The 72,089-nt window shown below is 42.4% G+C and overlaps 1 protein-coding gene across 1 annotated transcript; it reads right to left on the bottom strand.

The window, feature by feature from the left end:
- Positions 1-25,513: 25,513 nt before the first annotated feature.
- On the bottom strand, positions 25,514-28,439 carry LOC123943671 (ubiquitin carboxyl-terminal hydrolase 46-like). Its single transcript, XM_046007877.1, has 2 exons — positions 28,293-28,439; positions 25,514-26,092 (listed from the first exon to the last, which is right to left on the bottom strand). The coding sequence occupies exons 1-2, from the start codon at positions 28,437-28,439 to the stop codon at positions 25,649-25,651; spliced, it is 591 nt and encodes a 196-aa protein (XP_045863833.1). The 3' UTR covers positions 25,514-25,648.
- Between the last annotated feature and the right edge of the window lie 43,650 nt (positions 28,440-72,089).

Here is a 72,089-nt window from a genome sequence, read left to right on the forward strand (position 1 = left end):
TCTCCTTAGAATCACCCTCACAGACCTACCCAGACATAATATTTAGCCAAATATCTGGGAATCTCATGACCCAGTCAAGTTGATATATAAAATTCACCATTATACTTATGATGATATACCATCAAAAGGATATTTAATTGACACCCACAGGGAATGATTTAATTTGGCTATATTAATATATAACTTACCCACTTAAAAAGTTTGGAAAGTAAAGTTTCACAAACCTAGCTCAAGAATTAATTGCACAGATTATTAACATTCTCCATTTAGTATGGAAGTAGGATTATGCCCACTGTCAGAGAATTATGATTTCACCAAGAACCAAGAAGTTACAACATAGACTCAGCAGGAAAACTCTACAGGAAAGAAGTTGAGCTAGAAAGCTCTTTCAGATCTTGTGGTGCCTCTGGGTCATTGGGTTATCATTAGAAACATTAATTATTTCTGAACTTTAGTTAAGTGCTTTCTCAGAAATTTCTGGCTCAATGTAATTGTTATTACTTTAGCTCATTTAATAGCATTTACTCTGCACAATTAATAAGGCGGCTTTTTAGGAAAAAAAGATATATCAAATTTTTTTTACTTACAAAACACAACATATGTAGGCTTTATTCTTAAGCTCCTTATCCATAGAGTGATAGGATATGTGATCTTTGCTGATTCAAGTCCCACTTTTTAAGCAAAATTGTGAATGTATTGCTACTTCTTTTCTCATTGATAGAATTTTACTTTCCATCCAGGTTTATCTCACCTACCAGAAGGTCAGGGCATGGGGCAGTCCCAGCTTGGGAGGGACCATTATCCCCATGAAATGTTTCCTCACTGGTTCACTGCATGCCAGAGCTCCCATTCACAGCTATTGATTTTTGCACAGTAAAATTCTGACAGCTTCCTCAAAGGGGCCAATTTTTTTTTCAGATTAACAGCTGCTCTGTTAATGTCAAAAGAGCTTGGTGGCAAAAAAAAAAAGGTCTTTATTTATGGACATCAAAGAGCATGTCTCAAACAACAGGCCCCTCCAACTCAAAACAAAAGGAACATAATAAATGGAAAATTATAGTTTATATGAACTATCCTTTTTCAATATAACACACCTCAAATAATAATGTCAGGAGATATGAAGATAGGAGGCGTTCTCATTATTTATGTGGTATGTTGACTTCATGCCATTTTTACATGGGTGGTAAAAATCTATGCTTAGTGTTCTTTTAAATTTTATTTAATTTTATTAATGACCCAAGCAATGATTTGGTTATTTTTTTTTTTCTTCTTTTTCCTGTTGTAGTAGAAACAAAGAGGCAAGTAGGCATGGATCATCTTTTATAGTTCATGAGATCACTTGTAGTCTAACATGAGTCATGGTAGGAGACAGAATCTGAATGGAGCCCAGATATCAGGGCTGGACACAGACTTTCTATTTATCAGACAACTAGCTACTTATTCTAGAAGCAGACAATGAAGGGGCTCTTTGGCTTATAATTGATCAGGTTTAATACTTCTGAATGGACAGGAGAGATCAAATCTGCCCCAAGCAAGAAGACAGAGAAACTGCCCTAATATGTAAGAAGGTAGATGACTCTTGCCACCCCACTGTTACATGTGATTCTGAATCAAGGAACTTGTGTGTGATGTAGTGTGGTCCCCCACAAGCCTTCCAGTTTTCAAGTTCCCCAGGGTGTGCTTCAGCTCAGGTAGCTATATGTCACCTCGCTCTCCAACCTCCTCCCTATGGCCTACTTCTTCATCTCTGAAAATGAATTTTTATCAGAGTAATGCTAGCAATAGCATAAGAGTCAAATATTTAAGAGCCTGTAATAGAAAACAGCTGCAGACAGAAATGCAGCTTGAAAACATGGAGGCGAGAAATGCCTATTCTCTCTTTGTCCTCTTGCCTTGTGATCTCATACCAGTGTCTACCATGGGCCAGTCCTTATCCAAGACAGGAGCCTGCATGATGCATTCCACAGGGCAGAAGATGGGTGAGTGGAGAATGAATGAAGTTGTCAGACAAACAAAAATAGCCAGTTCAGGAGTGAATACCTATGTGGAGAAGCTAGGGTGAGACCTAAATGAGTAAACATGAAAAGCACCAGGTTTAAGAAACTGGCAGATGGTCGGTCCTCAAGAATGTGTTTTCCTCTCCCTTCTTCCCCTTTCTCACTGATCAGAATCTGCTCTTTAAAAATTATGATTTGCTCATTGCATAAGCTGTAAATATCTTGGAAAGGATTTTAAGAACAATGAGACTATTTCAAAGCATTTGGGGTATTTTAGGGTTAATAACTTGTGGGTGGTATTTTGGTGGGATGGATGGGCAGGAGAGGCTTGTCTCCATTTCTTGTTTGTGCCTCGGGGCAGCGGCCTGTTCAGTTTGCCCTGCGTTGTGTGGTAAGCTCCTGCCTGAATTGCTCAAGGGCCCTCTCAGCTTTGCCTCTAGGACTCCTGGTGGCTGTTCCCACAGAAGGGTGCTGTTATCTGAAAATGTGAGTCATTTATCTCTCTGGAACCTGGGAAGCCTTGTCGCCTCACACCCCATGCTGCTGCCCGCAGACTGTCTTGCTGTCATGTGTGCCCTTTGCATTCTCCAGCATGTTTGCAACAACCACAGGGCATTTGATTGGTGCCAAAGAAATGACTTTCTTCCCTCCAACTCTTGTTTCCCCTTTTCTTGCTCCTGATGATGTGGGTTCTGAGGGGTTGACATTGCTCCCTGTTCTTTATGATTGACTTCTCCCTGGCCCTTCTATTAACCCTTCAGTGGATCCAAGTGAACGCCTGGGTTATCACTGGAGCAGTTGCCTGATCTAGGGAGTCCGGACATCTTTCTTGTAGAGAGAGATGGTTTCCAGTATTGCAATACCTGCTTCAGTTGCTGGAGGCTGAGCATCGACGCTGCTCAGGGAAACTTTCCTGGCTTCTGGAATGGGCCGACCAGCTGAAAGTACCCCTGGGAGCTGGGCCGGGCTTCCCATTGGGATCTGGGACAGCCCCCAACCACATGAACCCTGAGGAATATAATTTTCTCTCAGGGCTCCTATCCGCTCTCCCATAATCCACTCCACTCAGGTTCCTCATTAAAGTAAAAATCATCAGTGTTCTTTTAATGTGGCTTTTTGTGTTTCATTTCCTTTGTTGGTTAAAAAATGTTTCCAATGAAACATTTTATAAGATTTCTATACAGTGCATACATTTTGAACATTTTGTTCCTATTAACATAAAATATTATTCTCATTTCCTCTTGTGTTGGGAAGAAAGAGGGAAAAAAAGCATTATAAAAATTAAAAATAATTTCTTTGTTATTAAGAAGGTATGAATGATTTATGAGCACAATAAAGGCAAATCTCTTTGGTCAACATTATGAATTTGAAAATAAGACTTCTTTTCAGATTTTTGAAATGGCTTCAATGACAGTAGGCCCTAAAATAACAAAGGAGACCAGGTTATAATGCAAAATTCTTTCCCTTGACTTTCCCTTTCCAGGGGACGTGCTGTGCTCTCTACCTTTGGGAAGCAAAGTTGAATCAACCCAGGGCAGAGTCAGGAAACTCTGTGTCAAATAGCTTGTTTCCAGATGTGTCTGTGGGTCATCTGCATCTGTACAGTGATGCATTTTCAAATTCCCTCTGTCATTTTGATGTGTCCTTAAAGGTCATATCTAGTTGGGTCTGACTGAAGTCACCCATGTTGACTGACTTGCCCTGCCATGTTTCTCTCAGTGACACAGAAGCTCCTGGTTTCTCCCACATGCTGATGGCTTGGTAGCTCTGTGATTCTGCTCTTCTACTGTGTGTTCTCAGAGTAATTCCCCCGTACCTCCACCAGGTCCTGCCTGTTAAATCTCATGCTCTCTGGAGTGAGGGGCTCTATATTTGGTTTTTGGTTCTGGGTCTTGTGGTTCCCAGCCCAGAGGTCTAGTTCTGTGACATTAGAATATATATTAAGCTGAGGGTATCACCAGGGGAAGCTAGCATGTTGCAAGGGGGCCCTTAAATGGCATTTCCTAGGAGAATTCACCCCAGTTTAAGTTATGTAGCTGGCAATGCATGCTCAGAAAACAGATTCTCTTAGCATATTAGGAATGTTCTGGGGGAATGGCCTTCTATCAACCAGCTTATAAGGCTGAGGAAGAGCCTGGCACTCTAATTTCTTAGTTTACAAGATAAATATCTCCTTCCAAACACTTGCATTTTCACTAGATCATTGCAGGGAGAAGGTACCTACTTCCTTCCTTTCCACCTAGAAAGACTGGTGTTGACATCATTAGGATGCCAGCTGCTGGAGGTTCAAGTTTTCAACAATTTACTCAGCACTGAGTTCAGGGAAGGCTCTAGGCACTGGAGGTGCAGCAGGGAACAAAGCAGACAAGAATTCCTGCCCTCAAGGAGCTTATGTTGTAGTGACTACTTGAACCCAATTGTTTGGGTATCTCAGTCATGCACACAGATGTTTTGTTTTCCATTTTATCTGCTTGAAATTCCACAAACTGTTACCCCAGAAGTAAAAGCATACAAAGCAGTCCTTTGGAGGAATCACATAAAGAGAGGACAAGATGGTGAATGGTGAGAAATTTTTCTCCAGATCTTCAACTTTCATCTAGAAAATTCTATGCATGGGAATAAGGACATGACTTAATACATCGTTACGGTTTTCTTTCTTCCCCAATTCTGCTAACTACAGAAAAGGTGTTGCCATCCTACTTAGTGGATTTAAAATGGAAAGAATACACGAAGAGGGACAAGCCACAAACTGAGAGAAAGGGGAGAAGCCACATCAGTCTTCAGGATTAAGGGTAGATGGTGCAGAGAGAGGGCTTGACTTGCCAGATCCAAAACCATTATGAAGAGCCAGAGATGTGAAGACAGGAGGAAAGGTTTTTGAAATGGTTGTGGTGAATTATGAACTGAACTTCCTTTCATGCTTTTTTGAATGGAGCTACTTTTGAATTACTTTTGATTACTAGTCTGCAAAGATTAAGCTGTACAGGGCCCTAGGATTTATTAAAGTTCATGAATTCTGGAAAGTTCATTATGTATTGATATTCTGTTACGATAGACGAGGGTTTAACTCTCATTCTCCGGCACCTCCCACCCTGCCCACCTTCTCTTCCTATGCTCCTGTTCAAATTATATAAACAATTTTTGATCAAATCAGCAGTCAGGATTGACATTACTGTGACTATGAAAAAAGTTAATAAACCATGAACTGTGCTTTCTTGTACATATTCTATTTTTTCCTAGAATTAATATTTTCTTCACTTTTTTCATTTGCTTCTGTTTTTTTGTGCTTCTATTTAATATTTTTTTATGCTCCATCATATTTTCTTATATGTCCATCAATATTATTTTCCAAATGGTCAAACAAATAAAATAATCTATCAATTAATTACTTTTCCCCCTGCATTCCTCTCTCCAAGTGCATTCTCTCTTGGATTCCATGTGGACAGTTGCTTCCCAGACATGCTGCATGGCTCTCATCATCACGGATTTCCTTTTCTCTGTCCTTGTGTCCTTGTGTTGGATCCCCTGTTTCATAGGGGAACTGCATTCACTCCCTCACTTTGCTGGAGCATATGCTCTTGTACTTCTGGGAGGTTGTTAATGATATGATATGATAATTATATGATATATATGTATATGATATGATAATTATATTTTTAAAGTCTTGTGTCTGTGTTTCTAATCTACATTCCTACTTAGTTGCTAATTTAGCTGGGTATGTAATGCTAGGTTGCAAATAATTTTGCCTAACAATTTTGAAATTATTTTTTCTATTGCTTTTTAACCCCCAGATTTGTTGTGATGAAGTCTGATATTATTCCATTCCATATTCTTTGTCAGTGACCTTTCCTTCCACCCATAAAGAAATTTATAGGATTTCTTTTTTTTTTTTTTATTTCTTTTCAGTGTTCCAGAATTAATTGTTTATGCACCACACCCAGTGCTCCATGTAATGCATGCTCTCCTTAGTACCCACCACACTCTGGTACCTGGAAATTTCATTCATTGTGCCTGTCTGTTCTTTCATTCTGGAGATTCTTGTATCTTTCAGCTCTGGAAAATGTTCTCTGGTATAAATTTGAAAATAACTTTCTTTCCATTTTTCCCCCTCTGTTTTGTTAATCTCTTGTTGGATTTCCTGGGTCAATGCTCTATTTCTTATCTTTTCTCTTCATAGTTATACCCTTTGATTTTATTTGTTCTATTTACTGAAACACTTCTTACTTTTTCTCTCTCAAACTTGGTGTTACATTTTTTATGTTAACTAATAATTTTCCAGTTTCTTCCAGTTGTTCCTTAACACATATCTATGCAGCTTTCCATCTTATATTTGCCATGTCTTTTCCTCTCTAATTTTATTCTTTCTAGCTTGTTCACTAAACTCATAGTTTTCTTTCCTTCCCTCCCTCTCTCCCTCCCCCCTCCCTCTCCCTCTCTCTCCTTCTTCCTCCTCCTTTTTCTGTCAGTTGTGGTATTTGAGGTTCTTCCAGAATTTTGAAAATTTTTGCTGTGTTTTGGGTTCTTCTCATGTTGGATGCTTTTTTCCAAATGTCTGTTTGCCTGTTCACATTTAATGGTGATGACTAAATGCAGATTAGAAGTCCTAAAAGTGGAGACTGGACATAGTCATAAATAATTTTTAAGATACTGGGATTGAAAGCTACCTGTAGAGATGATATCAGTATATGACAGCTTTTTGTTTGGGGATCTTAGGTTTCTCAAACAAAGACTTTTTAAATCTCTATCTATAAGGCCTATTTCTAGAATTAGAAATTTCATTTAAAGTTCTATTTTCAATTCTTGACTTTTCTCTTTCCTGGATTTTGACTAATGTCCTGAGCTTTCTCTGTTTGTTTTCTCCTGATAATAAATCATGAGTTTATTATCACAAAGTGATAATAAGTGTTTGCACTTTGTGAGGTGAAGTAGGAGACAAGGAGTTAACCATTCCACAAGGACTTTTGACTCTTTATTTTATGGGCTGAACTGTGTGTCCTCCAAATTCATACATTGAAGTACCTCAGAATGTGACTATATTTGGAGATAGAGTTTTAAAGCAGTAATTTAATTAAAATGAAGTCATCAGAGTGGCCCTAATCCAATATGACTTGTATCCTTATAAGAAGAGAAATTGGGACACAGGCAATAGCAGAGGGAAAACTATGTGAAGATACAGACAGAAGACAGACATTCACAAGCTAAGGAAGGAGATCGCAGAAGAAATTGGCTCTGCCAATATCTCGATCTGGACTTTTAAACTCTGGAACTGTGAGAAAATAAATTTGTTTCAAGTCTCCTGTTTATGGTACGTTGTTATGGTAGCCCAAGCAAACTTATGTACCGTGTTTTCAGCCTTGTTCTTCATCCCTAAATTTTATGATGCCTGCTGCCTCCATTATCTGTTCCTTCCAAGGTCCTGTGGGGGTGAATTGGCTCACATCCCCTCTGCAGGCATCTTTGGCTATAGCAGCTACCACTCTATGTCATTTAGCATGCTTCCCTCCATTTTCTTTGTATCTTCCTAAAATTTGTTGAATTATGAAAATGTCTTTAAGTGTGCCTCCTACTGTCTTTATTCATTAGAGTTTTATACTAGAAAAAAAAATCCTTTATTGCCATTTTGGTGGGTTTCAGGAGAGGGAAGAGTTATACCTCCACTTTGACCTAATCTGCATTTCTAAAATTCTACTTTTAATATAGCAATAGCGATAATCAACAGAAGTTATGAAATAGTTCTTTTGACATATTACATATGTATTGACACCCAATGTGTTGGTTCTAAGCTCCAAACTCATGCTTCTTTGCCCTGTTTCTGATATTGGACCTGTATCCTGTAAATAATTCTGGTTTACCAGATGACTTGATAGTCAGCTTCATCAATAGGGGACTTTGGGGGGACATGGTGAAGGGGAAGGGATTCCTCTTCCTGGTTCCCCTGTACTTTTATCTCTGGCTTCCATGGTATGAGATTGCCAAAGGCATGTGGGGCAGCCAGTGGCACAAATACTTCAGTGAGTTTCACAGCTACCCATCTGTGAATTCCTAGTGAGTTCTGGGGCCCCCTAATGGGGGCTTCCTGGTGAGTCCCATCACAGTTCAGAGAGCAGTTTCCAACTTGACAGCATGGGCTTACAGTATTTAAGTGAGTTTCCCTGCCATCGAGAGGGTCCCTGTCACACCTCCTCAGGTGCTGTCTGAGTCTCAGCCTGGTGTAGTGGGGTGATTTTTTTCTCAGATTGTTCTTTTTTTTTTTTTTTAGAGGCAGGGAGTACTCTGTCTCAGCCCTAGAAGTAGTGGCATTCTCCTTTATCTGCTATTCTTGTATTCTCTAGAGCAAACTCTGGAAAGAGCCAGAGAATAAATACTCTAGGCTTCGTGGGCCACAGGGTCTCTATTATTCAGTGCAATGTTATAGTGAGAAAATAGCCACAGACAGCAAACAAATGAACAGGTGTGGCCAGATGGACCCACAGGCCTATTCCTGCTTTCATGTGCTCCCTACCCCGTAAGTATCAATTCCCTTTTACTAGTCAACAGTTTTTTTCTCTTTTTAAATAGATTTTATTTATGTATTTATTTATTTATTTATTTGAGAGAGTGCACAAGCAAGGGGGAGGGGCAGAAAGAAAGGGAGAAGCAGACTGCCTGCTAAGCAGGGAGCCTGATGTGGGTCCAGATCACAGGACCCTGGGATCATGACCTGAGCCGAAGGCTTAATGGACTGAACCACCCAGGTGCCCTAGTTAACAGTTCTTTATATGAAATTCTCACTGTTCAAATTACTGGAGTGGTTACTTCTTCTGGCTGGATTCTGACTGATACACCACATTGAAATTTTAGGCAAGGTCTTGGCTTTTGACTGGGAACAGCTCAGAGGGTTTGCTTGGATCTTACAATTCTGGTCAGTGTTGTAGTGGAGGTGGGGTGGGGTGGAGAATGAATGAGAGAAGGAGTGAATTTGTGGCAATCTTAAACAAAGAAAGTAACAACCAGTTGGGCATTTTAGGCAGGGCTTTCTTACCAGTGTGCAGATGAGACTTGGAGAAAGCAGCAGAAAAATCTTCTCTTCTTGTCAGTTCTAAACTTCAGGTTCACAAAATGTTCCCTCCCATGATCTACTCTATAAAACTTTCATGTTAGATGTAATTTCCCCCAAGAACTTCAGGTGAAAGTGATGCTCTAGGAAGATGTAGGGTGTTTTTCTGGGGCTCACTCTCCCCTTGGCTCAAGATGGCAGTGCTCCTGGGGAGCGTGTGCTCGGTGCTCTTTAAAGTGGCAATTTCATGCCCTCTGCAAGATTTTCTTAGGCAAAGTACATTGCAATTGATTAGTTTTCTGCTTTCTAAATTGCTGTCAAGTTCCAGACTCATCTCCCTGAGATTATTCCCATCATCTTTATTGGAGGTTTGGGTGTCTGCAAATTCTTCAGTGACACATTTATAGGCTGTCTTTTGTTTTATGCTCACAGATGGCTAATCACAATCATGCCGTGAATTTTACTAGTTTAATTCTCGGAGGGCAACCTCTTTTCCAAAATTTTGTTTCTCCATGTATTGCCACTACCAAGGAAATGTTCCCTGATCACACTGGGGCAGAGAAGAGGCTATCGCAAAGACATGGCTCTGAGACTTCTTGAAAGTAGAACCTTGCCTGAGATGTTTCTGCCAGGTTCCCTATGGCTTTTAATTCATGTGATGGCTTATGGAGAGAAGTGAAAAGAAAAAGCATGCTCATGGACAATTCTGGTGCAAGAGCAATAGTAGTTGGCAAAACCTTTGCCCTAACTGCCTATCAATTTTTCTCTTTGTTAGGGTACAAGCAGGGAAGGTTGTAAGATCAGCTGTTGTAAATGATGAATTAAGCCAGAATTACAAGGAGCAGATGCCTGTTGCTGGTGTCAGATTTAAACCTCTGAAGGGAAAAAGGGGAATAGGGAAAGAAATATTTTTTTCTCCTTGCTCATTTAAGGCTTGGAATTGACTATGAGAAGACACCTCAATCACCAGCTGAGAGCTTTCCACTGCCCCTCCCTCCCTTGAGACCAACCAATATTCTTTGTAGATAGACTACAGGGTCCACAACGTGCCATACATTTGCAAGAATTCGAAACATAGAATTCACAACAGAAAAGAATTTGATCGTTCCCTGGGTTAAGCTATAAAACTGACTTAGATCCGTGTGAGAAAGTGCAAAGTCATCTTAGAAAGAAAATGTTTTCTAGGCTAAGACATCATGAGAAATGGACTGTAGGCACTGACACAGGCAAAGGAAGAAAATGCTTTTCAGAAAGAAGTTGAAGAGAGGAAGCTCATGTCTAGGTCTGTTACGCAGGAGAAACACTCCACATCCAGCCTCCATCCCTGTGCTATCAGGAGCGTCAGCCATTACCATATTTACTCTCATCACCTGCCTTATTTGATCTCTGCCTGGCCAACTGTTGCTCATGGTCATGCTCCCTGGGTGGATTTGTCTACAAAGAGAGAAGGCTTGATTTCCAAACATCCCTATCATATCCACTTGACAGCTGTTGTCTCATGGGATATGAATAAATTAGCAACATTATAGCTGCGAAGCTGGTTGAGTGCTATCTAAAACTTGGGATGCTAACATATCAGTTATCTGCCATGTTGGATAAGGAGCCCCAGTATGGGACCAGCCAGACACCTATGGTATTTGTAAATAGTCCTAAAACATTTCTGAACTTTTTTTTTTTTTCAGATAATGACATTTTTATTACCTAGAAACTTAATTCTAAGGAGAAGATGTTGATTAAATTGCCACTACCTAGAAACTCAGAATACTGTAATGATTAAGAGCAGGAACTTTGGGCTCCAGCCCTGGTCCTCTTGCCTTTCTTCATGAAGTCCACAGGCATTTGGTTGGTCTCTGTTTGTTCCGGTTGTTTCATCTATAAAGTGAGAACAGTAATACATGAGAAAGTGTTTATGTACCAGGCTTGTTGTGAGCCTTAAATGAAATTTGCCCATAAAGTACTTAACCACAATGCCTGGGGCATGGTAAGGGATTCATATGTTACAGTTGTCATCATCATAATTATTATGATCAAGTACTTTTTTTCTCCTTTTTAAGGATCAAAGTCATATGCTACTGCCAATCAGAGTTTAGATCAGCCCAAGGGAATTGGTGCTAAAAACCCAAGTTGAAAGAACTTTTGACCAGCAACAATGGTAGTGTAAAATAAAAATTACACACTGATTTAACGAAGGATATTGAATTTAATTTCAGATAGTAATAAATGAAATGAAAGGGAGATGAAGGCTGGGGGAGGGTGATGGTGCTGATGTTAAAGAAACTCTACCAGTTTGAGATCCAAAGAATGATCGATATGAGCTGGATGGGCTGAAAAACCCAATGAGGAAGTGGCATCAGAGCCCAGAGCCAAAGGATATGGTGAGACCTTTAGGATCTGCAGAAAAGATTTGGGAAGGGGGTGCAGCTAATACAGCCTGGAGCGGGGGGTGGGGGGAAGCTTGGCATTTTCTTGAAATAGAAGGAAGGCCAGTGAGGATGGAAAGCAGTGATGTGGGATTGAAAGTGGGGTGGGTGCGGAGGGAGGACTTGTGGTTTCACACCCAAGGGAGAAGGAATGACTGTGGGGTTTGAGGCAGGACAGCCCCAGACTGGAGGGTGGAGAACTGATTGTCATGGGGTAATGCATCCCCGAAAGGCAGGGAGAGGTCTGGAGGTTAACAGGCTTAGGGTGGAGCAGAGAGAGTGGAAATGGAGAGAAATGCTTGGATATATTTTGGAAGTAAACTTGATAGGACTCTCTGACAAACTGAATGTGGGCAGTGAGGACCAGAGAGAAGTCAGAGATGATTGTTGGATTTTTGGCTGGAATAGTGATGTGAATGATTGCTTCGTGAGGGAGGGTGGATGGACTAGAACAAAGTTGATTTGGTGGCGGGAAAATTAGATTATTTGAAATAAGTTTAGACTCCTAGATGTCAATTGGAATAATTGTTTTAGATATTTTGGTGGCCTTTGCAGGGAACGTTTGTGTTTTCTATAAAGTTTTAAAAATCAAAAAGCCTGTTTTGAGGAGCTGCACCACCCTAGAGCCCTGTTCTGGGAACTGCTCTTCTTGTTCAATCCTTTTGTTATACATGAAAAAAACATTATTTTGCGACAAGATTTCCCCTGTGACTCGGTGGTGGAGCTAGCCCTGGCATCTGAGCTTACTCACTGATCTATTTATTTCTGATGAGTTATCCTATTCTGAGCTTCACATTAGCCCCAAGATCATCTCTATAATAAGAGTCTTAGCATGCCCCGAGCATAAGAATGCCTTTTGGGTGAAGCAAGGATCTGGCTTTCATGCAAATGTGGCCTCATACATGGAGACAGGTGGAAATGGATAGAAAGCCAAGTTGTGGAAGCTAAATAAATTTTTAAAAAAACACCAACAACTTCTTAAGGGAGTGTTTGCCCAGCTGGGTTTATTGGGACTTTCGGGAAAAACCAGGTCATGTGATCATATCCAAAGAGTGGGCCCTGTCAGGCACAAAATAATTATTTAAATTGTATTATTGGATCCTCTCTGAATTCATAGCTTTCTGCTCCAGGGATTGGGGGTGGTCAGGGAAGCCATTAGTGATTGCTGAGAAACCAATACTACATATTCCAAATAAACCTGCACATAGTCTCCCATAAAAATCTCATTACTCACCTTGTTCTCTCTGAATCAGCATTCTGGGCATTGTCAGAGATATGCTGTAAACTGCACACTTATAAATTACTCATTTATAACATCTGTCAGAAAGCAGCTACAGAGGCAGATAATTTTTTTCCCTTCTAGCCTCAGTTCTGGAGCAGATTGCTTTCAGATTGAATTTTGGCTTTTTTTGGCATCCGTGAAGACCTCAGACCTGTTGTTGACTGGCTTCAAAATACCTGGGAGGGTTCCAGTTAATCTGGACTGCGTCTTTGACCCAGTCATGGAGGAGGCTGGAAATCAGCCATGCGCCAGGAATTAGATCTTGGGAAGGAAGAGTTGGAAGAGACAGTCCCTGTTAAAGACAGCCACAGAGGGCTCAGAAAATTAGTGAAGACAGCACAGCACCAAGAGGACTGGTACAGGGATTTGCACAGGGTATTGGTGAGAATGGAAGAAGCATCTCACTCTGCTTGGGTAACACACCAGGAGAAAAGAGGTGGGGAAATGCTTCGAAGTGACACCCGAGAAGCTCACACACTGCTGGTGGGAATGCAAAATGATGCAACCACTCTGGAAAACAGCCTGGCTGTTCCTCCAAAGGTGAAACATCGAGTTACCCTATGATCCAGCAATTGCACTCCTAGGTCTCCACCGGAGAAAAATGAAAACACAGGTTAACAACAACAACAACAAAAAACTTGCCCATGAATGTTCAGAACATTAGCGGCAGTGTGAAAACCGCCCAAGTGTCCCTCAAATGATGAATGGATAATTAAAACATGGCATCCATACATCCATATAGTGTTTGACATTAAAGAAAAAAGAAGCCCCAGTGCATACTACAACATGGTTGAAGCTTGAACCCATGATACTGAGTGAATTAAGTCAGTTCCAAAGGCTCAGATATTGTGTGATTTCCTTTTATGAAATATCTAGAATAGAGGAATCTATAAAATCTATAGAGACGGGGATTGGATTACCATTTAGCAGGGTCTGGGGAAAATGGGAAGATTGAGGGGTTATGGCTAAGGGCTGCAGGATTTGTTTTTTGGATAGAGCTTTGAGATTAATTGCTGTGATGGACACACAAATTTGTGAGTATACTAAAAGCCCTTGAACCCCATACTCAAATGGGTGAATTGTATGGTATATGAATTAAATATAAATAAAGTTGTTCAAAAACACAGTGACACCTGAGGACTAGTCAGGGAGAAGGTTACTAGGAAGAGAACATTCTAGTGAGTGACAATAATGAGCAAAATTACCCTATTAGCAACCCCTCTTGACTCTGCTTCCAGAATGTGCTCCAGATCCTTCTAATCCTCTCTATTCCCACCACAACCCTCCTCATCTGGACCACTGGCATCTGCTCTCTGGACCACTGAAGTAGTGTCCTAACTCCTGTCCCTCTGCCGGGGAGTTGAATGGCAATGACTGTCCTCCTTCTCTGTAGGGGCTAAAAATATGGGGAGATCATTTTTAGAGGCCCTGCTGCCAGGTTCCAGGCTGCTCATGTCCCTTCCCCATTGCCCCTTCCCTGTTCTTATTGTCCAGCTCAACCCCAATTGCAGTGTCCTCCTCAGTGACACTCGATCACAACTGACAGTGGTTTTCTTTGTAGCTCCTGACACCTGCTGAGGTCACTTGTTCATGTGTGTCCTTTTTTGTTTACTCTCTGTCTCCTTCCTAGAATGCAAGATCCATGCAAGAGGGACTTGATTCACAGTGGTACGTGCAGTGTCTAGTTCAGTCTCTCGTACACAGATGCTTCTCAGACTCTTGCTTGGTGATCATGCCAGTGAGGAGGGATGAGGGAAGGAAGGGCCTTGAACACCCATCTCACACCATCCACAGCCGGCAAGTCACAGGGTGGATGTGACTGGTGGAGGGAAAGGAGTGTTGCTGGGGAAGATGGGTCACACAGAGCTTTTTTATTCCTCGCTGTGCCATCTTAGAAACGGCATTTCATCTCTCCAAGCCTCCATTTCTCTATTTCTAAAACCCAACTTGTGAGGGTTAAATGGGCACACATTCCATGAAAACCCTGTGGAAATTACAAAGTGACCTATTCATACATTTAACATTGACTATTATCATGACTATTATCATGGCTCTAAAAATTCGGAGATTAAAAAAGATATGTTCTCTGTCCTTGAGGAACCCATGTCTGCCAAGGAAGACAGACCCACAAGAAGTTATAAAGGGGTGTCTTACATGATTATTGCCTTGAGGCCTCCCAGTTGGAGTGCCTGATCTCCAGTTGTTTCTCATGACCTGGCGCCTGTCTGCTTTGTGTCTTTATTAGTGCTGGGACCTCTTCAAGGACAGCAATTGGCCTCCATGGCTTCTGCAGGGCCTGTGGAGTGTCCTTGGGGTCCAGACATTCAGGAACCCCCACCTCTTCCCTTGAATGGAGGGCTTAGCTTGTCTTCAAAACTGAAGGATCAAAAAAAAAAATGTGGGATCAAAAAAAAAAATACCAAACTGTGGGATCAAAAATCCCAGGTCTCCCAACCTTATACCCTGAGTCACAAAAAGACATTTCCTTTGATAACAGGAGGGTTCTTTATTCTCCTTATGTCGCCTCTCCCAGATGGTTATTCCATCAGGGGCCATTCTGATGTGGCTCTACTTTTCATGTATAGGCTTCATTTTGCACTGCCTTGTTGCTGTCTCATTTCTCCTCTTTCATCCTCTTCCCTTTGCTAAGATTTGTTCAGCCCTGTGTTCATTTTTTTTTAAACAAGCTGCTGCAATTCTTTGTGACTAGGGACCCTGCTCTGTACACTTTCGGGTTCTCAGAGCCTAGCAGTGTCCACAGAAATGCCCTCTGTGCTCCCCAGAATCTTGTCCAAACCCTGTAATTGTTTTGGGCACATGACAGGGCAGTATGTATTTCTCAGCTGCTTCTGACATGAGACAGAGAACTCCCTTGGGAGGACTTGTCTCTGACACCTCGTCACCGCGTGTGTCTGGCACAGAGTGGACTGTGGTTTATGGGATGGAGGTGTGATGGGTTATAGTGACAATAACATCCTCAAAACTATCTTCTTGGTCTTCCTTGAATCTAAGTAAAAACTTTCAGGTGAACAGCCTCTTCCCTGTCTCCCTCAAGCACACAGGGATGTCTTGGCTGCCTGCAGGGTGGTTCACATGGAGGAGATGCTGTATTTTACTGTAATATCTCCAGTTTCTCAAGGGATTCGTTTCTGTCTCTTGACTGGGGGACTCAAGGGTCTGAGTGGGGTGGATTATTTTCCCAGCTTCTGATCCACCTCCGGGACTGGACCTGCAGGCTGTATCTGAAAAGGAGATGGTGCTGGTGGGGATAGACGGAGAATGAGGGATAGGTTTTGATTAGAAATAAATGGAGGAAAAGAAAACCCAGGGAAATGCTTTTTTCAAAGATTTACAACATGTTTGCTCAATAAACCTTTATTTATTGCCCAAAGTCTGATTTCCTTCAGAAGATTACTTTGGCATAGAGTCGTTAAGTAAAGGCGACTTAGCAGAATTGGAAAAATCTAGGCAAAGGGGAGCCTTAGAAAGTAGTTGTCCATCTGTGTGAACTTTTAAACATTTTTTTTTTTGTGGCCTTGGATGGTGATTGTGTGGAGGAATCGGTCCCCTTGGAAGTCAGCAGGAATGCAATTGTGCTGTCCTGGGTTTGATGCTGCTACTGTGAAATCTTCATCTTTTACCTAATTCTGCCTGCTTCTGATCAGCCCTTCTTGGGGAAAAAAGTTTTCTCCTTCTACTACACATCTGACTGTACATTTGTCAAATTGTTGATCAAGGGCTCTTTCTTCTTTTAATAAATGTGATGTATCCATTCCAAAGCGTTCCTTCTATAATTAATAAGATCTGGTTACCTGGGGAGAGTGGAGACATTGAAAAAGAACCGGAAGAAATACAAGATGGTATCAGCAGCCCAACAATAGGGTTCTTAGCCTTCTCTCACCCCTGCCTAGACTCTGCCTGCTACCCAGAGACCCCAGCTCCCTGTGGGGGGCCCCTGGCTCCCTTCAGGGCTCCCCTTGGTGCTATATTTGTAAAGGAGAAAAAGCTGGACTTCAGCAAGAAGATATATCTCATTTAAGAAGGATAAAGATAAGATAAAATATTATACTTGCAAAACAATAATGCAAGCAGTGTTAGTTGTCCTGGACGCTTATTCACTGAGGGTCTGTCTTGTCACTGGTCACAATGCAAATACAGAGAATGCAGGGAGACCTATGATACCCTTCTGGTTAAATTCTCCTCCTTCAAATGAACTGTTTAGGACAGACTGAAACCCAAGTAAGAGGTGATTCTGGCCCAGACTGTTCCAGGCATCACCTGGGAAGTTCGTTGTACTTTTATATAATACTAACAGCTACCTTGTGGAGAGCTCTGCATCACCTGTGTTATTTATAGTCATCATCATAGCTAATATTTATTGAAGCTCTCCCCAGAGGTCAGGTGCTATTCTAAGGTACTTTATGTGTTTGATGGATTCCTCCAAAACCCATATGGTAAAAGACTTGCCACATATTTTTTCTAAATTAAGTCAACTCTAGTCCTGATGCTGCATTTCACAATGTTGTGGAAAAGTAACTTGTTAGTCTCTTTCTCTTGAGTCTTACCAGGCCTAGGGCCAAAGTACTGTAGGAAAAAGGGGCATGAGTTCTCTGTGCATGCAATAGTTGTGTTGTGGGGGGGGTCCTTGTCAAAGTCGCTGCTTGGTCACTTGGAGGGCCTTAAATATGGATGGCTCCATTGATAGGATCTAGATCTAGATCTGTGTACTGTATAGGTTTACATATATACTATATCACTGAGAATGCTGACTAATACACACCCCTTAGTGAGACCAGACCTGGAATAATAGTCTTATTTGGACATGTTTCCAGGGAAATTGGAAATTCACTCTTTTTAGCTCTTAAATGAGAATAGTTATTGCCTTTTTCTAGAGAGCCTAGTCTTCAAGAACCAAAACCTGTCTAACTCTTGGGGCGAGAACAGAAAATGGTTTTTTAGTTCTTTTATCTTTTTATTTTTTAAAAGATTTTATTTATTTATTTGGCAGAGAGAGAGAGAGAGAGAGCACAAGCAGGGGGAGCAGCAGGCAGAGGGAGAAGGAGAAGCAGACTCCCTGCTGAGCAGGAAGTGGGATGTGGGGCTCCATCCCAGGATCCTGGGATCAAGACCTGAGCTGAAGGCTGATGCTAAACTGACTGAGCCACCTAGGTGCCCTCTTTCAGTCCTTTTAGAATAATCCATATGAGCAAGAAAAATAACACTACTTGCCCAATGCTTCCACTGCTGTCCACACAGTTTGTCTTTCATTCTTGCAATAACTCCCTAGGGAAGGGATTGATAGCAGGATCATTTCCTCTTTCAGACAGAGACACTGAGGTCATAGAGAAGTCAGGGAACTTGCCCAAACCATTCCAACAGGTTGATGCTGGTAAGGTCAGGATTTACACTTGACAAGGCTGACTCCAAACCCATCCTCTGGATATTGCTGCGTGTTAATTTCAGTGCTTGGAAATGGATTGCGTGTGAGCTTCTCAGGTAGTTTTGGGTGACATGCTGGCTTTGTCACTTCAAAACTGCATGGATGCATTGTGTGACCTCTACCATCCCCTTCCCAGTGCCTACTGCCCCTTTGGCCACACTAGCTTTCTTTCTGCATCTTGCTTTCTGCCTTCCTCTGGGGTGCTTTGTCCTCTCTCTCCATTCTGCTTAAAAAGCCCTCACCAGCACATGTTCATGGCTGGTCCATCATTACTGAATGCTCTACCCAAATGTCCTTGTCTCTGCCTTAGATCCCCTCCACCAAATCACCCCGTAACAAACCAACTACTACTTCCCTTCATGGCACTGACTCGTGCTTGAAATGGGGCTGTTTGTCGGTTTCAGTGTTTATTTTTATTTTTCCTCTACCAGAATGTCTGTTCCTTGTAGGGCCCAGTGTCTTTCATATTCAACACGTCCTAGACATAGAGAACTCTTGGTGCCAGGTCCATCATGGATACCCAAAAAACATCTATGAACTTCCAGACTCTCTGGCCCTCAATTTATTTTTGGGTATAATATTGGGAGGATATTGGTAAGTTTCAGCATTATTGTTAGAAATTGAGGGATAGGTACACTAGCTGAGTGCTCAGGGCTCCGTAAATAGTAGCTGCTCTGGTGATCATTGTCTGCTTTTCTTTTCATGACCCAAGCGCTTGGAAAAATGTTTCATTGAATGCAATCTTGGCAGCAAAGAGGTCCCCAAAGCATTGCCTTGCCTGTCCTCAGCCTTGGGGAAAATAAATCACATTTTCTATTGAAGGGTGTTGTAACATGGCCACAAAAGGAACTTTATCTGTTTACCCCTATCCATCATAACTCTCTCCCTACCCCTCCTGGCCTCTCCCTCCCTGGGAAGGCACTCACATTTACCATGTGTGCTCTAATCTTCACTGTGTTTCTGTCTGCCATGATGATTGATCTTTAGCTAACAAATCAGCTTGGATGGCAGCGTGGCCGCTGTCCCCTTCCGCCTCTGATGGAAGGTGCGGCTGCTCTGTAAATCATCCCAGGAGATGCTGGCCTATTGCTGCTGGGGCACAGCTTCCTGAGGGTTCTCTCTCCATGCAGCTGTGCTCTGTTGAAGAGGTTCCAGTGTACACTCTCCTCCAGGTGAGGAGGCGGTGTTTTTGTCGGCCCTCGGATCAGGGCATGGATTTATGTTTTTGTGGCCAGTTCCTTTGCTTCCTTCTGTGAGCTCTTAAATCAGAACTGGGCACAGCATAGAGGTCAGGAAGCAAGGGCTTCCTGGCGTCTTGGTTGGGCCTTTTCATGACTAATTACAATAATAAAAGGATTGAACAAGGGTCTTTGAACATTCTTTAGCAGATAAAATAGTCATGCTTTGTCGGGAAATTCCTCCTCCTTCCCCCATTCTCACGGTGATGAGGAATCTGTGGGGCAGGATCTCATACAGCATCACAGATAAAACCCAGCGACCCCTCGTGATGATGACGATGATGATGATTAGATAGTGATGGGCATTAACATTTATGAGACCCTACCAAGTATCCTGCACCATTAATCACTTTATATACAGATGTATTTAATCTTCCAGGAATAACGGACTAAGGAAGCAGGTTAGAGGCCCATTTGATGGGAAAGCATGCAGAGTTGGAATCTTGATTTTAAAATTCAGAAAGGACTGGGCAGAAGGGGCTGGTATTCATCTGGTACCTATATTACGTTCAGCCCTTTCATGTATGGTGTGCCTCAATCTCTTACCTCTATTTTTACAGGTGAAAACTGAGACTTTAGAAGCCATAGTAGCCTGTTCAAGATCACACACAGTTGCTAAGAGGCAGAGCCAGGATTTAATTCAGGTCTGTCTGCCCCCCAAGCTCTGATTACAGAAAGAAATGGTCTGAACAGGGTCTGTCTTATATGTAGGCAGTCAGATGAGAAGTCCCTGTATTAGAAGAGCTTTGCCTCCAAGCCTTAGAGTTTTATCGTATTCCTAATGCATAGGCAAACCACTCTCCACATACCCAAGTCTAGGGGTGGAACTAGACAACCTTTGCAAAGCATCGTGAAGCCGAAGAGACTGAACTATTGAAAGCTTTCACTTTATCACTATTCCAGCTTCTAAACTTGTCATCTTTATAGTCTATTGAATTAATAAAAGAAGCGGATACTCGTTGACATTGACAGAGCAGGACACTGTGTATTACATAAACTGCTCTGTGCAACCCCATCTGATTGCTATAGAGACACAAATTCATACTTTTCACCATCGTAACCCATAATCGTAACCCAACATCCATTCAAATTAAAGCACTGTAACTCTTTTTAGGAGTAGGAAAAAAATACTTGCTGCTTTTTACTAGTTGATTTATTGTTACACGACAATATTGGGTATATTAAATTTTAATATTGGTGCTGTCTTTTCCACCGTAAGTCTTGCGCTGAGGAGCTCAGAAATTATTTCATTTTTAAAAGGGACATTTATTGCTCTGTATAGGCAGGTAGGTAATTCCTTCCTCTGAGAAACTCGCGGATTATTCCCCTTCTGAGGTGTGAGGACTTTTGATTTGCACTTGCTATGGCATTAAAGTGCAAAGGAAGGGTGATTGACTGTTTCCATTGGCATAAATAATGTGCTGTTTGTTTCTGCATCATTTTCCAACACCCGCTATTGATAGTGCCTCACAGTTTACTAGGCAGAGAATTCAGCCTTTTACTGTAAATGTCAGGGAGAGAGAATGGAAAAACAGCTTTGGATTTCAGCCTAATGTTTAGATGGGTCCCTAGACGCACTGGAAAGAGATAATCCAGTCATGGTGGGCTAGTGCTACAAAGCACCTATCCTTTCTAGTTCATTTCTTGGAACCATTAAAACTATTTAGGGAACATAGCAACATTCTGATCCTTCTAGTAAGACAATTCCCTGGATAATTTATGCTTTTACCAAAGATGAGCCATCTCTTCTGCTGTGACTACTTCTCTCACCCACCCGTTTTCTCCATTGGACTCTGACCTTTTTACCACGAGTTTTTAAAAATATATGCCAATCTGTGAAAATATTATGTGAGAATTGTGACATAGCACAACTTTCTGGGGATCGTTACAAAACAGATATGACAGGAACTATTTGGTACTGATCCAATGTCCATTTTCCTTTTCTTCCTCAGTTATAAAGGCTGCTTTTCTTTGGAGTGGTAATAGGCTCGCCTGAGATACAAATTTCTCTGCTCCCATTACAACTTCATGTGGCCATTCTGGTTATGAGGTGGAAATAGAAGTTCCTGGGCAGACACTCTGGAAACCAGAACTGTGAGGCAGATATTTTGCATGTGCCCATTTTTGCCTTTCCCTTCTAACTTCTACTTCCTGTTGGATTGCAGACAGATGGCTGGATCTTTAGGAGCCATACTGACAGAGGAGGTGATCTTAAGTTCTTATAATAAGGGTGGGAGGAAAGAGTGATACAAGTATACAAGGCACCAATGACATGGTGCCACTATGCTTATCACATTCCACCTGCCTTAGGACTTTGATGAATGACAGAACACATATCTACTTTCTTTTTTTTTAAAAAATATTTTATTTATTTGACAGAGAGAAATCACAACTAGGCAGAGAGGCAGGCAGAGAGAGGGGAGGAAGCAGGCTCCCCACAGAGCAGAGAGCCTGATGTGGGGCTCGATTCCAGGACCCTGGAATCATGACCTGAGCTGAAGGCAGAGGCTTTAACTCACTGAGCCACCCAGGTGCCCCATATCTACTTTCTTTAAGCAAATATAGTCATGTCTATTATGAGCATCTTGGGAAGCCAGTCACCGTGGTGTGAGGGCACCAAAGTGGTCCTATGCGGAGGTCTACATGGTAAGGAACTTAGGCCTTCTGCCAATAGTCAGCATTGACTGGTCAGCTGTATGAGTGCACCATCTTGGAAGTGGATCCTTTTAGCCCGGTCAAGCTTTCAGACAACTGGGAGATCCTGGCTCACAGCTTGCCTCTGACCTCATGAGAGACTCCAGATAAATGTTTTTAGTTATTTGAAGCTGCTACAGCAATATAGAAATAATATATATTTTTAGTATTAGGTGTGTAGCCTTATGTATATATTTTAAAACTGATGTGATCATGTGAGTAAGGCAAACCCTTACTGTTCTGAAACTCTACAAATGAAAATACCCATAAAGGTATTTAAGTGCTTCCTCTTTTTAAGGCATCATAGTTAAATGTGGTTGCGGACTTAATCACCTTTTAGCTGCTCTTATGAATACAGTAGATAACTATCCTCATGAATTTCACATTCCACTAAATAGGCCATTTTCTTAACTGACTGCATGACAAGTCAGAATCAGACTGAAAAGCCCATATTTGCCTCCCCTGCTTCCTCACTATTGTGGGCTTCCCCTTCCCTCAGTTCTGGAAGACTAGACTGACTCCTTAGACCCCAGATCATAGAGAATTGAAGATTCCCAGATGCTTCACTCCCTTTCATGATACGCAGTGTTTCACGGGGAAAACTAGCCTTTGGAAAGGACTGTGACTTCCCAATTTCAAGTTCAATTTAACTTGATGGGAATGAACTTGCCTTCTCAATTTAAAGGGAGATCTGTGTGGTTAGCTGCCTGCGTTCTCTGACAATGGACCCCCAGCTCCTTTCTTGATTTTCAAAAACACCTACTAAGTTTCCAGATACCTGGTTTCATTTACAGCAGGTTCTTCATAGAGCATGAACCCTCCGCCCATTCTGAGACTTTTGTAGCTTTCCATCTCTTTCTTGCCGTACTGACTGACCCCTGGGCATTAGATGAGGTTGTTAGCCAAGCTGTGGAACATGACACCTACAGCTCTAATGTCCTTGAGCTAGAGCATCTTTTAGGTTAGGTGCTGAGTTTCAAGACCTGATGTTTACTGGTCACTTAGTTATGATTAACTACCACTGCTTGCCTCTCCTATGAACCAGATCCCGTCTGCCTGGTGTGTAAAGTCAAGTAGCCGAACAGTGGCACAGTCTTGATCAAAGGAGGGAAGTCATGAGAATTGCAGAGTGAAGGGGGCTGCAGAGAATTTCTGGGGAAATCCCCACTTGCCATAACATCAGGGATGAAGGCTGTCCTACCCACAGGGTGATTCATTATCCCGTATTTCAAACCTATTCCATTTGTGACTCTATTTGGTTGATAAATATCAAGGACTTCAGCGGGGTAATGGCAAAGTGTCCAACTGAATTTGCTTGCATCCCCCTGATTAATCCTATCTCACTGCCCAAAGCTATCATTATCACTTACATGCCACCTTTTCATTAGGATTTTGTTGTCCTCCCCTTTCTCTTCTGCCCTTTCCTTCTCTTCCTTTTTCTGTCCACATCCTTTCAGATGAGAAGCTGGGTCTCCTGACTTAATGCTTGTTGGTTGGATCTTCCCTCCCTCATTTCTTCCCTTCCTTCCTTCCCTCCTTTCTTTTCTGTTTTTTTAAGGGGTATTCAATTATGTGGTGTGCAACCTTCAGAACACAGAGGAGGAATCTTCGTTGGCTTAGCTCTGTGCCAGAAACATTTAGAGATGTGTGGGTGTCTCTACGCCCCCCCCTTCAACACTATGTTGGGCTAAGCCTTCATAATAACACCTTCAGCCAGCCAACCACAGATGGGTGATCTCTATAGAATTTGGGATTGACGGGTCAATCAGAGCTCCTCCTGCTTGAAGGAGAGACTAGTGCACCTGTGTCCTGGTCCGTGTTCACTGTCAACCTCAAAATTAAACAATTTGGTGGCAGGTCTGATTGCAGAGGCCTTTTCTTTGGTTGGGGGTGGGGTGGGTGGAGGATGAAAAGGAAGGTTTCATTTAGATACTGTTCTGTTCTTACCAAACAGATAACATAAAGGGAATCCATTGCTAGATATTCTGTTCGTGGCCATTGAAGGATAAATGGTGATTTTTCTCCTTTTCTGAACAGGTAGCTTATTTCCTCCTCTCATCCTACTCCCAAGGTAGCAATCTCAAAGGGGCTTGAGGTAAATGGCAGTGAACAAACAGATGTACTTTATTCCCAGGCTCAGCTCGTGTATTGTAGTGACTTCACTCCAGCCACTCTCCAGTGACTGTAGGCCCACACATATGTGCTTCCACATACACGTAAATGTATATCTCTTTCTCTCCCACTATCTCACCTGAACCTTGTATTCATTGTCAGAGGTAACAAGCCTAAACACAGTAATGGTTTTTGACTGAAATGAAGGGATTTGCCCTTGCAGTTTGAAAACCCAAAGAGATAGGAACCTTGAGTTAGCAAGCTTATTCTAGCATCCATCTCTTTTGCCTCCAGGAGAGTTATAATAATAGTAATAAAAAAAAAATCTGCCATTTAGGGAGCCTTGGCCATGTGCCAGGCTCACAGTAGCTTTCATTTGTCAGTTAACTTCCTCTTCTTCTTCTTCTTTTTTTTTTTTTTAAGCTTTACTTATTTGAGAGGGAGAGAGAATAAGGGGAGGGGCAGAGGGAGAAGGAAAGAGAGAGAGAGAAGCAGATTCTTTTGAGTGTGGAGCCTTATTCAGGACTTGATCTCATGACTCTGAGATCATGCCCTGAGCTAGAACCAAGAGTCCGATGCTTACTGATGGAGCCACTCAGGCACTCCAACTTCCTCTTCTTATCAACCTCATCAAGTGGGTGGGTGCAAAATCCCACAAAATCTGTGGGGGAGAATGAGTTAGTCCTACCCACTGTGGCTAAGAAGACCTAAGGATTAAGCATGATCAATAACTCTCTTCTTTCTTTCCCCTTCTCCACACTAACTCAGATTTTCTTCCCATGCATCCTTCCAGTTGCCATTCAGGACATGTGGATTTGTTAGTCTTGATCCCAAACCACTGGGTATTGTTTGACTTGGGGAAAGAAATGTGCTATGAATGTGAGCATTTGTCCTGCTTCCAAAGTCCCTTCTTGTGTAATGCTTAGAGACAGCTCTATGGGCCCTGCCTTGAATGTACTGCCCTTTATAGAATAAGAAAATGCTCCTGATACCCCCAGAGCATTTTTTCTTTCAGGAGTCGTGATGAGGTATGCTGAGCTGTCCACACTGATCTCTGCCCTTGCACTGTGTCCCTGGTCAAAGTTAGGCATATAGGCAATACCATCATAAGAGCTCCAGCTAGAACACCAATCTGAGTTGGGTCCAATTCTTAACCCTTTGTAGTTGTGTCAGTTTGGTTAAGTTGTTGTTAATCTTTCTAAGCTTTAGTGTCCATGTTCAGAAAAGTCAAGTTAGTACTAGTACTAGTACCTACCTAGTACTAGGTACTAGTACTCTCCAAAGGGAGAGAGAAAGTCTAACACAGCCAGACCATCAGACGTGGTGTCCTACCCCTGGTGGGCCGCTGGGGAGGAAAGGGTGCAGGGAAACCACGTAGGAGTGCTTGGAACATTTCCCCCCATTTGAATGAGTCCCGCAGTTCTTTAAATTATTCTCTTGACTGATAGAATAAAATATATCCAGATTCTGAATTTTTTGATATATCTGATGTCAGGCCATAGAATTCTTCAATAGCTTGGGCATCTATTTTCTCTACAATGTCATCATCAAACAACAGCCAGAAGCCATGACTCTTGACGATAGTAATATAATGCCCACGGTTGGGACCGCTGCCGCAGTGAACCACCACGGCCACCAGGTCGTACATGCGGTCCAGGTTCACGGCATCGCTGGACGTGTTGAAGAGCCGGAGCTCCAGCGGGAAGACCACCCGGTAAGACAGCTTGGTGTACCTGTGCAGCTGCTCCATGTACTTGAACCGCTTCAGGTGCAGGGCCAAAATCATGGGCAGCTTCTTCACTCTCATCCTTTTCTGGGCCTCCTGTTTGCTGCAGCATGTTTCACAATAATATTTCTGTTCACTACACAGTAACTAGTACCTAGTTAGTACTAGTACCTACCCTATTTGTCACTATTTGTTACAAAGTTTAAATGGAATCATTTATTAGTTAAATGAAAAAAGAAGGTGTCTACTGGGTGCCAGGTGCTTTTCTAGGCATTGGGAATGGAGGGGTTAGTAAAACAAACTCTGCCTGTGGTCACAGTGGTTACAGGCTGGAGGGTAGATGCGTATGATACATAAAGGAATCAGGAAAGAAGATCATTAGTGTGAGCAGTATTGTGAAGAAAATAACTAACTCATGGTTGTGTGAAGAGTAAGTTGGGGAGGTGGGGTTATTCTATACTGGAGGGTCCGGAAAGTTTCTCCAAGGAGGAGGTGAATGAATGTGAATTATGTAGCTCTGTACCTGGCAGTAGTTAAGGACACCACAAATGCTGTTACATTAAAACATTTAAAACTCTCTATTTCTGCTATAGCTAGTGGAGTTTGCAACCTGATGTTATGGTGTTATGATCAACTCCCTTGCCCTCTTTTCTGCAGGCTCCAAGCCATGGAGCAAACAGTAAAGCAAAGTACTTGGAGAGATGATTTTTTTCATTCTTCATGTACAAATAAGATATTGACCTTGCTAGAAATCCGTGAACAGGACAGTCCTTGGATTGAATGTGAATATCCAAATTATCTTTGACAGGAGGCTTCCCATGAAGAGGTTTCCTTCCCAGATTCTGTGATATGCTGTGATTCCCTAGGTATAAATAGAGAGGACTTGAAATTGACTTTTTCCTGGGTGATTGTGAAGTGGGTCTTCCACTGTGTCTGCAAAAGCACCCAGAATATTGTCTCACTTGTGAGGAGGGATTATTCTGGAAAGCCCAGAGAGAGATAAATGCACAGGGAGACACTGAGAAACACTCTTCTTCCAGCCCTATTTTGGTGAAGGGCTCCATTATTTGGCCCATAGTGGAACCAGGAACCATGGCATCTGCTTGAGACCCTTCCTCCACCTTGCGTTCAGGTGGCCACTTCTGCAGGGTTTACCCCTTCATTGTCTCACCCATTTTGTTCACTTCCTCTCCATCCCCACCGCCATTGCCTCTTCTAGACTTCCATCCACTCTCTCCCTGTGATCCACTACTGGCTTCACTGGAAGGTCTTGACTCTAGTAGTTTACAAAGTGTTAAGATCTTTAGGGCAAAAACCAGACCACCTTCTCTTTTGCCTACTCTATGATTCCTAAGTTATGGATTGAGATTCCCAAGTTATGTATTGAGAACTTCTTGGAGCAAGGGCTAAGGAAATATGGCAAGAGACCCTTGGATCTGTTGTCTGTGGACTGGATAAGCAGTAAATGCCCTCGTCTGTTTGGGCAGCTATAACGAAGCACATAGACTGGGAACTCATAAACAACAGAAATTTATTTCTTATTATTTAGGAAGCTGGGAGCCCAAGATCAGAGTGCCAGCATGGCTGAGTTTTGGTGAGGGTCCTCTTCCGGTGGCAGACTGCATACTTCTTGTGTCCTAACAAGGTGGCAGGGGCTAGGGAGCTCTGTGGGGGCCCTTTTTTTCAGTTACTAATCCCATTCATGGGGGCTCCATCCTTATGACATAATCACCTCCCTAAGACCTTACTTCCTGATGCCTTTATGCTGGGGAATAGGGTTTCAATATATGAATTTGAGGGGAGGGGACACAGACATTTACTTCATAAAAGTAAGTTCAAAAATAGTCAAAGATTTTCAAATATATGTGAATACTGTTTTGATGACAAGATGCAAAATTACTGATAGACTTGCTGAATTGATTTTTTCATTATATGTTTTTTAAATCAGTAAAAATGAATCTTTTCTACCTTAAGCATTTCATGACAGCAACTTCATCTATAAATGGGTCTTTGGACTTGAGACAGAGTCTTCATCACCACTGGTGTGAGGTATAAGACTGCTTTGGCACCCACCACTGTCCACAGTGCTCAATAAATGTAAGTGTCAGTTTGGACCAGCGTCTTGTATGTGGGTTTGAAGAGGGACCTCACCAAACGGTACTACGATCCCTAGAGTAGGTCAAGAGATGCCGAAGCAAGCTATCTGGTTGCTGCTACCCTCAGGTGCAGAGGGGATAATCTAATCTGGATCCCATTCAGGCACCATTTTTGTCTTAAACATTTGAGGGAGTGAAGTGTGCTCAGTTCATAGAGCAAACACAAGGGGATTCTAAATGGCAGTTTTTACCAATTTGTATTCATGTGAAGGGTTGTGTCGGAGCTGTTTCCACCTCTGCTTGCTCTGTTTATTCAGTGCGAATGTCTGAAACGTGCCCTTGTTCTGCTGACTTTTATCAGCAACGCCATCCCATGGTACCACGGGGAATATCCTCATTATTAATATAATAAGAGGGAAGCAGGCTGCTTGTGGAAACTGCCTGCATATTTTGAGAACGTGCTTTGTGTTATGTACCGGGTGCTAATTAAAACCCAACTAACAGCAGCAGGATATCAAAGGTGGAAGTGATCCGCATGAACACCACAGAATGTTAGGACAGTGGCTAGGGTGACTGCTCCATTCAGAGTCTGCTTTTTGAAGAAAAAAGTTACAGTAAATAGGACATAATGAAGGGACGCTGACTAGGAGGTTTCTTGGAGCCTGAGAACTGAGCAGGTACATGCTTACCTCTGGGGAGAAGTACCTATGTCTATCTGTCCTTCCCCAGACATCTCTTCAGCACATGCTGGGACCATTCCTTTGTGCACTGAAGTAGCCCTGAGGTACACTTGACTGAGTTTCTCCGAGGGGCCAGAAAAGGAGTATCAGAAAGGGAAGGGAAGGACATTTTGCCCCCTCTGGATTGCTCTTCCACACTTTCAATTACTATACAATTAAAAAATTATACATAATGACAATGTAGTATTGTAAATTCTCAAGTAATTCCCAAATGCATAAACAGAAAGTGAGAATACTTGTAATCGAGTTTAAGTTTTAAAAGCATTGTGGTCTGAAAATACGCATAGTCAAATCTCAAGCTTTTTATATCAGTCAAGACTTGATTTGTGACCCAGTACATGGTTTATTCTGGAGAATATTCCATGTGCACTCAAGAAGAATGTGTATTCTATTGCTTTAGAATGAAATGTTTTAATATATCTCTTAAGTCCATTTAATATCTCTCTTAAGTCCATCTCTTAAGTCTTGGTCCGAGGTGTCATTCAAGGTCCTTGTTTCCTTGTTGATCTTCTGCTTAGATGATCTGTCCATTGCTGTGAACAGGGTGTGAAAGTCCCCTACTATTATTGTGGTATTATCACTGTGTTTCTTTAATTTTATTATTAATGGGTTTACATCCAAAGGATGTAAATAGTGATTCAAGGGGAATGTTCACCCCAATGTTTATATCAGCAATGTCCACAGTAGCCAAAATATGGAAGGAGCCAAGATGTCCATTGGCAGATGAATGGATAAAAAGACATGGTATACATCTACAATGGAATATTACTAAGCCATCAAAAAGAACGAAATCTTGCTATTTGTGATGACGTGTTTAGAACTAGAGGGTATTATGCTAAGCGAAATAAGTTGGAGAAAGATAACTACTATTTGAATTCATTTGTATGTGAATGGAATGTAAGAAATAAAACAGATGACCATAGCGGAAGGGAAATTAAATAAAAGATAAAGACAGAGAGGGAGGCAAACCATAAGAGATGCTAAATTCCAGGAAACAAACTGAGGGTTGCTGGAGAGGAGTGGGGGGGAGGGGTTACTGGATGACGGGCATTAAGGAGGGCACCTGATGTAATGAGCACTGGATGTTATACATAACTGATGAATCACCAAATTCTACCTCTGAAACTGAAAAAAAAATAAAAAAAAGCAGTTGAGAATTCCCCTTCATATCCCCACTTGATCCCACTTTTCCCTCTGGCAATAACCATGTGAAGACATTTATAGCATATCTAGAATTCATATCCTCCCAGTTCCTGTACCTTGAAATCTTGCCATGTCATGACATGTGATGTTACCACATGATGACCTAACTCATTTGTCATAACTGCATAGTATTTCGATTACGTATGGATGTACTATAATGCCTTTGATAATTCTTTTTTCTGCAACATTTTTTAAGTCTTTGAGGAAAAGCCGTCATGGGATTCTAGCCCTTTATATTTTCTTTGTTTTTTTTTCTAGCTTCTGCTTTTCCTACATTTTTTGAATAATGCCCTCTCTTCCCCCAGTCTCTGGAAACAGTGAATATACCCTTATATGGCAAAGGACCTTAATAATTAAGGACTTGAGATGGGGACATTGTGCGGGATTATCTGGGTGAGCTCCATGCAATCGCAAGGCTCGTTATAGGAGGGGTGGTGGAGGGTTTAGTGGGAGGGAAGAGCAATGTAAAGAAGTAAGCAGAGGTTGGCGTCATGCGGCCTTAAACAGAGGGTACCAGTGGTGTTTGGAAACTGGAGGAGGCAAGGGACAGATTCTCTCCTGGAGCCCCCAGAAGAAGCCAGGCCTCCCTGCACACATCTTGATTTTTGGACTTCCTCTTTTGTGGTAATTTTTTACAGCACCAATAGGAAGCACATATAGTTGGCTCATCTGGTTGTATCCTTTGAATAACTGATCATACCTTCTTACCATTTCCCAAAGATATTTTTTGGAAAAAGAGAAAAAAAAACCCTCTTGACTCTCATACAGATATAAAAATGAACATGTGCTGGGCAGTAGGCACAGCTCATGAGCGGTGGGGGCAGGGGGCAGGCTGGCCTTGGCTCAGAGGAAGATGCTGGGGGCCCAGAGCTGGTCTGCAGGACTCGGTCCACGGAATGGCAGGGAACTCTGCAGAGAATGAGCACCCTGGGTATCCTTCATACTGATCTTCTGGCAGCTGCATATTCACCCAAATATACATAAGTGAAAAATGAGCTGAAATGATCAGTGGAGGTAGGATGAATGTGGAGATAGACTGACCACAGGCGAACGCTTAAGCTTTGAAACACTATTTGTTGTTCTACGTCTGGTTCCTCTCCCTGAGCAGCGTACTGTGGACGTCTTTCATCGTCAGTGGATGTGCACCTGTCTCTTCCTCCTGGTGGCTGCAAGCGATCCCTTTGAACACACATCCCATAATCTAATTTCGCTGCTTTTTAATTTTTTAATTTTTATTTTTTTACTGCTGGGTATTTAGGTTGTTTCAAAGTGTTCACTACAGTCAAAAAGGGAAAGCTTCAATATGCCTTCCTGTTAGTTTACTTAAAAACAAGGTATATACACAGAGAGAATTCTGGAAGGATATACATGGAAATATTTACTCAAGTTGTCTTTGAAGGTGGGGGATTTTGCAGAATGTTTTCTTCCTACTTTATTTATTGCTGGGCTGTTTGGATTTTTTTTTTTTTACAAGCATGCATCATTTCTTTATAATTAAAAATAACACAAAAAGGGCTTTCAATGTTGAAAAGAAGTACAGCCTAATTGAAACTGTTAAGCTGTCACTGACGTTCTGCTAGATGCTCAGGTATTTCTGTGACAAACGTGTTTTTGGCTTTCTGGGAGGGAGAAGCCATTGGGAACTGCTGTCTCAGATTGCGGGCAAGGAAGTGCAGGTATGTTTTAAGCGGTATCTAGCCTGTGCTTGTGTCCGGATAGTAGGAAATGTCCTTAGTGAGGCATCTTGCCAGGTGTTCAGGGTGACACAATCCCAGGAGAAGGGCGGGGTTGACTCACATTTTCTCAATGGTGAGGCACACATGGGAGAGGGCAGAGCGTCTCCAACCAGGTCTCCTGGGGGCTCCTGGGAGAAGGGGAGGTGGTGGTTCAGGTCCACAGCGCTGGACTTGTTCTGAAATGACTGTTGCATCTGAAGGGGTTAATAATCTAATAAGAGCTCTCCCAGGCCTAGAGATAAAATCCTTTTCCTGATGAGCTGCTGTACAAACTGAATCTGAGCAGAGTCTATGGGTCCATTTTTGTCTGGATGAAGGGGTTGCTCATCCAGGGTGATGTGGAAAAGCCCAGCTTGGGTTGGGGGACACCCAGAGGATGGAGGGCACAAGCAGACAGGAGAGCCACAGCCTCATGCCAGGGCCCGGTGCCTTGGTTGGAGAGGAGCTCAAGTTCCAGTGTCTCTGGGATTTGAGGGCTGCAGGAGAGGTAACAAGTCACTCCCTCTTTTAATAGATGATTTGTGACATTCGTGGAAGGGGTAGACACCCCTCGTGCAGCTGGAAGGGAGGGCCGCAGTAGGAAAGCATCAAATCCCTCCACAGTAGGCTTTTTCAGGGACACAAAATACCAGCTATAGCAAACAGAAGCAAATAATAACCATCATTTTAAGATCGCAAGATTTGGCCTTCAGGCCCTTTGCTTTCTCCTGGGTGCTGAAAATAGTCCTGGAAATGGGACTTCATGGATGGTTCTGAGCATCCTGCAGCTTCAAATAGTGGAGCAGCCTGCCCGGTGGGATGGACCTTTAGCCTGCCCATCACCTTCTTTGTTTTGTCAGCATCATGGGAAAGAAAAAGGGTGAAAATCACTTGCACAGTGAATCGCTTCCCTTTCTGACATTATTTAGCGCAGACTTTCTTTCCGAGGGGTCATATCGAAAGCAGATTAATATCAGAAGAATGAAGAATACATTGCCATTAACATGGGGTTCAGTGTTTATTTCAGCACAAAAACTCAAAGTCATGATCTCAGAGATTTCCCCTTTGACTCCTCTGCATTCTCAGAAAGGATACTGCTGATTGTCTTTGCAGAAACTCTGGGGTATAGAGGGCACTGATGCTTGTGCCTTAGACGAGTCTTGGCATTGGATGCATAACTCAAGGGTAGCATTGTTCATGGAAGAGAATGAGTCAGCCTAGGATGGAAAGGTGCTTCACGAAATTGTGGACATTTCCTGGGGAGTGAGGACGGATCAGTGCTCAAAAGCAGCCCGACTCCCCTCCATGCTAAACATGGGTGGGTGCTGACACTTGATCCCTTGTAGGAGGCCATGGGGGAGCAGCACTGAAGACCCTGGCTTGGGTGCCCTCCTAGGATCCTGATGGCAGCGGCAGCTTGGAGATCATTTTCCCACCATGGAGAGGCAAATCACCTTCTCCCATACCTCCAGTCCCAAATCCTACAGCTCCTTTGTTCCTGTCAAAGCTCAGGTTAAAAAATTACTTGTGTCTTGGTGTTTTCTCTACTTTCTCTGGCTGCACTGGCTTCGCCTTTCTGCTCTTCCTTCTTACCTAAATAGCTGCCCAAACAGATACCCTGATTGTGATGAATCACGACCCTAAATAACAGCCATGTGGCATCTTAAGTAACAAAACTCTTCGGTATTCATTTTTCAGGTTTGGGACTTAGCAGGCTTGTGAGATCAGCAGGGTAGCTATTATTTTGTGCATGGAATAAACACAGAGATAGAGGTTCACCAGAGAGGTTATATCTAGCCCAAAGCCACACAGCCAGCGAGTGTCAAAGCAGGAAAACAAATCTGAGTTTGTCTGACTTCAAGTCCACTCTCTTTGTCTGTCTCTAGTCTAAACAATGACACCACCTTCCATTTCCACCACTCCATGTCCTTTACAAACACCTTCACCTTACAGGACCTGACAACCAGTGACCAGGACCTGACCACCAGAAGAAGAGAACTCCAATGGCCAAGGTGACAGAGCTGGTCAGCAACAGAATCAGGATGTCAACTCATTTTTGATGAAGCCCAGTGCTTTGTCCTCTCTCCTTGGCTTCCCATCAAGGAAGCAAATGTATCCATGCCTTTGTATGATACTAACTGTGTTTCTTAGAGTCAATGTGTACATGCAAAGAGAGGCTTCTCTATGACTTGATCACGGTGACTAACATTTATTGAGTTCTTACCATGTGGTAGGCAGTGTGTGTGTGTGTGTGTGTGTGTGTGTGTGTGTGTGTGTAAAACTCCTCATCTAATTTCATCTTCATCTAATTTCATCTTCATCACAAACCCATGCAACATGTACTGTAACTATCCCCATTTTACAGGTGAGAATCTAATGATGTTGAGGCTCAGGGAGATTAAGTAATTGCCTGAGGACACAGAGCACATGAGGCAATTGACTGCTGGTTTGCTTACTCCTAATATTTTACTTATCAACACATGGGTCATTTTCTGGTCTTCTAAGCTTCACAGGAGACTATTCTATGCTTCATGTGGATACCTCTCTGTGGCAGATCCACGCTCGACACTGTTACCTGGTTATCTGACTGTAATGAACACCACCATAATGTGAACCGGGGAAGAGCTCTCTCTGTTCACCAGATGTAGTGTGAAGAGGAGCTACCTTCGTTGAGCGTCAGCTCCGCTGCCTATGTCAGCACAACTAGCCCTCTAACAACCCGTGAGGGGAGATTTCCTTCTTGTCACAGTGACCAAGAAGCGGAGTGTTAGAGATGTTATGTCACCTGTCACTGTTCCAAAGACCACAAGTGTGGGGGTCAGCAGTTGGACATCTGTGCCATCCCAAACCTCAGAGAAGTCTCCAACTTGACCCAGACCCCATGTGCCACCATTAGGTGGGTGCCTGACACCCATGGTCGGCACACAGAAGGATATTTGTGACATGATTGACTAAAACAAGCCCTCTGTGATTTTAGACTTCAACTGAAGGTTTTGAGGGAGTGGGCATGGGAGGGAGTCCTAGTCTCTTCCTGTGTCTCCAGCGACATCTTCAGACCCTAGAGCTACAACTCAGCTCCCACTTCCCTTGTCTCAGCAAAGAAGTTCTTCCCAGACCTCAGGCTTTGAGGTCTTACCAAGAATGATAGTTTTTCACACAAAGACCTTTCCTTTCTATGGCCTTATTCTGTAGCAGCTGCCAAGAGGAGGCATATTTCATTGGGTTGCATATCTGTTGCTATTATCCACGGTGCATGGACAGAGTTTTCTGCATCTAAGGAGAGAGAAGTACACGAAACTCACCTCTACACTGGCCACCTAATGTTTTCAGAACAAACAGGAAGAGAAATGATAAATATTTCAAACCTGGAAGGCAAGCTTTCCAGCACCACAGCCTTACAAATGTTCTAAGGCTGCTGCAAATCTCCTCTACGAGTGCATTAAGGTGATTCACAAGAATAGGAAATTCATCCTTGTCAGCCAGGGTTGAGCAGGACAGATCACCTGTGGGGCCGCTATTACACCTGTTCTTAGTGCTTCCACAATTACAGCTGACATTTATTTCTAATAAGTCATGGGGAAATCGGTGAGATAGTTTACCTGTGCTAGAAGATAGAAAAGTCCTTTCTTTCCCCCCCAAACCATATCATTTTTTGTGTGTTTAAAATAGATAAAGCACCCAGGGAAGGTGATATTCTATAAAAGGGCATAGGAGGCAGATTGCCCTGGAGAATCAACACAACTTGATAACAGGCCATTGCGAAGGTGGCTTTTTCCTATCAGGCTGCTTATAGCTGGTGTCCAGGGGATGACGAAGGATAATGCCATTTGCAGCTATAAAAGCCAGGGCCAATTAAAATCATAGTTTCTAAAATGTATGCAAGATGGCTTTTGGCCAGGCAGCCGCCTAATGTTCAGGAAACATTGTGTGTGCCTATGTATGTTTGTAAGTGTGTCTGTGGGTCTGTGGGTGTTCTCTTATCTTCACCACATCACATAGCATCTTCCTGAGTGGTTTCTTCCCTTGGTCTGGCTTGGCTCTTGGCTCAGAATCATACTTGCCTCATGGGCTAATGTATACAGTCTTACATTCTAAACTGGCTTGCCAGGAGGGGACAAAGAAAGGAAGGCACAGTTCCCAAGTATGGATAGCATGCAGGGGTGGTAAAGGAGTGGGAAGTGGACCTTCCTCTGCATTGTTGGGGGGACCAAATACTTGTGTCCTTTTTATATCCAGAGAAGTAGCTATTGACCAGCAATTTCTCCTCCAGATTTTCTCGTGCATATGAGAAAACAATATATAATATTGTTTGTAATAAAAACTGCAATCAAACTAAATGTCTGGCCATATGGAACTGGCCAAATAAATTATGATTTACTCACGTAGTAGAATATTACACAGCTGTTGAAAAGAACGAAGGTCTGTATATGCTGAATTTGAAACAAATTCCAAGATATATCATAAAGTCAGAAGAACATGTTACAGAGCAATGTGTATTGCTGGTTAACTTCTGTGGAAAGAAGGAAAAGAAAAAGAAAAGAAGAAAAAGGGAGAGAAAGAGAAAAGAAAGAAAAGAAAAGCAAGCAAGCAAGCAAGATAGAAAGACACATCTTTCTATCCATTTGTCCATCACTCTTGGGGCCCCTCGTTCTTAGCCTCACTGTCACGTGATGGAAAGTATTGAAGGCAGCCAGTGGTGAGCATCTCCAGCTGCTGATATCTCCTCTGGCTGCTGGGAATGCTCAGCCAGTGGGCAGGGCAAGATGAAAGAGTGGTGCCTTATTGTCTCAGAAGCAGCTTCTGACCAGTAATAGGCAAGGAGCCTTCATCTCCTACTTCTTAGCTTTACAACTGGAATGACTCCAAGGTAGTGTGTTCTGCACCAGTCCCTGGAATTTCCTGGTGGGTTTGAGCTGCAGCTGCCCACTTTAGTGACTCCATCCATCTCTGTGGTGGCTCAGCTCACCAACAACCCCTTCGTTGACTTTCTTCCCTTCCCTGTATCACTTCCTCACTCTCTCCATTGACAACTTCCTGAAACCACCTCCCCAGTAAACTACAAAAAGATGTCATATCCAGAAAGAAGTATCCTTAGAGAAGTATTCTCAAGTGATTTGCACTAGAAACCATAAGAGAGGCTTTTCTCCTGTGATAAATATAAATACCGAGAAGTCCTCAACCTATCCTAGAAGACTCTGGGCTGCCCTCTTGCAAGTCCCAGCTTAAGTGGTGTCAAATCCCATTCAGAATCGAGCTGAACTTTTGCATGGAAGATGCTTCCCAAAGCTGGGTTCTTATTCCAGCTCATGACGGCTTAAACCTTAACTGTAAAGTTTTCCTGCTCTTTCAATCTGACCTCCGAATTAGTGCTCTAAATGCAGCTTTTGCGATTTGAACTTCTCTTCCTCTGAAGGGATAATCAGGTGAAAAAGAGAAAAAAAAAAGGCTTAAGCTCAAATGTCATTTATTTTTTCTCATGAGATTCCTCTTGGAGCTGAAGGACCAGGAGGGCAAAGGACTCAGCCCCAAGATCATCCTCGGGGTCTGGGTCTTATACCAGATTTGACCTTCCCCACACGCCTGTGTTCTGTGAGAGCCAGAGGCTGGGATTTGGTACAGAGAGTAAGTCGTGGAATCTGGGGACAGGCTAATGAATACTTCCTACAGGTACAGGGGACTGCAGCTGAGGTCCCACAGGATGTTTGTTGCCCAGGCAACCTGGAGAAAGCTGTCAGGTACCTGAGAACTAGCTGAGAGGATGCAGCTAAGGGCTTCTGGGAGTTTTTAAAACTTCCACTCAAGCCACTCTCAAGGATGGTCACACGTTTGTCTGCCAAGCTCTATATCAGATGATCAGAGGCATGTTTCTCCAGAGAGATTCACCCAGTGGTGATTCTTGGTGAGGGAACATGGCAAAGGTAGATGCTTGGAACATGGGGCATGGATCCTTAGACAAGATCATGCAGGATGCTGGTTGATATAGCTCAGAAGCTGACTGACCTGGTAGTGACTGGTGGCCAAGGAACCCCTCCTCTGCCTTTGCTCTGTCTTCAGTTTTTAGAAGCCCTTTTTTGCTAAAAATGAACAGGACATGGAGATCCTGTGGCATGACAATGGCTCAGGAGGATGAGAACACGACTGCTGCCTGATGAGCTGGGGAGTGTGGAGATGTGGTGGGTTCTAAGAATCAGAATGCTTTGTGCATGGGGATCTCACATCTGAATGCCTTGCACCCTCCTTCCATGACTCCCTCGTGTGTGAGTGTGAGTGAGGCTTTGTGCAAAAAAAATGAAGGATGGGAGGGAACTTTCGCTTTGACGAGGATAAACTGCCTCTGCTTCTCTCTTCCCACTGGTCCTTCTCCTGTTGTTTAGAAGTGAAAGAAGGAGAGCACTGTGTTCTACCTCTGGAGTTGTGGGCTCATTTGTTCATTTGAATCCAGTAGCTTAAAAACACGCCCTCCTAGGGGACACTTGGTTGACTCTCAAGGACCTTGAAGCTTTGTGCCTTCACACTGGTGGCCTGTGCTCTCATACTTTTCTCGTTCTCTCTTGTGTTCTTCTTGTTCTGCAGTTCTGTATGTCCTGATCTTCTACTTCTTTAATATGAAACGTTTGCTGCAACAATGGCCTGGCAGAAGCTGGTGTTTGTAGCTTAGTATTTGCAGCTGGGTGGAAACCACACTGGGCTTCCTGCTCCATGAAAATCTAGATGCCGTTGAGAAACAATATACCCGAAGTCAGCGGGATCTCTGTGGAGAGTCAGCCTGTAGGGAGCATGGGTTTTCCGTTTTGACATCTTACCACAATGACCTTGGCATAGTCCACATTATCCAGGGGAGGCAGAAGACTCTAGTGTCAAGGGTATGGGCATCAGCTACGTATGTGACTTTGGAGAGATCTTTAACCTCAGTTTCCTTATAAATATAATAAGATAATAATAGCTCTCCTTCAGTTGTTGTGAGAATTTAATGAGATAACAAGGACTTAGAATAGTACTTGACACAAACGCATTCGATAAGTGTTAGCTGATGTTAGTGTTTCTTTTGTTTTCTATTTGACCTATATTGTCTTTCAATTAATTATTACAGCAGCTCCATGAGGGGGGTGTTTTGTCTCCCCATTTCTCTATCATGATGTCTAATGCGCGTCTCAAGCCTAAATTGTCTAAGACCTACTTCTGGATACTTGCTTTATTATTTTCCATCTCAGAAAAGAACAACCCCCTTTTCCCCTTGTATCCTATTTGCTCCACTCCATCTCATACTCCTACATCCAATCCATTAGCAAATCCTCTTGACCTTTACCTTCAAAATGTATCCGGACCCTAGTCCCCTCTCCCTACGTCCACCTCTGTGCCTTGGTTCTGCACTGTCCAAGTGGCTTCCTGCCTGTTCTCCCTGCTTCTACCTGTTGCCCCTCCCCAAAGTCTATTCTCAATAAAGCGAGGTTGATTCATACTCTTGTAGGGCATTCTGTCTCAGAGAAAATTGTATTGTCCTTACCATGACCTAAGATTTCTGTATATATGCTCCCCTCGACTTCCTCCTACACAAACCCACATAATTTTACCTTTTTGTCATCATGTCCTATTACTCTGGCCCTAGGTCACTCCTCTCCAGCTACCACACTGACCAGATAGCCCTTTTTCCAATACACCAGGGACTTGGCACCCACTGTCCCCTTGCCTAAAATGCTCCTCTCCACAACTTGCCATGGGCTACTTCCTCACCTCTAGGAAGCCTTTCCTCAAACGTCTGTATCCCTGTAAGACCCTCTTTGGCCACCTTATTTAAAATTATAATCTGCCCCCACTCCTTATCTACCTCCTCTGCTTTGCTCTCTCTATAGCTAGATATTTTATCTATATTTTCTGTCTCCAGAGCTAGAATGAAGGCTCTAGGGGTTTGTGTGTATGGGGAGGGGAGTGATTTCTGTCTGTTCTGCTCATTGCCATATCCCCAGTACTTAGAATAGCTTCTTGCATCGGAGGGAGATATGAGCCATGAGAGACTGTGGACTCTGAGAAACAAACTGAGGGTTTTGGAGGGAAGACGAGTGGGGGGTTGGGTGAGCCTGGTGGTGGGTATTAAGTAGGGCATGTATTGCATGGAGCATTGGGTGTGGTGCATAAACAATGAATCTTGGAACACTGAAAGAAAAAGAATAGAATCTGGCAAATAGTGGGCACTGAACTAATATTTAGTGAGTTAAATGACTTCACTAATTCAGTTTATAAGTGAGAAAACAGAATCTCTGAGAGTTTATGCAATTTATATCACTGGGCAACAATGGGTATTATAAGACATTGCTGGGCAAGTAGGTGGCCAATGTGAACCCTCCTTTGTTAACTCTCAATCTTGGTATTTCACGTTATGCCATTATCACTGTGATATCTACCGATCTATCCATATATATGCATCTCAATATTCTTTCCTTCCCCACTGCCTCCATAGTGAAGAAAAGAACTGAATGTTATGGACTGAATTGTATCCTTCCCTCTTCCCCAAAATATTCGTATATTTAAGCCCCAACTCCCAATGTGACTGTATTGAAGATGGGGTTGTAGGGGAGGAAAAATGATTTTCCCTCTACCCTTCTAAGTTCCTGGGTGAGACTCTTGTAATAAAAGACAGATGAACAAGAGAAAGACAAACAAAAGATAGTTAACATGTATAACTCACGAAAGCATGTGGAAGAATGAATAACTCTCTAAGGTTTAGAATTCAGGCTTAAATATCATCTCTAGCTAAAGATAAAAGGAAGAAAGGTATGGGGAGGCCAGTTATAGGGAGGCACCAGGAAACCTTGTCAAGGCTGGTACAGATGTAAGCCAATACCTTCTTCACTGATAAGGTCCAAAGTTGTCTTTGGGAATTAGTATTCCTGGTAGGGAGGAGAGGAGGGAAACCTTTGTATATTTATGTCCTGCTTTGAAGCAAAGAGGTGGAAGGCAGAGAGCTTTTCTTCTGTCTGCTTCTTTTCAATTGCTTTTGGCTCAAAATAATCCTTATGGCAAAACGGCATCTTTTGTGGTGCATATTCTGCTACACTTTCACGGCCTTTTAAGAGGTAATTAAGGGGGCATCTGGGTGGCTCAGTCAGCTGGGCACCTGCCTTTGTCTCAGGTCATGATCCTAGCGTCCTGGGATTGAGCCCCACGTCGGACTCCCTGCCCAAAAGGGAGTCTGCTTCTCCCTCTGCCCCTTCCCCTGCTTGTGCTCTCTCTCAAAAAAATAAATAAATAAATGAAATCTTTAAAAAAAGAGGTAATTAAGGGTAAATGAGGTCCTAAGAGTTGGGCTGTAATCTAATATGACTGGTGTCCTTACAAGAAGAAGAAGAGATACCAGGGATATGTAAGCACAGAGGAAAGCCCATATGGGGATGCATCTGCCAGCCCAAGGGCCTCAGGAGAAACCAAACCTGCTGACACTTTGACCTTGGAATTCCAGCTCCAAGGACTATGAGAAAATAAACTTTGGTGGTTTAAGCCACCAGTCTCTATATACCCAGCCTGTGGCTCTTTGTTCTGGCAGCAGGCCTTGTCTAACATGTGAGACCGTAAATCTGTATACCTACTATGTGCTTAAAAGGAATGGGAGGAGAGGGTCCCTGGGTGGTACCGTTGGTTAAGGTATCTGCCTTCCATGCAGGTCATGATCCCAGGGTCCTGGCTCCCTGCTCAGCGGGAATCCTGCTTCTCTAGCTTCTCCCTGCTTGTGTTCTCTCTCACTATCTCTGTCTCTCTCAAATAAATAAATAAAATCTTTAAAAAAAAGATGGGAGAGGAGATTAAATAGTCTAAAGAAACAGTGGGTTTGGAATTCCATGATCAAAGGGAACCATGTGTGAGTAGCTCGAGTCAATAGGAATCCTGCGTGTTAATGCACAACAAATATGTGTTTGTGGAATCTGTGTACAAGAGAAATAGGGTTAGAAGGTGACCCGTAGGCGATTGCTCTCAAGGTGTCATGTACACCTTCTTTAAAGCATGGATTTGAGAAATTCACAACACATGAGAAAAATCCAGCCCCCCTTCCACAGGTTCATGTATCCTGCATCTGTGATTCATGATTCCTGTCCTTTGAAATGCAACATGGCAGGCTGTGGGCTCCTTCCCAGGGTGCCTCTAACTCAATCAATATGCTCTCTTCTGGAAAAGAATATTTATTATTTTAACAGCTGTACTTCTACTTTCTCAGATTTAAAAAAAATTACCTGCACTCACAAATGACTTACAGGGATTGGAAAGTATAGTGTTGAAATTCCCAATTTAAAATATCTTCCAGGTTCTACAAAACTGTCCCCAAACCACAACATTTTTCCATTCTGGCTACCTCCTTATCCCTGGAAGGATTAGGGAAATCAATAGCACTTGTCAGCATCCAGAGTTTGGCTGGAGGGTTGGTCCAAATTGTGTTCATGGCAGGGTCCAGGGAGGACCAGCCTTCTTTGGATACTTGCTGATCCAAGAAGAGCCAGTACCTTTGAGATTCGGAACTCGTTGCAAGTTTTCATTTAGTTTTCTTTCAATGATTTGTCTTCAAAGAAAGATTTGCTTTTGAAGGTTGCTGATGATATTGCAGCTCTAAGCTCCCTGGGTTATTTGTTTTTGAGATTGCATATAAACTACTAACATTATTATGACACAATTACCAGTAAGTAATCATCCAATTGCCATAAACATGTCCCTCTCAAAATATTGCAAATTAATATTCATGCTTTCCTCAAATCCACCATTCTGAGCTAATGTGTGCCTACATAGTTCATCAAAATGTGCATTTTTTTTCCAGTGAAAGGAAGAATTATAGTTCAGTTCTTCATCTTGAGGTATGGGAAGATTGTTTTGACGGTAGCATTAGTTGCTTTGAAAGACAATTTCCCTGTGAAACTGATGCAGCCACCAGCAATGAACTATGTGTTTCCAGGTAAAGCATTTGTACTTCTTTAGGGCTATATTGTTCAAAAAGCTGTTACAGTCATTCAATCCTGGCAGTTGAGAAATCACAGCAACTACATGATCATATGTAATTGTCATCTGTAATGATAATTGTATATGTAATTCTAAGACCGTTTAGTTGCTGTTGAGTGGAGATGCTAGAATCTCACCATGAAGAAATCACTGCAGATTTCCTCTCCCTAAGCCTCATAAATCTAGATAAAGCAAAGAAGCCCCTAAACATGCTATTACGTGGAAACACGAAACTCACAAGTGTGATTTGAAAGTGAAATCTGGACCAAAAAAAGTAATCCTATGACAGGTTTTATATATTTTAAAATGGAGTGTAAGTAAACTTAATTTCACTGTGTACAAAGCATCAGATAATAATACTGTTTTCTGCTAATCTAACGGGTTTCCTCAAAGGTGATAAAATATATGGGCTAAGCCTGAATTCATTCAAATTTGGGAAGTGATTTTAAAACCCTCAATTCTGTGTATCAGACGCATATCTACAAATGCTTATACACAGTGGTGTGCTGGTGAATGTCTCACAACTGGTTCTCCTAAAACTGAAAAAAAAAAAAATCCAAACCCAATTTAAAGCTTATTTTGATTCTGTGGTATCAATACTCTCACCGTGGCTGGTTTCAAGCTACCATCATGATGTCGTTGAATACAGAGTTGGGAAGAAATGTGCACAGCTAGCTCTTGGGAGCCAGAATTAGATGTGTCCAGCACACCCCTTATTGTACAACTAAATATGAAATTGTGGAGAACAGTGTTCTCAATGGATCATGTGGTTTTGAAATGAACAAGTCTGAAATGAAATCTTGCTCTGATGTTATATAGAGGGCCACTGGGCTAAAGGACAGATCTGAGAAGGAATGCTAGCTTGTTTCATCCACAGTCCAACACTGTGACTTGGTTGGTTTGGATGCTGACCTGTCCTTGTGTGAATGATGTGTGTTGTGAGGTCTGCAGACCTGGGTTTGAATCTGTTCTCTGTTACTCTGTATCTGTCAATCTGTGGATGAGACACTTAGTTTCTCCCAGCCTCCATTTCTTCATTTGTAAATGAGGATGCTAGAAGTCATGTTGGCAGGTTATCTGGAGTTATAAAGCACATAGCTTCTAACAAAGTGCTTGGCACAGGGTAGGTAGGTTTTTCAATATCATTCTTCTATGCTTTATATGAAATAGTTGGGTTACATTATATCATAGGTTCCTTACAATGTCTAAATCTCAGAAAAATATTCTATTATGTAGATTTGATTAGATAAAAGATGCCAAGTTCCCAGGCATTTAAGAGGTATTTACTAAATACTGTTAATGGATGGATATGTATCTGATATTCGTATTATCTCTTGGTTTTTCTATAAACTAGAAATCTGTGAAAGACAGCTTTGACTCTTTCTCTCTCTCTCTCTCTTTTTTTTGGTAAAACAATCATCCTCCATATTAACTAAGTTACCACCTATGGATGATTTTTATTTCCTGAATGTTTTTGAAAGGGGCACCTGGGTGGCTCAGTCAGTTGAGCATCTGCCTTTGGCTCAGGTCATGATCCCAGAGTCCCAGGATAGAGCCCTGTGTCAGGCTCCCTGCTCAGTGAGGAGTCTGCTTCTTCCTCTGCCCCTCACCCAGCTTGTACCCTCTCTGTCTAAGAAAAAAAAAATCACACTCCCCTCTTTATCTACCAGTGCTGTGCCAGGTCAGTTCATCAACTGGTTCTCTGCTTCCTGTCTTGAACACCTCCAAACCATCCTTAGTAAAATTGTCTGTCTCTAACCCAACATTCTAAGCAATTTGAGGACAAAGATTTTCTTTCATTTATTTTTACCTCAAAGTCCAATATAGCTCCTGGCACAAAATATATGCTAAATAAATGTTTATTTGATTGCATAATGAATGAGCCAACTTGGGGTAAAGTAATTGGCATAGGTTTTTGGTTTTTTTTTTTTTTGGGTTGGAAATTTGCTTCCAAAGTAGCATTATCTATGTTTCCTCCTGTGTTTTCTCATATATCATTAATGTCATAGACCTTCCTATAGGACTTCTGTTTCAGCACTATGATGGGTTTAGACATTTCATGACCCTGCTCCTGCGCTGTGAAGCAGGGTGTGCTGTGGCTGCCTCTGCTCTCTAAGCCCTGGCTCTTTTTGTACCATCTGGAACTTTCCTGCATCAACCCACCTGGGGAAGCCCTTTTTCTCCCTTGGACTCTTTTCCATTCAGGTGACCTCTTTCCAACTAGAGGTTACTGACAGGGTAATTAAGGTTTACTTCCCTTAATTAGTGCAGATTGGGCTAAATTTTACAGGGTCGAGGTGGAACACACTGAGACTTTGTGTGACCTTTGCTGTCTGGAGTGGATTTCTGTAAGTCTGAATGAAAGCCAGCATGTAAAGACAGAATTCAAATTAGGTGCTTCTATTACTTATCCTTAGATACTATCTTTTAGCATGTCCAAAGAATGCAAGGGTGAAAACTCCAGTGAAAGTAGAGTAAGAAATTAGCTAAGTGACAGATTGACAACACTTCTTCCAAATTCTGAACATCCAAAATTATGATAACTGGGACGTTTACAGTTTCAAGCACACACACACACACACACACACACACACACCCCTTACATTCTTCCTGTTATTTAAAACTTTCCCTTTAGTATAAGAATTTGACCACTTTTGTGACTCAAATGTCTTAGTCTTGGAATGGACTCATGGACTTGAACTTTAGGGTTACACACCCATGGTGTGAGTCTGGGCTCTGCTACTTACAGGTGTGTCATCTTGAGTAAATCACTTAACTTTGCCGAGCCTCAGTTTTGTCATCGAGTATCTCAGGGGTAAGCATGAGGTCTTGATGAAATACCACATGTATTCCCTCCAACAGGGTCTTGTATACAGCTGATGCTCCAACGGAAATTAGCTTCTTCCATCTTCTCAGTGAGAGGAGGGCAATCTGTTCTTATGACCTGATATTTGTCTTCTTTTTTTTTCCACTCTCATGGATGCCAGGGTCCTATAGATTTTCCTTTTCTGTTGTTATATAGCTCTCATGTGTTTCATAACCATTATACTGTTATATTTGGGTGTATTTCCTTATTATGAATTGCACCAGTGTGTCTGTGTCTGTGTGTCTATGCTTCTGTGCCCTCTCTTCTCAGCCAGACTTCAGAGATCATATTGTATTTTTTTAAGTATTGTTCTAAAGGATTTAACAAACCAATCAGTTTATTATACAAAGTATGCACTGAAATGATATTTGATTGACTTTAAGCTGTGAGATTGGGCCAGTAAGTGATGAATTAACATTTTGACTCCTAAATGTCTTTAAATAAAACACCATCCATTCTAGATCATTATTACCTGAAGGGGGGAAAAAAAGACAAGATCAAATATGCAGAGGAATCTTTTCCAATTCTTTTTTAGGAATTTTACTATATAAGGCAAGAAGATATTCTGTTTTCATTTAGTTATTCTTTTGATATCTCTGTGCTAGGAACCATCTGATTAAGGAAAACAGAGCACTACTAATATTCTTTCCTGGCCATTTTTACCCCACTAATTTTGTTTGGATTTGGAAACAGATTACTGCTGTCAGGGAAACCACTCAGAGGGTCCACAATAACATGGTGCTATAATGCGTCTGGATTTCATAAGAATAATTTGCTAATATAGAACACCATAGTCACCAAGAGCTGTGGAGAAAGATACAGCCGCCCTTTCCTTTCCTTGAACTTGACATTTTCTTGATCAGACTTGACATTGCAAGATCTCAGATCCAATATATTAGAGGAAGGATTTGGCACCCTCGGCTGGAGTGGGCAGAAGAAGGGAGCCAGCATCTGAAATATCTGCCCATGATTATTCAAGGTATGGCAGGAACAGAGCTTTCTGTATGCAAGCCAAATGAATTATTAAAGCTAACCTTCTCACTCAGTACTTAATAGGTAATCAATTTTCACTACCAACAGTGGAAGGTGAAAACCAAGAAAGGAATGATAATGATGCTTCCTTACATTTGTGAAGGGCCTAGAGGGTACAAAATTATTTTATCTGTTTTATTCCATATAGTTTTCATGGCAACATAAAACTGGCCAGGATACTCAAGCATGCATGTCTGTATTCATTCCATAATACTTATTTGGCAAATATTTTTGAGACCATCAACTATATGCCAGCCTGTGTGGTGAGCCCTGGAAAGAGAGTGGAGAATAAGGCAGAAAAGGTTTTATCACCTTACTTCAACAATGAGGAAACAGACGGACTAGGAATTCATGTGAGTTCCCAAGGTCAAGTGAGGACCTGCCAACCTTGGAACTTAGTGTGGTGATGTGAATTTCAGTCCATAAACATGGTCTTATGGAAAATGGAACTTTATGTTCTATCATTCAAAGTGCATATCAAATTCCTGTCTCACTGGGCTGATGAGAAAGATAACATGGGATCTGTCATCCACTTCTTCCTGGTTCATGTGAAATTCTGGGGGCTTGGATAGTCCCGTGGCATTGGGGGGAGACCTCTGTTCGTTTGTCATCTTTCCACAGAGATTTCTGTGTGGTGACACCACCAGTACTCTTTTTTTTTTTTAAGATTTTATTTATTTATTTGACAGACAGAGATCACAAGCAGGCAGAGAGGCAGGCAGAGAGAGAGGAAGGGAAGCAGGCTCCCCACCAAACAGAGAGCCTGATGTGGGGCTCGATCCCAGGACCCTGGGATCATGACCTGAGCCGAAGGGAGAGGCTTTAACCCACTGAGCCACCCAGGGGCCCCACCACCAGTACTCTTGATGGAGACATCATAAAGGCAATGTTGCTCTGGGACCTACAGCCTTCCTCCTTCAGAGCCAGTCAGCAAGCAATGTGTAAATCCTCTACCACCCTTCTTCCCCATGACTCCTCCCAACTTCCTGGTCTCTGGGAAAGATTTGTCCTTCAGGTTCCTTCAATATGTCTTTTCTGTGCCTCTCCTCTTAGGCATGAGGAATTGGACAGAAAAGCCTTCATGTCCCAGGTATAGCCCATCTCATTCTTCTGCTGAGGACAATAACACACAGCCAAACCTCTTTCCAAATGGAAGGCAGAAATAGTCACAGGCTTTGTACCAAAGGGACTTAGTGACATACCACAGGAGAGGTAGGTCAGGACAATGCCCTGTGGAAACTGACCATCATATGGATATCCTGTTTGCCTATGACTAGGGCTACAAATAAAGGCAGGGAAATCTGAAAATCAGCCCTGGAAGCCACTGGCCCTCTCCATGGAGTGTTGAGAAAGCCCCTAAAACTCCATGCTCAGCTCTATAAGTCAAGACTAGGAAAATGTTACATTAGAGAATTCAAAGTAATTAATGGGATGGAAGGCTCTGCCTGATGGTTTGAAATTGAAATAATAAAATGGTCATAGTTTTCCCAAGAAATAATTAACTGAAAAAGATGAGAAGTGTCAGCCATTCAGAGCAAAGGGATGAAATGAAATAAGCAAAGGGATGCTTTATATGGGAAATAAATAGAATCCATTTTCATAAGTGAAGAACTTTTAGTTTTGGAATGATTTCCTTTTAGAGGAAAGAAGGTGAGTTGTACCAAAAAAAAATTCAAGAAGGACACTTAAGACAATAATATGCCATGCACATCCCCAGATTTCACAGCCTGGAGGGACATTTGGGAACACATTAATAATAATGTCCTGATTATAGTGAGTTTCATTCCTTTCACTGTGTTGGGGCACCTGAGCCAACAATGCCTTTTTTCTATCAACGATAAGAAAGCAAAGCTTCTGTTCCTGCTTGAGTTACAAACCACCGGAGAGGTCTATACTTCCCAGAGGCACAGAGTTCAAATTTGAGTTCTGTCGAGTCAATACAGCAACATTCTGGGACCATCCTGCACAGGTCAGCCAGAGGGGATGGATAGAATGGGGTAGGTGGTGGGGGGCTGAGTGAGGAATTTGCTTCTATTACTTCCAAGGAGACAGTGCCAAGTTCGAGAACTTTCCCCAGTGTATCTTAATTTATGAGAGAAAAAATAGCATTGTGCCTGTTCTTTGCTTTTCCTCCCTCTGTCTGTCTCTCACGCGAAGCATCAGAAGATGGCAGCAGAGATCGCTCTCTTCCCACTGCGGAGGCTCCCCCTGTCCTGTCTGCCTGGCAGGACACAACTGTTCACCAGCAAACTTATGGCAGAGTCCTTTGCAAAAACATATTGATTTCATTCAAGGAAGATAAATTCATAAACTGTACAACTGTATTCATCAGTTCATTTTGGGGGAATGCGATCTAGGAGTTATGCAAAAATAAAATTCCCAGTGGCGGGCATCCTCTGTTATCTCTTCCATATGCGCAAACGCTAATGCTCAGGACAGGGTGAACTGCTACTGAATCTGACAGCTGCCTTTCCAAGTGTCCTTGCTTAACCCAGAACCACTGTGTGAACCCCATCCAGGGCTCCTACTGAGGCATTGTCGTTCTTTCTTTCTTTTTTTTTTCTTCACATAAACCATGTACTCTAAATCTCTGGCTGACATTAAACACCTGCATGGGTTCTGCCCACATTTCTCAGCTCTTTTCTTTTCTCTTAAATATTTTATTTATTTATTTGTCAGAGAGAGAGAGAGAGAGAGTGAGAGAGAGAGAGAGAGAGAAAGAGAGTGCACAAATAGGGGGAGCAGTTGGCAGAGGGATGTGGACTCAACCCCAGGACTCTGGGATCGTGACCTGAGCCAAAGGCAGATGCTTAACCAACTGAGCCACTCAGGTGTATCTCAGTTCATTCTTTTCATCCTGGCCCTCAGTCTTGCTTCATACTCTGGTCCTGAAGCCAAAGAAACCCACTCTTCCCGGTTTCTACCTAGAGACGTAAAGGTGTGTGTGTGTGTGTTTAGGGATATAGAATGGGTAACTTTCTTTTCTTTCTAATCACTACAGGAAAAAAATTTATCCTGATTTTTTTTTTTTTGGTTCTTTTCTACTTTTCCACTCCCATTCCAATTGTCCAAAAGGGTATTCAAATTATACAGAGCTGCTAATCATGAATTTATAGAAAGCCCTCATGACAAGGTAATAGAACATGTATACAGAATATGTAAAATATTATTTTTAAACTGATGTCCCTTCAATTACAAAAGAATATCTAACTAAGCTGACCTACTAATGGAGGATAATTATACCAATTATTGAGAAGGGAGGCAGTCTCAGGCTTGGTTAATTCAGGAGACCAGTGGTATCTGTGCTCTTTCTTCCACCTTCTTGCCTTCCTCTCATGGCTATAAGCTGTGGTGCCCAAATGACTACTTTAAACTATGATATCTACAGGAACACATAAAGGAGACATTTTTTTCCCATGTATTTCCATTTGTCAGGAGAAAAGAATGTTTCTTAAAAGACATATACTTTCTGCCAGGTCCCATTGCCCAGAACTAGGTTATGTGACCACCTCTAACTCAATTGCTAGCTTATAGGGATGGGTTTACCTGGATAGGTTTATATCAGTTATGACTCTTACCCTGGGAATGGGGCCACCTCCCTTAAGCATACTACTATGAATACATGAACAATACTGGGTCTCTTTCAGCAAGAAAGAAGTATGCCATAGTTATTGGATAGACAAAAGGCATGATGTAAAGAAGTGCATGGTTGTACCAGCAAAGCCCTACTCAAGGGTGTTCCTAAAGAACAGAACGAAAGGGAGCTCCTCCCCGTGAGCAGGCCTTTGAGCCATGTACCTGTCTACTCACTTTGCCTGGAAGGAAAGGTGGCAAGCAATATGCAGCTATAGTGATTCCTGGGTAGTGGGTGATAGTTTGGCTGGTGGTCAAGGACTTGGAACAAACCAGGTCAGAACACTGGTGACAAGGATGTCTGGGGGATGAGATATGTGGATGGGCCTCTCAGAATGGGCACAGAATATGAATATATTAGTGCCCATATGAAAGCTAAACAGAGGACAACTAATGAAGAGGCTTTCAATGATCATGTGGCAACAAAACATGAGTGCCCAACCTGCCAACACAGAAACTAAATTCAGACTCCTGACGTGGCTCCGTTTTTTTGTTTTGTTTTGTTTTGTTTTATTTTTTGAAGGGACAGCAATCTGTCCTCCCCACAGTGTTTCTGACAGCATCACCATGTGTGGGTTTTTGAAATGACTCATTTACCATAATGATATTCTACACAGCTTCTCTCCTGACCAGGATCTCACTTTAAAAAAGGGTTTATACCCATGAAGTTCATTGGCCTTATACATGCTTATATGTATACATATACTTAATTCATTCATCATATATATATATATATATATATATATATATATATATATATATATTCATCACTCCAAAGAAGATAACTTAATACAGCAACAGAATGGCCAATTGAACACTTGGTTTTAACTTTAACACTGATGGGTGAAAACACATTTCAAGACCAGGTGAGATTCTCCAAGGTACAGAATATGCTCTGAACCAACATGTAATATATAAAATATAATGCGCTCTCATAGACAAAATACATGCATCTGGGAACCAAAGGGAAGATGTGGTAGTGACTTCTATCACGGTTACTCCTAATGGTTCCATAATGAAATTTTGCCTCCATTCTTGCAATTTGGGTTCTACTTCTTTGGCAGTGTTGGTTCCCAAAAGAGGTCCTCTTTTACCAGATACACAATAGGACTTCCATTGAACTGAGAACTGAGACTGCCACCGGGCCTTTTGAGTTATTTATGCTTCTTAACCAACAGGCAAGGGAGGGATTACTACTCTGCTCTTGCTGAGATGATGATGTGATTACCAGGTGGAATTAGGGTTGCCATCATGTAATGGGACACCAAAAATGAACTGTAATATAAACTGTGGACTTTAGTGATTATGATGTGTCAATGAAGGTTCATCAGTTGTAACAAACATAATGCTCTGGTGGGAGATGTTGATAACAGGGGAGGCTATGCAGGTGTGGGCGTGGGGAGTATATGGGAAACCCTTCTACCTTTCTCTCAATTTTGCTGTGAACATAAAACAGCTCTAAAAAGTAACATCTTTAAGAAAGTTAATGGAAAACTATAGTAAGCTTATACAGGCATAGATCCTTCATGAGTAAAGATTTGCATCCCCTTGAGAGGTAAAGTACCATGAATAGCTGGGGTGCTGAGTGAGGGCAAAGGGAATATGGAATGGACAGTAAGAGAAGTAAGTTATAAAACCTGACTGTGACCATGTAATCCTTTGGGGAAACAAGGAATGTATTATACAAGGAATAGCTATACATATTTTCTAAGCTGCTTGATACCTCCTTACTTCGATATATTTTCAGTTTGTATTATTTATTATAATTATTCACTATTGTTTCCCCCTTTTCCATTGCCTCACTATTGAACATCAAGTGTCTTTTTTTTTTTTAAAGATTTTATTTATTTTGACAGAGAGAGATCACAGGTAGATAGAGAGGCAGGCAGAGAGAGAGAGAGGGAAGCAGGCTCCCTGCCGAGCAGAGAGCCCGATGCGGGACTCGATCCCAGGACCTGAGATCATGACCTGAGCCGAAGGCAGTGGCTTAACCCACTGAGCCACCCAGGCGCCCGAACATCAAGTGTCTTAATTGCAATATACTCATGTTTTGGTATTTAAGGTTCTAAGTTATTAGAAGAGGAATAAATACTGCCAACAAATAAACAAACTGAATTGATGTATGACATATGTCTTCCCTATAGGAGAAAGAGTGAGTACATTTTTAGTTTTACCAAGGCTAGTTTCAAGACAAAAGCATAATATTGTTACTACCTTCACTCAGAAGTTAAATATGGATAAAGTGGTACACAGTATTGCTGAGACAACAAGAGTGGGCTATGCTTGATTATTTGTTTTCTTTGAGTTAGTGATTTCGTTTCATTTGGATATATACAGAGAAGTAGGATTGCTAGATCACATGGTGGTTCTATTTTTAATTTTTTGGAGGAATCTCCATACTGTTTTCCACAGTGGCTGCACCAATTTACATTCTCACCAGCAGTATAAGGATTCCCATTTCCCCATGTCCTCGTCAGCATTTGTTATCTCTTATCTTGGTACTAGCCATACTAATAGGTGTGAGGTTGTGGTTTTGATCTGCATTTCCTTGATGATAAGTGATGTTGAGCACCTTTGCACATGGCCATTTGTGTATGTTCTTGAGAAAAATGTCTATTCATGTCCATTGCCCATTTTTTAATTGGCCTGTTTTGCTGTTGATAGGTTTGCTATAGATTTTGGATATTAACTCTTCATCAGATATGTGGTTTACATATATCTTTTCCCATTCCATATGTTGACTTTTCATTTTGTTTGTCATTTCTTTTTTTTTTTTAAAGATTTAATTTATTTGACCAGAGATCACAAGTAGGCAGAGAGGCAGGCAGACAGAGGAAGGGAAGCAGGCTCCCCGCTGAGCAGAGAGCCCGATGTGGGGCTCGATCCCAGGACCCTGAGACCATGACCTGAGCTGAAGGCAGAGACCTTAACCCACTGAGCCACCCAGGCACCACTGTTTGTCATTTCTTTTACAGAACATTTTAGTTTGTCATAGTCCCACTTGTTTATTTTCACTACTGTTGCTGGTGCTTTAGTGTCAAATCCAAAAAATTATTTCCAAAACCAATGCTAAGGAGTTTTTCTTTTTTTTTTCCCCCTAGGAGTTTTACTATTTCAGGTGTTACATTTAAGTCTCTTTAATCCATTATAAGTCAATTTTTGTGAGTGGTGTAAGATAGGGATCCAGTTTCATTCTTCTGCATGTGAATATCTAGTTTTCCCAACACTACTTTTATAATTAATTAATTATATTAATTATAATTAATCAGTTAGCCAATGTATAGTACATCATTAGGTTTTGATGCAGTGTTCAGTTATTCATTAGTTGCGTATAATACCCAGTGTTCATTACAATATGTGCCCTCCTAAATATCCATTACCTTGTTACCTCATCCCCCTACCCTGCTCCATTCTGGAACCTTCAATTTGTTTCCAGGAATCCAGAGTCTCTCATGGTTCATGTCCCTCTCTGATTTCTTCCCAGTCAGTTTTCCCTCCCTTCCCCTGTGGTCCTCTGGACTATTCCTTATGTTCTAGATATGAGTGAAGCCATGTGATAATTGACTTTCTCTGCTTGACTTATTTCACTTAACATAATCTCCTCCAGTTCCATCTATGTTAATGCAAATCGTAGGTATTTATAAAAAGGATAAATGGTATTTATCCTTTCTGATGGCTGAGTAATATTCCAACATTATTTATTGAAGAGACTATTCTTTCCCCATTGAGAATTCTTGACCCCCTTGTCAAATATTAGTTAACTGTATATGCATGGGTTTATTTCTGAGCTCTCAATTCTGTTCCATATGTGTGTCTTTTTTTTTTTTTAAATGTCAGTACCATACTGTCTTGATTAGTATAGGTTTTTGATATAGTTTGAGTTCAGGTGTAATCCATTAGCTTTGCTCTTCTTTCTCAAGATGGCTTTGGTTATTTGCGGTCTTTTGTAGTTCCATATAAACTTTAGGATTGTTTTTTATACTTCTGTGAAAAATGCCATTGGAATATCTGTTGTCAACTCAGCATCACTGACACCCCTTTCTAAGGTGACTTCTGTATCAGAGAAGAGAAACTGGGAACTACATTTTCCTTCATTGTGTGGTTCTGCCAATGAGAGGAAGTCATACAAGATATACAAGGTAGACTATAAGGAGAGGCCATTAAGATTCCTTAGCAGTTGCTGTCCAGATATGTGAGACTATATCGGAACTTCGTAACAAGCTCTTTAAGAACAACTTTCTTTGCTGCTGTACACTGAAAAAGTTGGTAGGGAGATTTCCAGAGGATATTGAAGGTTCCAGATGCTTCACAGTGAACTCTTGAAAACAACTTTTGTGCTTCTGGTTGATGTTTCTGTGGTGATTTCTATGACCTCTTCTCCTTATGCTCTTCCAACTATTTGGTAAGCCTCAAATTTTCAGCATTTATTTCTGCAATATTAATACAGTTTCTGTGTTCCTGATCTAATTTCAATCAATTTAAAGATCAATTAAAGGTCTAGCTTCTGTATTTATGAAATACTTTCCTATTTTTTATGTGCATGTGTATGTGTTATCTGTGTATACATGTGTGCAAAATGAAAAGAAAGAAGGAACTTATCATTTTAAATTATGAAAGAATATATAATTATTGTGAAAAATGAACAATATGGAAGTACAGAAAAGAAAGTTCCTGTAACTTCCTTCTTTTTCTAAATCGTTTCTCAGTTTTAGCCACTGTTAAAATTTTTTAGTGCTTTTTGCGGCTCCTAGCATTTTTGTATAGATGCAATTCTATCTTTTTTACAAAACAAAAAATGTGTTTATACTGTATATTTTGTTCTATAGTTTGCTTTTGGGGATGTGACAATATTTCATAGCGCTCCTTCCAAATATGTATATGTAGTTGGCACAATTTTGTTGTTTTTTAGTTTAGTATGCCATTGAATGGCTGAGCCATCATGTACATAACCGTATTTACCACTGATGAATATTCAAGTTACTCAATTTTACCTTATTTAAAATAATGTTATAAGTGGATATTCTTATAGGGGATATCCTTGCATATCTGCCTCAATTATTTTAGCAAGAGAGATACTTAGAAGTAGACTTACTAGGTCAAAGGACTCATGTACATCACATTGTGATGCATTCTGCCAAACTGCCTGAAGGAAATCTCAATTCGGTTTGCAAAGATGATTGGAATTTCTCAAACAGCCTGAAATCATACATCAGACACATTCCTACTAAAACCGAGAAAAGAGTTTTTGAATTTGATACCTAGCATGCTACTAACCTATAGCAGACAACCTCTACTTGGAAGGAGATTTACTTTGGAGGGTCCTTTATATTTCCACTGAAGGCTGAAGTGCCCTGGGGAGAAATAAGGGTGAGCTTGCCTCTAACCTGAACTCACCAACATTGGTTCATTGGCTTATGCCCAAGGACCATAATCTCAGTCATTTTTCCAGAATGCAGCATAGACTGTGGCTGTGTTAGAATATATTTGCCTCCAGCTTCTTGTTTTTAGACGTGAATTTAACCATTCTTGAGACCATTACTCCTCAAAGGACCACTGGGTTTCTCAGCTGATTAACATGGAAGTGATCGGAATATACAGCACCACAGCTTATTAGTAAGAAATGGGCAGAATTTGGTTCAGATGCTCCTGTAAGCCTCGTCTGACTAGCCTGATCCCTTGGGGATGGAAAATTTGAGCCAAGGATCTTGTTAACAGAAGTCTTTTCTCATTAGGTACTTGCTGGCTCTAACTAAAGTCTAACTTGGCTGGTCCCAAAGAACCAGGATATAAGACCCAGATTTGAAATTAAGAGGAATTTTAATATGAATGAGTGGGAACTGACAATTACTGAATGCTCACTCTGGGCCAGACAATTTATATGGATTGTCTAAATTAGTATCCATGCCCCCCTGTGTGATAGTTGGCCACAATCCCATTTTTCCAAAAGGCAAACTGCAGCAGGGGATACATAAGTAAATTTGACCAACATCATCCAGCTGGTCATTGGCACAATTGGGATTCAATGTCAGGTGTGTGTAGGACCAGAATCCATGTATCCCCACTTACCCATCCTGCATCCTTCTGTCCTCCTGGGACTACTGTGTGACTCAAAGGGAAGAGATGAACTAGACATATGAATGATGAAATCTGGGATTAACATTTGTGGTTTATGTTTATCATCTCTCAGTTTTTTTTTTAAGATTTTTATTTATTTATTTGACAGACAGAGATTACAAATAGGCAGAGAGCAGGCAGAGAGAGAGGAAGGGAAGCAGGCTCCCCGCTGAGCAGAGAGCCTGATGTGGGGCTCGATCCCAGGACCCTGAGACCATGACTTGAGACGAAGGCAGAGGCTTTAACCCACTGAGCCACCCAGGTGCTCCACCTCTCTGTTGTTTAAGGGAAGATAGTTCTTCACTTCACAAGGATGTTTAGTGGCATCCTTGACCTCTACCCCTACATCCCATAACAGCCACCACCCAAGATGTGATGACCAAAAACATCTCCAGATATTTCTCCCATTTGAGAATTGGTTTAAAGCAGAGATAGGTCAAGAGAAAAAAGAAGGGGGGGGGGGGAGAGAGAGAGAGGGAGAAGAAGAAGAAGAAGACGACGACGACGATGACGACGACGATGACGACGACGACGACGACGACGACGACGACGACGACGAAGAAGAAGAAGAAGAAGAAGAAGAAGAAGAAGAAGAAGTAGAAGGAGGAGGAGGAGAGGAGGAGGGGAGGGGGAGGAGTGGGAAGAGGCGGAGGGGGGAAAAGGGGGAGGGGGAGGGGGACGAGGAGGGGGAGGAAGGAGAAAAATCTATGGAGAATTGCTGTCAGGTTTCCGGTATCCAGTGCATATGTCTAAACAGATTGGGGAGTAGGGGTGCATTTTCAGCATGAAATGCAGAAAACAGGTTTTCACTGACTTCTTGAGCATACATAGGAAAGATGTATGTACACTTAGTAAAAATGTGAAAGTGTTATCCTTATGGGGACTATGGATAGGTGTAATAATTTCAGCTTGCATCACAATCTCTCAGAGAAGGAAAAGTAGGCAAACAATTCCGATTTCTAATTATCGAGTTGTTTAAAATCCTCTATGATTTCCTTCTGCTCTTAATCATTTGATGTAATCCCTTGGATCCAGCACAGGAGTCTTTAACTGTTTCGTGCCAAGCCTACTGAGAATGCAGGGAAATGGTCATATGTGGCTGCTGGCTTCTAGGGAAGTAACATGGTAAAGTGGAAAGAACACTGGGCTGACTAAAAATCCTAATTCTGGCTTGTGGATGGCCTTATCAAGCTGTGTGCCCTGGGGCAAGTCACTTTAATGATGTGAGCCCAATTATAGAAGAATGAAAAACCAAAACCCCAAACCGAGCATGCCCTCTTCTGCTGAAACTAAGATGTGATAGATTGGCTGCATTAATGCCACATTCCCATTGTCCCCATCTAGACCCTTCGCCATGTCATTTTATTGTCCTTCTGCTCTGATGCTGGGATTAGCCATGTGACTTGCTTTGGCCAATGGGATATTATCAGACTTGATGTAAGCAGAGAGTGAAAATGTGCTTGTGTGTCTGTGCTTATGTTTCCCTTCTGTCATCACTATGAAAAGGATAGATCCCACTCATCCAAGAAGAATGAGAGGCACGTGGAACCAGGTTGTCTTATCTTTCCAACAGAGGCCACCTTAGATTTCCCAGATATGTGAGCAGGCTCAGCCAAGATCAGCCGAGAGGCTGAGGTGACCACTCCAGATGTGTGAGCCACGGACACTTATTTTGTAGTGAGCTATTATATAACATCATTGGGACCATGGATAATAAAGTATGTGGGATAATAATTTCAGGAGAAGTGGATCTTTATTTAGGAAAAGTCTTCAATGAGCTTCCTTGAGTGTGGAAATTGAGTCTACCCTTACTAAAGGCAGGGTCTGGAAGGAGAAGGCAAGAGAGTTGAATCACTCTGCATTAAAAAAAAAAAAGGAGAAAAAAAGTACTTGTGAGTTTCTGAAAGAAGCCTGAGAGAAAAGAGATGGTGGATAGAGAGGAGGGTAAATGAGAGACATTTGGGGAGCGAGAAAGGAGACAAGCAAGATGGAGGCTGACCAAGGAGGACTCAGTCAATAGTGGTGTGGCAGGAGGAACTGTTCAGCTGTGGGGCACAAGTCCACTTTCAGTGGTTTGTTGTTCTGTGGACTGCTATAATCATCCTAGGATAAATCAAACCTCAAGTGAGCAACACACATCCTTTTCTTCGTACCATGTCTACCCCAATCCATGATCCTTGGAGTCATCAGAAGGACCTTAAAAATAAAATCATTTCAAGTCCTCCCTCCCTGCTTACAGTCCTCCTGGACCATCCCTTCACCCCCGTCCCCTTCCCACTGTGCTCCAGCTTCCTGGGCCACTTTTTGGTTTTGAGTCTTCTCTTCTCAGTGCCTGCTCCCTGCATGCCACAAACACTTTCCCCCTACCCTCATTCATGCACACACCACCTGGTGGTTCCTTCTCAGGCATCAGGCCTCAACCTCCATGTCTGCTCTTCAGAGAGACTTTCTTTAACTATCCAGCCTAAGAGAGGGTCCTGGTAGTGTACCACTTCTTTTCTTGCTTGCTTGCTCTTACCATCATTATGTGACCATTCTTACTGTGGATCTTGGCTGCATGGCTATCTCTGCCATTCAACTGTGCGCTGTGAGGGGAGAGACCATGGCTGTATTGCTTGCTCCTGTATAGTTGGGGTCTTGCACAGTGTGTGGCCCCCAGTAGGTAACCTGATTTGTATTTAGTGAGGGAATGGATGCATGAGCAGTCTCATGTTAGTGGTTCTCCGGCAATGACCAAAAAGAGGCACAATGGGCTTGATATGTCAGGAAGGGACAGATCACCCATAGGAAGAGAAACCATTATAAGACCCCATTTCTCTGATAGAAACTTAGTGTGAATGTTTCCAAGGACCCAGAAGAATCCGTGGGAGTGTCCATCGACACAGGATCTTGTCATTTTCATCCAAGTGTTCCATGAACGGCAACCTCAGAAGGCTGGAAGAACTGGGGATGTCCCAAGGGCAGGCATAGGGATTTTACAAGGGTTTGTCTTTGAAAAGTGAAGGGTTTGGGGCTACAGCTTCAGGATTCTTTGAGAAAACGGGCCATTATAGAAGAGTGAGAGATTTGTGTGGTTCGAGGGAAAGCTGGCAAGGCGGAAGGCTAGTGAAATCATTGCACAGGATGGCGGGTGCCCTGGGAAGCATTCAGCCTTGTGCTGATCTTCCCCTCTGCAGGGCTCTCTCTGATGGATAAACTGGCTCCTTTCTTTGGCTGGTACTCCATCCTTCTCTTTATAAAGGAAAGGAAACTCAATGCATCCCAAATGGTAGAGTGCATTTGCAGCTCGAATACGTGATATTTAACTATGATGAATTACTTGGGCTAACATAAGGTTGACAAACCTCAGCTGTGCATCACACGCTCTAAAATGAAGTAGAAATCAACGAAGCAGCTAAATGCCCCTAAATGCCAATCCCCTTTTCTGTCTAAACCCCCTTCTAATTCTTTCGTGGAAATAAGGGGAAGGAATCTTCATTATATATTCATTTTCTGAATCCATTTTGCTCATTAGGCTGAAATAAGGGGTAGGTGAGGGTTTATTAGGGAGTAAGCATATCTGATAAGCATTAAATTACTTCTGATGGCTTTATGTATTTAATAGTGTTAGCAAATTAGCTTGGTCTTTGATCTAATGGAGTTGATGTTGATGAGGGCTGTGGATTTTAACCCTGTGAGTTAAACAGAATGCTGACCGGGAACAAGGACTTCACTTTTGTCCTTGGAAGTGTTTCCCTTGTTCCCTGTTTCTCTAATTGCCTCCCTGTACATGACTTCCCCCTCCCCAGCCCATTATCTCCAGTACTGTCCCTGAATATCAGTCTTTGGGCTCTGAATGCCTCCTGTACTGTGGTACCTGACCATCCCCATGTTGCACACAATTAATGAGTCAGATTTCCTCTCCTTTATGACCTGTTCTCTTCCAGACTCTCCGATCAGCCACTTGTCACACCATCCTCCTATGACTCAAAATCTTACTGTTATCTAGATAGGCACACACATTTAAATATGGCTGTTTCAGTACTGTTGTCATTGTTGTTTTTAGCTCACTCTCGTGACTCAGGGTGGCACTGCCTCTTCATGTTCTCAGCGAGGAGGGTGTCAGACTCTGGGTTAGGTGCTCTGAAGACAAGGGTACAAGGCAGGGTTCCTGACTCTCAGAATCACATAGTGTAGACAGGAACTAAATATGTCAATGGATAATTATAATCTAACAGACATACAATATTTATAAGGCACACAAAAGGCCACCTAAGGGTGGGAAGAGGTGGTGAGCAAAGGCTTCAAAAACAAGATGACCCTGGACTTGGCTGGGAAGAATGAGATAAACTGTGCCAGGTATTCGTGTTCGGGGTGCCAGGACGCTCCCACTGCAGTCTCCAATTATCTCTAGGGCTTCCCCTAGGTTCTTGAGCATTTTGAATATAGAAGATACAATCCCAACTTACCCATCTTTAGTCAAGTTTCCTCCAACTTTGGGAGGATAGATTCACAAGTCAGGTGCCAGATATACAAGTCATGGTTCTGACAGGAAAAGAGACTTTCCAATACAGAGATTCTTTCCGGAGGGGAGGACAGGGTTTAGGAACTATCAAGGGGAACTGAAGCACCCAGTAATCAGAAATATGGGGAAGGAATATCAGGATAGCATTCAACCCAGGTCTTTGGAGGTGATCAGAGGAAACAGGGTCTAAGGAGGTTGGCTGCCACTTTTGATACAGAAACTCTTGTTATAGATGTAGCTAATATCAAAGCCTTGCCTGAGCAAGAAAGATTGGGACAAAGGGGCACGTGGGTGGCTCAGTGGGTTAAGCCTCTGCCTTCAGCTCAGGTCATGATCCCAGGGTCCTGGGATCGAGCCCCACATCTGGCTCTCTGCTCGGCAGGGAGCCTGCTTTCCCCCTCTCTCTCTGCCTGCCTCTCTGCCTGCTTGTGATCACTCTCTGTTAAATAAATAAATAAAATCTTAAAAAAAAAGAAAGATTGGGACAAGGAGTATCTATAGCCAATCTTTTTTGTCTCCTGCCCCCATTCGTCAATCCCAAGCAGAAGCCAGTGAGCAAAGAGTCCCTATCACATGATGTGCAGAGGCCAACTTTCCTGCAGAGCAGGCAGACAAGGCAGAGAGTGAATCTCCCGGTGAGGGTGGGGAGGGAGAGGAATTAAGACTAATCAACACTCACAGAACACTTTAACTCCAAGTAAATGAGCCCCATGTCCAACTGGCTTGGCCATCATTTCCTGGGAAGGAGTTCCCCTTTGTAATTTGTAAGAGTAAAACAGAAGTCAAAAAGGACTGGGAGGAATAGGGTTGTATGTAACCATGCTAAGCAGAAAGAGGAGTTTCACTTTACTCAGTTGACTCTGGCTTCTAGGAATGAATAGGTCATAAAAAAAAGAGAGAGAAAATAATTAATCTTTGTGTCAAACTTACATGGCGGAGATGGCTGGTGGCCTATCCCATGACTATTCTCCGTCCCTCTTTAAATATACTGATTTTTGAGCCCAGCAAAAGAGTTGCAGTTCTCAGTCTCCCTTCCTGAAAGGGGAGAATAATAAGTGGAAGTCATCATGTAGACTTCCAGGGGATCCCTGTCTTGGGATACCTCTTTTCATTCATTACCCTTCCTTCCTGTCCTACCTGGAATCATGGCTTGTGTCCATCTTGTGTCCTTGGGGATGAATTCACACCCTAAGGATGGTGGGGCTCAGTTATCTCAATTGATTCTCTCTATCAGTCAAACACAAATTCTAATGGATGCACTACATTTAGATGAGTCAGATATGCTTATAACCTCTTGGCAGGGCAGAGGGCTTGGCAGCAAAGTAACCACGTAAGGTTTTTGATCACCTTGCACGTAGCAGGTACTTGTGTTTTGTTTTTGGATGGATTGCATGTTGTAGCAATAATTTCCTCTGCATCACATCACTTATTGATGGTATGACAAATGCATTTTCTGAACTAAAAACTGGACTCTGCTGACAAGCATGAGCACATTCAGAGGCACAATAGGAAATGACAACGGACATTAGAATTACACCAGATACAATTAAGAAGGGTCCTTGGGCCATTAGTAAGTGAATTCCCCCACATGGAGATTGTGTGACATTTTGTGCCTTTGAAGAGTTCTAGTAAATTTCTTGTGCAGAGGTCTGCAAACACTTGGCCTATGGGCCAAAGCTGGCCTGATGCCTGTTTTTGTCAATAAAGTCTTATTGGAACACCACTAAACCCAATCATTTTACATCTGTCCATAGCTCCTCTTATGTTCAAAAGGCAGAACTGCTGTTTGGCTCTTTACTGAAACAGTTTGCTGACCCTTACTCAGTTATGACCACATCTCGTGTCTGGAACCTGGAAATTATTTGAGTTTTGGAACTGACTTAATAGTTTAAATTCTAGAGAACAGTAGTATGAATATTACTGAAAGTCACTGAGTAACTGTTTCCTCCTATCCTCACCCCTGAGGAGGTATCAGAATACTTTAAGTCAATCAGATACATCGCCAACAATGGCTTAGTCATAAATGATAATCATTTAGAATTGCATTTTAGGGAATTTGAGAAATGGATTATTAGACAAATTTAGGTTTACTATTGCCTTGAGGCAATTTATTTGAAAGTTTTCATTTTCTACCAGGTATGGTTTTAGGACAATGTACTTGAAAAGGTGAGAGAGAATGAGCACAGTGAATTCATCTGGTGTCAAAAATTCTTTGTAGTATCTAGCACACAAACCCCTAAACACTGAGATATCTTGATTTGTTCTAATTTACTCCAATCCAAATAACTAAGCTATAAGTTCTTTATGATTCAGATTATACCTATTGGGTGATAACATGTTCAAAATTTCTTGATTAACTGATCAGTCGGAAGCCTGGCTCCACCAATTAACAGCTGTGTGATCTTGGGCAAATTACTTAGCCTCTCTGTGCCTTTTTGTTTTTTGTAAGTGGGAACAATAGTAGTAGCTCACTATTAGAATTATTAAAAGGATCCAATGAGCTGTCAAACATATAGATATGCTTAGAACAGAGCCTGGCATGTTTTAAGCACTCAGTACATGTCGACTATTTCTGTTGTTAGATTCAACTTCCTTTTAATCTCCTCAGGCCTCCTGTTTTCATGCTAGCTCATAAAACCAGCCTGCTACCAGACAATGTTAGATATTTCATTAAGCAATGTTGGACATGTTCATATGTTATTCATTTCAGTATTAGAATCCTAAACAGGTGCACTCTACAAAGCAAAGTCCTGTTCTGGGTGTCCCTTCTGTAAAAATTACAGCTGTGTGTTTATAAAGTTGCATGTGTATTTATTCATTAAATGAATCCACAGTTTCGGTTAACCTGGGGAATAGAATATTGATTTAAACCATACTTTAGGAGGCTTATCTATCACATTGAACAAATAAAAACTTATATGAGATTGAATTTCACTGCATGAGACAGGAAAAAACAGACTCCACTGAATACAGCCTGTGGTTGTAAGGCCAAGTTTTAGAGGGATCATCAATATATTGGGTTCCTGCTTTCACTTTTTAATGATCTCTGTCAACTCTGATAAAGATGCGCTCACTTTCATTGCAGCAGAATTCACCCTGTCCTGTTATTATTATTTTTTTAAGCACACTTCAGCCTGTCTCTATCCCAGAATTGGCGTCTCTACCTTCAGAATTTGTTAATGTTGGAGAGTTAATGTGTTTTCAAGAAATTCTGTCTTACATTGGCTGTGGGTTTGGAACTTTATCTGTTGGGATTCTACTAATTTCTGAACAACTTTCATGGGGGAGAAAAAGACTATGAGTTGCAAGCCCAGAATTCACCAGTAAAGCCCTGCTATCCTCTCTTTTCTCAGCTCCCAGGCATGTAGCTGGAAAGCTAAATCAAAAGCTTTCTGAAACTTTATCCAGTTTTAGAGGCAATCAGGCTTGAAGATATTCTGGGCTTGTGGAAGAAGCCACAGGTTGTACCTTGTTTCCTGTCCCTAGACTGTTTTCTTCTGTTCTTTTAGTAATAGACATTTAGCTCACATGCTCATCTCACTAAGAACTCTAACTTCCTGCCTCCTTTTAAACCAGGGATGGCTACATGGCTTATTTCTGGTTTCATGGAATGTGAGAAGAAAGGAGGCATGCCAATTTCATGTTATACCCCAAATAAAGGTCATGGTTCCTCCATGCTCTTCTCCCTTTCTGGTGTTTGGAACACAGCAGCCTCTGGAACAGCAACATTGGACCACAAGGTCTGAACAAATCACTGAGGATGTGAAGCACCCATACAGAAGGAGCCTGGGTCCCTGACCACCCACAGCCGCACAGCCCAGACTTAGCAAGGCCAGACTGTCCTAGAAAGAGAAAAGAACAATTTTGTTTAACCCATTATTATTTTAGTCTTGCTGCAGCAGCTAAACTGTATCCTCACTAATGGAGAATTTGGGATTCAGAGGTGGGGTGCTGCCACCATAAGACATAAAATGTGATGCACTATTGTCACAGTACTGGGTAGTAAAGACACAGCTATTTCCAGGCAGAGAGTCGGTGCTGCTTGGTGTGGTCTGGAAAAGCATTTAGCAAAACTATCACCTGCAGCATCTCAGAAGGCAGGCCTAATGCCCATGGAGTACTTGACTCCAGTAGAACCAGTTGGAAAAACTCAGGATGTTGGTGTGTGAAGGATGATCCTTCCTGTGCTTTGAATGGCCATCAAGAGATGAACTCAGGTGGATGATGAAACAGCAGTAGAGGAGATCACACTGCCCCAAACCTTGCTCAGGGGTCTCTGTAAATGCTCTTGGCCAGATGAGGGGAGCCATCCCAGCTACAAAATCAATGATGGCACCCTCTTCCCACCTAGGGTTTTTGTGTTAGGTGGCGTCAAGAGAGTCACCATAAAGGGAGGGAAGAGGGGATTGGGTAGAGCATAAAGGCCAATATGTAAACCCCAGAGTTTTTAATACACAAAAATCAGGTCCAGATGAGACTTTTGGTTGTGGTTACATATACTTGTGGAAGCATCTAGAGGAAAATACATCCTGACAATTTTGAGAAATAGTATTTCCAAAGAAATTGCATGCAAAGGACATGATTATTCAGACCCAGATGTTCTTAAATGGACCACTAGGAAATAGTGAACCTCTGCAGCCCTCAAGAGAGAACTCTCCAGGACCCATGCAATATGAGGCCATGGAGGACCTCATCCACTGTCAAGAGTGTTTCCCCCAGAAAACCAGAAACTGCCAAATAGCCTATCCAAGGGTCTTGTTTCACTGTCCAGCAGGATGCTAAAATCACTGTTGACAAGGACCTGCTTTGTTTTTCACTCATCCTTTTTCTGAATGGGAGTTTTTACTGCCATTGACCTGACTCTACTCAACCCTGTTGCTATGGGGATGATGACTTGTAGGCGACTCCAACTGAGGGCATTCACAACAGGCCCAGTGGGGAGGCTGCCTAATACCCAGAGTTACTAAATTTGAGCTGTATGTGGGAACTGGGCACGACTTCTGGCTGCCCCTCTCAGGGTTGATGCTGCTCCATGCCTGGGAGGAAGAGTATGCATATATATATATTTGGTTAGCAGAAAGGTAAGCTTGTATCAGAGAATGATAGCTTCCTCAGTGTCTATTCGCTCTCCCATGTTTTCTCTTCTGTAGTAGAATTTCTAAGATTCACCCCAATGCATGGCTTCTTAGCTCGAGACTACATTCTACGTCTTCCCATTCAGCCTAGTGGCTGCTTCACTGAGTTCTTCCCAATGGTATGTGAGCAGGAGATCAAGGCCTTAAAAGGAATAGACATGTTCTGTGTCCCCTTCTACTTTCCCCCTTCTGCATCTCTGCTGGCTGGAATATGATCATGATGGACGGAACTGGAACAACCATCTTGGACCATAAGTAAAGAGAATGTGCATATTGAAGAAGCCAGGCATCAGATGTAAGGCACCTGGGTTCCCTGAGACGACAGAGCCCTGTGCAGCCCTGGACTGCTCTGTATAGACTTAAACATGAGAGAAATGGTCGCTTGTATCTTGACCTCTGTTTCAGCAGCTGAAATGGTGTCCTAACCAGTTCAACAGAACACTATTTCTTCTGGAACGGAGATTAAGGAGAGGACATTTCCATCCCAGACCGGGACTGTGGGAACATTACCAGTAGCCTCTGAGATTGTCCTGCTTGTCCCCCACTCTGCTGTCCAGTGGCCCAGCCTGAGGCCCTGCTGAGGTGACGGGATGCCTGGGGGTAGCGATTCTCTGGCCTCTGTTGGAGCGGCTGGTGGGTACGTCTGGTGTAGAGGCTCTGCATCCTGCTCGCAAACAGGCACCGTCTGTCTGAACTATGGAGATACTGAGAGCTGGCAGGCCTGGAATGAGCTAATTGAAAAGAAGCCTGTGACCTCCGACTCCTCCTCAGGAATCACCACAGCTGTCATGTGCACCTGCCGGCTGAAGAGAACTGCCACCTGCTCACGCCAGCTCTGCCTCCAAACTTCCCGAGTCCCCAGGCTTCCAGCACAGCTTGAGTACAGTCAGCTACGTGAGAGGCACTTTCTCTGTCCACACACTTGGTTGAAGAGGCAGAATGTCTTGGTCTCCGAGCCAGAGGAATTGTGTTAAATTCTGCCATCTCTTCCCATGGGTTTCAAGCATGACATAGGATTCAAGGCAAGGTCTTCAAAAGAACATCGCATTTAGTTGAACAGATAGACATTTTCATCCTAATTCTGTCAAGTTCTGTAGCCTTGTGGTCGTGATCAGGCTCTAGAATCAATGAGTTTCAGTTACAATTGCTGGCTCTTCTCTCTGTGACCCCAGGCAAGTTACCTCCACTCTTCACACCTTAACTGTATCATCTGTAAAATGGGGATTCTTGTGGTGAGAACGACCTGCCTGAGTTCTTACTTAGGGTTAAGTAAGCTCTCAGTGTTGGATAGCATTGACATTTTTATTATGGTAAATATGCACCTCACACATCGTGTGATTAGTTAATCACAAACGTCCTTCCTTTTTTTTTTTTTTAAAGATTTCACTTATTTATTTTTCAGAGAGAGGGAGGGAGAGAGAGCGAGCACAGGCAGACAGAATGGCAGGCAGAGGCAGAGGGAGAAGCAGGCTCCCTGCTGAGCAAGGAACCCCATGTGGGACTCGATCCCAGGATGCCAGGATCATGACCTGAGCCGAAGGCAGCTGCTTGACTAACTGAGCCACCCAGGCGTCCTAACTAGAACTCTGAGACACCAGAAACTTCTGATGGAAACAGTGATGAAGATGATGCTGATGCTGATGCTGATGCTGATGAGAGATTTGTGAGGGAGGGAGTGCAGAGCAAGGAAGGACAGTAAGACAAACACATTTGACATAATTACCTTGAAAGAAGTGTGACAGAAAAGAAAGTGTGCACTCAGGTAATGGATATTTATTAAATACCAATTCAGGGCCAGGCTTTGGTCTGGGTGGAAAGAAAACAATAGATGAAGCTGCTCGTTTGCTGGGGACACATTATGGTAGGGAGAGCCATTCAATAAACAAGGAAACAACTACTTTTTGGTTGAGTAGCCAACTGTCCCAAACTCAGCTCACCAGTTAGATTTGGTTTCCAAAAGTCTGATCTCTGAGGCTTTGTGCTGCCCTATGACCTTTTCCTGTGGTCCCTAGAAAACTCATTGGAATGGATGATCACAGGAATCTCCTTGTTATAGTTCATTAAGGCAATCAACATGCCCGGAATCTCTTCTTTCTAAGTACTTGACAGAAATTGCTTCCCTACTCACAGCAGCACAGCATACTTGGAAGAAGGTTTAGAAAACTTTGATCCCCAGTTCAGCCTTCTGTGAGCTGTGTGACCTTGGACAAATTATGCAACCTCTCAAGGGCCAGTCTCCTCATTGGTGAAAAATGGGGACAATGGTACTGACTTTGGATCCTGTGGGTGCATTGCTCTCCTGGCTCCCTCAACCTGCCCACTAGAACTCTGCCTGAGTGCACTTTAAAAGGAGGGAAAGACTGTGATTCAAAACAGAGCCACTTAGCTCGTGACATTCTGTTTGGAAAGCCTTCCTGGGCTTTGCAGACGGGGACGGACACGCACTTCTTTGGCTGTGGAGCAAGTGGCAGCTAGGGCTAGCTGAGAGGCTGGACAGAGCTGAAAGTGGATGAAAGCAAGGCGGCAGTTAAGTAAAAAGATTTCAAAAGGGGATAAGTATTGAAAAGCTACGAAATGGATGGAAGGTTCATAAAAATAGTCTTTTGGAATAAATGGAAGCTCATTCAGACAGTAAAGGAGATAATTAGAATAGCCTATGATAGAACAGAGGGTCGGGTTTGGGAAGAGCAAACTAATGGAAAGGCTGTCAGTTCGATCCGGAGTTCCTACCTGCTTTCTCTCTCACCTGGGGTTGAGCGGGGCTGGGAAGGGATACCAACCAGATGATGATGACCAGCTCCTTCAGCTGAGGCCTGGAGGTTCTTATCCAGCTTTGCAATTATGCACTTTGGGCCTGGAGGTTCATTTTTCTGGGTTCAGATATGACCATCCAAGTCCATGCAGTCATGTTGACTTGAAAGATTGGATGAAAGTATGCATTTTATCTAACACATTGGTGTTTTGTCTTGCATTGGTACAAGCTTGCAAACTGTCCAAATTCTACCTCAATTCCCTAAGATGTCTCACATGGCTGTTCTGGAGGAGACAGAAAGGTAAAATAAAGAGAAAGAATGGACTCAGGGTCTGATTGACCTGGATTCAAGGCGTGGCCACGTCACTGACCAGCTGTGTGACTTTGGGAAAGTTGCACAACCTTTCTGAGTCTCCATGTCTCTAACATGGGCAGCATCGTATCTACCTTGTAGGGTTATGTGAGGACTTGAAATTATAGATCAGTGCCTCACACAGTCTCCAACTTATACTAGGCACTTTTTAAATAACTATTCTTAATTTGATTTTTTTTTAATTTAAATTAGTCAACATATAGTACATCACTAGTTTCAAATGTAGTGTTCAATAATTTATCAGTTGTATATAACACCTAGTGCTCATCACATCACATGCCCTCCTTAATGCCCATCACTCAGTTACCCCATTCCTCTACCCCTCCTTCCCCTCTATAACCTTCAGTTTGTTTCCTAGAGTTAAGAGTCTCTCATGGTTTTTCTCCCTCTCTGATGACTTCCCATTCAGTTTTCTCTCTCTTGCCCTATGATCTTCTGAACTGTTTCTCATATTCCGTATATGAGTGAAACTGTATGATAATTGTCTTTCTTCGATTAACTTGTTTCACTCAGCACAATACTCTCCAGGCCTAACCATGTAAGTGGTAAGTATTCATCCTTTCTGATGGCTGAGTAATATTTTATATATATATGTGTGTGTATATATATATATTATATCATATATATATGCCACATCTTCTTTATCCATTCATCTTTCAATGGACATCTCAGCTCCTAAAATTTATATGGAACCAGAAAAGACCCTGAACAGCCAGAGGAATGTTGAAAAAGAAAACCAGAGCTGGCGGTATCATAATTCCAGACCTCCAGCTCTATTACAAAGCTGTAACCATCAAGGCAGTATGGTACTGGTACAAAAACAGACAAATAGATCAATGGAACAAAACAGGGACCCCAGAAAAAGACCTTCAACTCTGGGCACCTGAGTGGCTCAGTTGGTTAAGCAACTGACTTCAACTCAGGTCATGATCCTGGAGTTCCAGGATTGAGTCCCACATCGGGCTCCCGGCTTCATGAGGAGTCTGCTTCTCCCTCTGACCTTCTCCCCTCTCATGTGTTCTCTCACTGTCTCTATCTCTCTCAAATACATAAATAAAATCTAAAAAAAAAAAAAAAGACCTTCAACTCTATGGCCAACTAATCTTCAACAAAAAAGGAAAGAATATCCAATAGAGAAAGGACAGTCTCTTCAATAAATGGTGCTGGGAAAATTGGACAGCTACACGAAGAAGAATGAAACTGGGCCATTTTCTCACACCATACACAAAGATAAACTCAAAATGGATGACAGGGATAAGAATCCATCAGAATTCTAGAGGAGAACACAGGCAGCAACTTCTTCAACCTTGGCCGCAGAAATTTCTGTGGAAACTTCTGGCTAGATACATCTCCAAAAGCAATAGAACAAAGGCAAAAATGAACTATTGGGACTGCATCAAGATAAAAAGCTTCTGTGCAGCAATTATTCTTAATTTTAATTGATTATATAATACAAGGCAAAATGAGTAGCATTCTGTTTAGGATTTTTTTTTTTTTAAGCTTTAAATACCTCTCATTTGAAACCTTAAAAATGAAGATATCAGCCATCATTGTGGGAGTACAGCTAAGGGTAGAATTTCTTCAGATTTTTTTTTCTCCACCACACTTCTCTTTAATTTTAACCAAGTATTCTTTTCTTAGAAATCAGTAGGAATCATAGACGTAAGGTAAAGGGTAGAATCAGGCTTAAATTTTTTTTCAACTAATCTTGGATAAACTGTTATTTCAACATTAGAGACAACCCAGAAGTTTTGGTCTTACATAGTAGGACCACCTAGGTCAATAACAATTCACTCTACTCTGCCTTGGTTTCCCCATTTGTTCCTTTCATTGTCACCCAAACATATCATGAGAAGCAAGTTTCAGTGTCTGACATATTATGAAGTTCTCAGAAACAGGCATCCTTTGGCACCAGGTAATGACTCCCAAATTTTAGATTTTTTATTATTTATTTATTTGACAGAGAGAGAGATCACAAGTAGGCAGAGAGGCAGGCGGGGGGCAGAGGGGGGGAAGCAGGCTCCCTGCTGAGCAGAGAGCCCGATGTGGGGCTCAATCTCAGGACCCTGAGATCATGACCTGAGCTGAAGGCAGAGGCTTAACCCACTGAGCCACCCAGGCACCCCATGACTCCCAAATTTTAAATGAATCATTTTAGCAGTTGGAAACAGTTGTCTATAAGCAGCTCTGATTCTCAGAATCAGCCGTTTTCCCTGTCCACCATTTATAACATTTTCCATCATGTGCTAAACACTGGGTTAAGTACTTACATGCACATTTTTTTTAAAAGATTTTATTTATTTGACAGAGAGATAGAGAGCACAAGTAGGCAGACTGGCAGGCAGAGGGAGAAGGGGAAGCAGGCTCTCTGCTGAGCAGGGAGTCCGATGTGGGGCTTGATCCTAGGACCCTGGGATCATGACCTGAGCCAAAAGCAGCTGCTTAACCCACTGAGCCACCCAGGCACCCCTTACATGCACATTTTATTTCATCCAAACTACAACCCTGCATGATCTCTCAGGTTGGAGAGGCTCTGGGATATTTGCAGATCACTCAGCTAGGAAATGGCAGGGCGCATGTGTCCCCGAGGCAGCCTGGCCCATAGCCTGCTACAATATGGCGCTGGGATATTATGGCGACCCGTTTCCATGATGTGGTTAAGAACCATGGCTCTGCCTGATCACGTCCCTCCTTTTTAAAAGAGGTTTTGAAGGTGCCATTTACAACAATACCCTTGTTCTGCACAAAGCAGGAAGCCATGGGCACGAATGTTGAAATGAGTCAATGATGGGAGGTGGGAGTAGTACAAGCTCCCTTTTCTCTCCTGCACTGCAGGGAAATGGACGGGGCTTCTTCCCACGGTGCGGGTTGCTATGCACCCTCTCTGCATGGAATCGTGGGCCCCTCCGGTTATCTCTTCCAATGACAGCCAGCCAATCGTTTCAGGCTAATCACGCCCTTTGGCCCTTCTGCCCACAGATCTCGGCCTCCCCTGCCTTCCGCTGTG

Source organism: Meles meles, chromosome 6, assembly GCF_922984935.1.
Source record: "Meles meles chromosome 6, mMelMel3.1 paternal haplotype, whole genome shotgun sequence".
Taxonomy (NCBI): Eukaryota; Metazoa; Chordata; class Mammalia; order Carnivora; family Mustelidae; genus Meles; species Meles meles.

What these genes read in the sequence shown, in the direction of transcription:
- LOC123943671 (XM_046007877.1), bottom strand. Translation starts at nt 28,439, where the DNA reads ATGAGGATATTCCCCGTGGTACCATGGGATGGCGTTGCTGATAAAAGT. An exon ending in CTTCACATGAATACAAATTG is followed by an intron (nt 26,093 to 28,292) that starts GTAAAAACTGCC and finishes ACTAGGTACTAG; the next exon opens with TTACTGTGTAGTGAACAGAA.